Source organism: Neolamprologus multifasciatus, chromosome 7, assembly GCF_963576455.1.
Source record: "Neolamprologus multifasciatus chromosome 7, fNeoMul1.2, whole genome shotgun sequence".
Lineage (NCBI taxonomy): Eukaryota > Metazoa > Chordata > Actinopteri > Cichliformes > Cichlidae > Neolamprologus > Neolamprologus multifasciatus.
The window spans coordinates 62,082,278-62,154,366 of NC_140445.1; the positions used below are offsets into that span (position 1 = coordinate 62,082,278).

A 72,089-nucleotide genomic window follows, 5' to 3' on the forward strand; every position below is an offset into this window, starting at 1 on the left:
ACTTAATCAAATCAATCTAACAAGACAACTCTATGAGCTTAAGAAGTGGTTGTGGGTGCTACATGTGCTACATGCCACAGTCAGCTTGATCTGATGTGTATTAAAACATGTGATGGTAAATATGATTAATTCTAAAGTTTTGTATGTTGTCATTACACCAGGAACAATGACGAAAAGTCACTGGAATCTATGGCGGGCCCATCTAGTAGTTGTTAAGATATTTTGGTGTGAGCTGTGGCGGTGGAGCACCTTCTGACCACTGATGGATGACAAGCCACAGTCGTATCTCAGAAACATCTGCTGTAAATTGTCAACAGGTGATGAAAATGCTATTATAAACAGCTGCTGCCAAAAATGATAATTGGTTCCCCTGATACAGTTTTGCCTCATCCCTGAATGTGGTGCATAACACGCATAACATGCTACTATATGAGCCTCGCCTGTAAAAGCCGAAGGCCACTTTTAACTCAATTCTAGTTTGAAAGCATTCTCTCATTCATTGCTGTCTGTTTCTGTAATTCCTAATAATCCGCTTTAATGTTTCTATGCAGTGAGATGCTAACGTGCTACTAAGGCGCTGTTTTTGTGTAAAATTCACTGAATGTAAGGTATTTGGCTGATAAAGTGTCTAAAAAACCCCTCATTACAGTAAATGTAATAGCTTAGGTAGTGCTGCTTTCACCTTGTGAGTCTGTGTATGTTGTGTGTATGTTTGTGGACAAATTGTGGTTCTAATGACAAAGACCTACTTTTGAGGGTGCTTGTGTGAACCTATTTGTGGACAGCTTTCGTTAGCATTACAAACGTGCACGATGCTGTCATGCATCTTTGTCACATTAGCTATCACATAGCCTGTTTTACCCAAGCAACTGTTTAGGGAACGAGCCGGACCATTCCTCAAGAAGGGTTGAAGTGACTTCAGAAGGAATTGCTAAAACAGTGGATCTCGTTACGTGCAAAACTATTGAATTCAGCTGACAAACTTTTCCATCCATGTCTGGATCTTTAATTTACTGTTTCCTTTTTTCTTTCTCTTGGATATCCAATACCGACGACTTCTCCTGCGACTGCCTGAGAGTCAGAGGGGGAAAGTTTCCATGCTGCCCCAGTGCTCACTCTTGGCAGGACAATGCCACAGTAGACTGAACTGTTTCCGTCTATCCACCTCTGCTATTAGAGCGCTCCCTCCTCCACCCTCGAATTCTCCCAGCTTTTACTGTCCCAAAATATACAATCTCTGCTTTGCTTTTGCTGTCTTTGTTCTGCTCTCTTTCACACAGACACAGTAAAAAGTGATAGTGACGTTAAAAAAAGTATCATTTCAGTTATTGAATGACCATTGCTTTAAGAATGAATTGTAGCTATAGCAGCTACATGCACAACTGAGCATTAGTTACAATTGTTGCAAATACAAATGTGATAGGCTTTGTGTATGAGTGCATGCTTTTGCGTGTGTGGGTGTGTCTACTGTAGCTAAAAATGCAAGACGGACAAGCAGCCAAGCCACCGACCAAATCATGACTTATTTAAAATTGAATGATAAGCATAATCAGCTACATCTATTTTCCCAAAGAGCCAATTTTAAACAGTGATGAGATCAGTTGTGATATCCCAAACTCTGTATTAAAGCATGTCAATCTGTCCACTTAGGAAGCATAACTGATTATGAATCCATTTCAACTGCTCTGGTGCAAATAAAAGCATAGATGCATTGGGGATGCAACAAAGAGACAACAGTCAAAACGGGAGTGGTTTTGCAGTTGGTCATGGTCAAAAGCTACTGCTCTGTCTTTATCTCCCCTGACTGCACAGGCTCAGGAGTGTAAAGAAGATACTAGAAGATGGCCTATAGCAGGAGCTGGACAAAGGTGCGGATGGCTATTAACCCAGGAGCATGACTGATTTCTGCTCTTTTTGGTGAAGACTGGAGCAGCAATGCCAGAATCCTACAAAACTGCCTCCAGGAAGCTACTGTCTCCATGAAGATGGTACGAGAGCTCATTGCCCTTTAGTGGGAACTGTGCTCACGACACAGCACGGTGCAGATCATCTTTCTCCAGAGAACACCAGAACTTGCAGGTCCACCACTGGCACTAGCACTGGCATCTTCAAAGTTGAGAACTAGCACATGACAGAAGTGAAAGAATCTGGAAACACTGCACAATGTTAAGATGCCTGGGACATCATCATTCAGCATGGCCAGTTTGGCAGTGGGTTAGTAGTGGTCTGGGGAGGCATATCTTTGGAGGGTCACACAGACCTCCATGTGCCAGCTAATGGTACCCTTACTGCTATTGGATTCCTGTCAGGAATATTTTTCACAAAGCTAGAACACAGATGCAGGATTGAGCCACAAGACTACTGTGAAATGTTCTCTGCTTTCAGCTACAATGGCAGAAAAATATGCAGGAATCACTGTAAACATATCTGGTATGAAATATCTAACCAGCCATTTTCTTATGCTTATCAAATTCAGGATTGCATGGGGGTCATGTTGCTATGAGGCAACAATGCTTAACGCTGATCCACTGTGTTGACCTGAATTGTTCATTTAATTTAATTGATCTGAATTTTATTAGGAAATCTCAGTGATATTGATGTGAAAAAAGTCAAATGCAGGATATAGATAATGATATTTAATATAAAAAAACCCACAAAATACAAACAAACAAATACCGACTAGTGGCATATCAAATAAATATCATAAGATAAGATAACCGCATCCTTCTCCACATTCGTTACAGTGATTTTAAATTCAACAACAGTTATAAATATGTATACGTTTAGATTTTTCTGCAAAATACCCTTAGTCCAAAGTGTATTAACACTGACGATTAATACAATTATGATATAATTACTGAAAATAGTCATCACATTGCATTAGGAGTCACTGCCCAGGTGATATTTGCATTGTGTTTATAATGCAATGGCTAGCGCCCATTTGGTCATTGGCCCATTTATGTGAATGCTACTTTGAAGGACCAAAAGGATGCGCTGCCAACACCCAGATGCCAAACACCATAGGAGATCCCCAGAGGTCCCGTGACCAGGTACGAGCCTGGCATAAGAAGGATTTTCAGTGATATGGTGTGGCTGTTTGATGAATACTTCCTCCTAGTTAATGTCTGTCATCTTTTTTATTCTTCAGATATCCAAGTGATGCATTGAGATTGAAACAATCTGTTATTTACTTTCAGTAGAAATACTGCTGTGTATAAATAATAAAACAACTACTAAATGAATTTGTAGGTTACTACCTGCACTCTGATAAGCTCTGTGTGAATGTATCAATCTATTATTAGTTGACTCGTGAATTTTAGAGCTTATAGAATTTAACCAATTTTAATGAACAATCCAGTGTCGTTATGCACAATAAGCAGCAACAATTGCATTCTGGCATTCAAGCTTGTGTTTTTAAAGCAACTGTCGCACCTCAGGCTCATCAGCATAATGGCTCCCTGCTACAGCGTCGTATCAGCTGTCAGATGAACCAGTTCCAAAGAAACAAACAAGTAAACAAGCAATGAACTCAGCAGCAGCAATTATTTATATTTCTTACAGAAAAAAAACAAAATGAAACTGGACATCTAGAGGCATTATTGGACACTCTGAAATAGTGCAACAAAATGCCTCATACACTGACGCAACTCTATAATAATAAAAGCCCTCCACACACACACACAGACACACATCCACTCCATGACATCTTAACTGATGGAAACTCCCCCCCCCCCAAGCACAGTGTGGATTGTCAGTGAGGTCCATTTCCTGCCAGGTCTGAACCAGCTGAGCCACAGACTCATGTTCCACTCAGGGGGTCTTCAATCATCTTTACCCTTGGTGCAGGCACATCGTGTTGTAAGAAGAGACAACAAGTGTGGAGTCTGAAGCAAAGATAAGAAGATGCAGAGATGGGAGGAGGTCTCCCTCTGCTGATGCCTAATCATATATGTCCTGAGAATATACTCAAAATCTTCTTCTTCTTCTATCAACTGCTCCCTTTAGGGGTCGCCAGAACAGTCATTTTTGCACATGAACAAATCATTGCAGGCTTTGTCTTTCTTTCCTTTCTGTCCAAACTGCTCAACCCGACTGTTTCTCTGATATACTAATTTCTCAATATGCTCACAACAATGAAAAAATGAAACCAAATGCGTGACAAAGTAATTGAATCTTTTTTTTTTTTTTTTTTAGAAGATTTTGAAAGCTGCATAACAGTCCGATATAACATGGGGATCTTTTAGTTTATAATTCAATAAGCTGAAACAAGGAGCACACATATCATACAGCTCACTAGCACCCTAGCATCACAGGAAGGTAGTATATCCAATGCGCTTGCGCATTGCCAATGTTCCCGGAAGCACATCCCTGCACGTGTAGGATTTGACAACCTTGAAAAACTATAAAGTAACTATCAGCGTATGTCTCTCAGTAAGAATTTCTAGGGATGCCAGTAACACGACTGCTGTGAGTATCAAGTGTTTTGTTTAAATAAGAAGCCTCAGTTTTACTCGTGGATACATTGCTAGTCATCTTTTCTGGCAGTTTAACCTAAGAAAACAAGCTATTGCTAGCATGTCTCCCAGCTCACCTGTATGCACTCTGTCCTGAATGCAGTCGGATTAGTCCACGTTGCTGTCAATAACTGTCAGTGTATTTTAGACTGCAAGTTATGTGCTCACTGTGAATTTCAGATAACTAAGCAACAAGAACTTAGCGGGCGCTAGCCTGCTATGCTAAAAACAAACGGCAGATAGCATGATGTTGGAGTTGTTGTGCAGTCACTTTGCAGGTTGGTGAAATTGCAGCAACTAATCTGCGGCAAGATTAAATCATCGTAGGGGTAATGTGACTGTTTACGAGGTTTAACCCACGCTTATTAATACAGGGTGCTGTTATTAGTGCACCGTAGACATTGCACGGGAAATGTGTAGCTTGTATTGCTGAGCTACGTAACACATTTTTTTTTTTAATATTTGCTCAAGATCCAATAAAATGCTACACTGCTAATATTTGATCATTTAGGTTTGGAGACTTGGATTTGTCTGTTTTTTCAAGTTTCAGGGAGAAGTTATTATAAAGCATGACAGTGCAAAACAATCTCTGTGTGTATGTATTTAATAAAAGATTGTTTCAGTGTCTCGTATTCCTTTGAGTCTCCCCCATTTACCGGCTGCATTTGGTATGTAAAGGAGATAGAAGACAGGTGATGTTGCTAGCCACAAGTTTGTGTCTGGAGGAAGACACATCTTTGACTTCACATCCTAGACCAGGAGTGCTAAACATAAAGCCCCGATCCTGCCTGCTGGATTAACTGTATTTTTATAAGTTACAGCTTTTCCTGCTGATGACAACCTCCCCCATAGCCATTCATACTATACTGGATCAATTTAAGTAATAAAACAGTTAAATGACAGAAAAGCTCCCATTTGGTTTTTTTTTTTACTGTCTACTATAAAAATTTCAGTTAAAACAAGAAAATTTTAAACATCGACAGTACTTTAAGTTTTTTAAATAGGGACAGTTTGGGCAGTGAGCTGCCAGAACCTTTCTGTAATCTTTCACATTTTTCATGTAGAAAAACTGCAATGTGCTGTCGAAAATGCACTTCTTTATTTTATATTAAGATATCTCAGGGATTAAATGTGTAGGGAAATCTATTTACACTGATAAAAAGCGGAGTTTTATTAGGCCAGCTTAAGATCAAAGCGGACCTTATGTGGCCCTCGATGTAAAATATATTTGACATCCCCGGTCAAGACTTCTGTAGTTCAATGCTCTTGATTTCAGACTAAGTTATTCTTGCCCATCCTTATTTCTATTTGTTTTTTCAATTTCTCTTAACCAAGTAAAAGGAAAGATGTGCTACCTGCTTATATGGCAGTGACTAAAATCTCCAAAGAAATTCCGTTCTACGCATTTGTGTGAGCTGAAAGTTTAAGGAACTGTTCCAGATATTTTTAGTAGAAAAGGGAACCCTCTTGGTGCTGGACTGACCTCAGCTGCTTATCTTAAATCAAACAAAGATTAAAGACATAATTTTACTTGTTTATCTAGGTAGCAGTTATTGTGATTTTCTTTTAGACAATATTATAGGATTCATGGGAATTATATCAAGGATAATAAGAGCCAGCCTGTGCATATCTCCTCAGATATCCTCTCTACCAGCTGGGCAATCCCCAGCTGAGGATCTTCAGACCTAGCTGGTTTCTGACCCTGGCGAGGCCGGGAAAAGAGCAGCCTCAAGACACTGTCCAGTTTCGCATCCCAATGGAGTAAGTCTTTGATTATAAACGTTAATATGTATGAGTTCATTACAATACACCTTTAATTATCACACCATTCTCAGGTAAATTGATTTTGCTGCACATAATACTTGGAGAAAGTTTTACTATGCACAGATTAGTGAGTCTGTATTAGTTTAGACATGGTTATTTGTCCATAAAATATAAAAGTGGATGCTAATGGATGCCTATTATTCTTTGAGTAGGAAAACATAAAGGTGATTGCTGGAAAACTAAATTACAGTCTCTCGTGTGTTATATTCTTCTCTATTTTAAATGTGTTTGTGACCCAACATCAGTTCACTGAGACTGAAAATTGTCTTTTAGTTTACATTTAGATATTCTAATGCTACTCTTTTCCCTGATGTAAATAACAAAGACCTCACAATGTCTCAGCTCACACACCCCTTTCCCCCAGCCCTTAAAAAAATCAACAAAACTCAATATTTTATTTGTCATTCACTTAATGTATGCATACTTGATTCATTTCAGCTCCGTGTGAGACTCAGGGAAACACTGCTAATATGATGACTCGATGTGTAAAGCAGTCAGTAAATCCCATGGCTTAACTTCCTGTTAATACTACTTTATTTAAATGCGTAGTTACTTTTTCAAGCAAATTGTCTTTTATAATCACCAGCACCTCTAATCACCTCTTTCTGAACTGTAAATGAAAAGTCTCGAAAAAGTCTTTTGGGAGAGATTTGAGTATTTCCTAACATATGAATAGAATAGAATAATCCTTTAATTGTCCCACAAGGGGAAATTTGGTTGTAACAGCAGCCAAAAAGACAAATACACAAACAAACAGTACACAGGACACGGAACAGAAACATACACAAATTTTCTTACATATTTACATTAAGGACAATGGTTACTATAAACAGAGAGTACTGTACAGTTATTAAATTAAATAAAAAGGCAAACCAGGTTGTAGTGCGAATTGGTTAATTAACTAACTTATTGCAGTTACAGCATTGATGTAAACATCTATGTTTGTTGGGAGCAGTTCAGATTGTACAGTCTGACAGCTGCAGGGAGGAAGGACCTGCAGAAACGCTCCTTCATGCATCTAGGATGCAGCAGTCTGTCACTGAAGGAGCTCTGCAGTTCAGCAACATCTACATGCATGGGGTGGGAGACTCTGTCCATCAGAGATGTTATTTTGGCCAGAGTCCTTCTGTCTCCCACCACCTGCACTGGGTCCAGGGTGCATCCCAGAACAGAGCTGGCCTTCCTGATGAGTTTATCCAACCTCTTCCTCTCCGCTGCCGATAAACTGCTGCTCCAACATACTACACTGTAAAAAAATTTTATAAAATTTTTAATTTAACAGATCTCACGATAGAGCTTGTTGTACATAATTATTATCAGATATAACGCCTCTGATCTAAAATACTTTTACGTCAGTGGAATATTTTATTTATAGTTTTATTGCCACAGTGTTTTTTTTTCCTGTCTTTTTCCACGGTGCCATAAATGACATACTAGTCCATTTGTTTGGTCCTTTCAGGCTGCCATTGCCCATAAATGCAGATGCTTATCGTTTGAAGTCTGCGTATTGTTCCAGTTGTAAATATGTACACACATTAATCAAAAATCACAAATGCTTTACTTGTACATACTGGCCCTTTTATAAGCATTCACTCTATCTCTCTGTTTAAGTACAAGCTGTTCAGCCCTAGAGCAGATTTCCTTGGATTGAGGATCCTTTTTTCTTTTTTTTCTTTCTCCATATGCGATTGATAATGAACACAAAACAAATGAGTAAGAGTGGTCAAGTGAGTAATCCAAGAAGAGAACAAAACAAAACTACACTAAACTTAAAAAAGATATAATGAACATAAAATAAACTTTAAAAAGTCCCAATCATTTTTTGCCCTGTATATGCTGTAAATTTATTTTAGAGTTTAGACTGTAGTAGTTTCAGTCGAACGTATGGTACGATGAAAACATATGTTTTGCATTTACTCTGCAGTAATTTATTTTTACTGCCACAGTAACGGTCTTGCAGGACCAGTAATATGTGCCTGATGTTTGATATCGTGGCCACCAGGTGGTGCGACAGGCTCAAAAACAGAAAACGGAGGCCTCAGTCTTCCACAGCGTAGATAGTGTGTACCACCTCATGATTATCCTCTAATGAGCGTAGTTGCAACAATGACTTGTGACAGGCCGTCATTTCACTCTCACACGGAGAGTGACGCATGAGGCGAGGTCAAAAGTACTTTTATTTGGCTTTGAATCAGTTTGTACACATCGAGTCTTCACCATTAGTCTCTCAGAGAAGCTGCATCAACAGCGAGACAGAAAGGGAAGGCAAAACTAATCTCGTCTGTGTAGATACGATGTTCTTATTTTGTCAAGTTTCTGCTGTATCTATGTCACAAAACGTGACAGGAGGTCCAGTCAGCACTTAATAGTGACAAGCTGATTTTGACTACCGCTACAAGCCAAGGTCACGGAGGTTACCAGCACTCCCGAGGCAATGAGAAGCCCAGAACCCACACTGGGGAGAGAAATTGAAGTTTGAGGCAGATCATCTATGTGTCTCTGGTGGGGTTTAGACCATAATCTGTTCATCCAGGTGCCTGGCCTCCCACTCTGATTCTTGCCTCTTCTCTGCCAAACTCCTAGGGTGCTTATGTAATTGTGTGTCTTTGTGTGTGTGTGTGTTTTTCTGTATATGCTTGTAAGTGTGAGTGAGTCCGTTTGTGCGACTGGTGTGTTTCTTTGTGTATATATGCACAAAACTGGGTAAGTGCAGGGTGCGTGTGTGTTTATAAGGGTGTGTAAGGTGTTCTGTTTTTTTCCTCGCAGTCTTTGATGCTTGCGAGAGGTGCACGGCTGATTGATATGCTGCTGGGGCCTCAGTGTGTGCTTGGAAACACTGTGATTTTTTTTTTCACTTTTCTTACCAACATCGTAGTAAATGGACCCACACAGAGAGACAATGATAAATGTCACTCCCACTCCCAGCTTATTGATAAGTCTGAGTCACTGTGGCAGTGAAAGCTGTTGTAGTTATGATTCTCAAGTGTAGGCGGTGTAAGCGTGGGTAAATTTTAGAGCCGAGCAGCTGTTAATGAGAACGGGTAACTGTTGGCGTTCTCAAGAGAATAACACAAGGTGGCCTTTATCTTGCTGACACCTGGGAGCTCGATATCCATAGTTGTTTGTCTTGCTCTCTTTTGCTTTTCTCTAGTTTTCGTACTTTTTGGCAGTATCGCTCGCTTTCTGGCATGTCTTCCTCCATCCTTTCCCTCTGTCCCACCCTGGGCCTGCTGTTTATTGTGCTTTTCTTAAGCACTTTGCTATGTGTCCAAAATCAATCCTTCTTTGACACTTGTTTTTTGAGACACCTGGGCTGTGTTCTCTGGAAATTCTCTGTCTACCTGCCAGAGGGAGGTATTTGTTGGTCTTTTTGATTGTTCTCAAACCTTTTGTGCTATGTAAGTATTTCCCCTCTGTTCTATAACATCATCAAATTTCTAGGCTCACACCCACGCACACCTTCTTGTACCTCACCTGGCATGGCGAGAGGCCAGTACACTCTCTCTCACACACACACGCACACATGCACACAAAGAAAAGAGCATGTCATTGAACTTTCAGTTGAGTCTGCTACTCAGTCATATTTCATGCTTTGCAGACTAATAACTATGAAACCAGACCATGCTGTGGTTTCTCACTCTAATCAGACTTGAGCAAACTGATCCTGTAGTACTGCACCTCACGATTTCTTTTGTCAATGGTTCAGTTCCTGGACCTAACAGTGTTGGAGTCACCAATATATCCGGTCACCTCTTCAACGTAATAAGCACACGTTTGAAACTGTGCCATTTTTTTTTTCATGCTTGTAAACCCAAGTTAATGTCATATTAAGTCATTTAGCCTGTAGATTTGTGATGTAAGCTCTATTGACCTGTTTCTCGGTAAGAACTTTTGTGACTTTCAATGACCTTTGATCTATTTTTGTTCTATTGTCAGGCTGCAGGGCAAATAAAAAAACTCTAATCCTTCACACGCTGCTTTTATGCTCTCAACTTCTCAACTGTCTCTTTTCTCCTCAAGTCTCGGGTTCCTTGGCAGCTTTCCCTCTAAACAAAGTCGGCTACTATGATCTTGATACTTAGTGTTTAGCACTTTATGTGTGTGTATTGTCTCTGAAGATGGGAGGGTTAAAGTAGAGACTGTACGTATCTCAACCGAAAATTGACAATGGGCAGGTCAACAATGTGGAGCGGCTTTCGTTTGCCTTTCATCTGTGCAGAAGATACTCTCCTGTTTCATTCTCACCGCTAAACCACTTTGACGCAGTGCGCTTTGATGTTCATGTGTGCCTGTATGAGTATGTATGGGTTGTGTAGTGTACCTTCGATGTTTAAACTATTGTGTGTGTATTTAAAGGCCTTATTAATTTAAGCGCTTCTAGTTTAATGTTTCCCTGACATTTACCATAAAAGTGTGCTGTTTGTCTTTATTAAGGCATTTGTCTGCAGTGTATAATCCATGTATTATTTCTTGTAAGACCCCCACCCCCCCCAAAAAAAAAAAAAAAAACCTGTTAGATTCGCAGTTGATGCAAGAGCAATTCAAACAGCAAACAACCAATGCCTGAGATTTCTTTCCCTAGCTCGTCAATAATTCTTTCCATCGGGTTCTGGTGCAGAACCAGTTCTCCTTGACTCTGATTCTCTGGACTGAACGTTTAATAGCTAGGATATTATCAAGTCATGGTGGATGGAGTCTGTGGGCTGCGTCGGCTGGTCATTAGTGACTTTCTTCATGTAACCCCTCCCAGAACCGTTAACGTCAGTGGTTCGAATAATGTCTCTGTGGTAGCTTTGTTTTTACTACCACCAGTCTTTTTTTTTTGTTTGGTTTGTTCTTGTTGAATAAAAATAATGATGAAATACATGAACTGGTTCTACACTGGGTGCCACATCGGGGTCGAGAGGGTTATGTGTGATCATAAAAAGCCTAATGGCTCCTGATGAGATCTTAAAGGAAGGGCAATTTTTAAACTGTCATGTGCGTCTGTTACTTGTAAGCTGTAAACCAAAAAGACTATGAGCAGCCAAATGTTTAATGCAGCTTTTTGTTCGTCAAACAAGGGGCCAATTAAATGTCTTTTAGTAGTTTCTGAACAAAGTAATCTTTCTATGGTTGTGACAGCAAAATCAAGCTTATACAAAGTGATGTTTATCTTTAAAAAAAAAAAAAAAGGAAATAAAGCACTATAATATACTTTCCTACTCTAACCTTTGTAGGCCACAAGCCTAATTCAACCCATCACACAGCGCTTTGCTCCTAGACATTTGGGTTTGGTCTCAATCACAGACCTCCAGACTAGCAGATGACCTACTCTTCCTCTTGAGCCAAGAGCAATGCCATATTCTTACAATGTAATGTTTTTAGAGTGGAATCAAAATCAGTTGGTACATTTTTGTGTTCATAATTCCCAACTACACTTTGTCTTACAGATGACGATCATTTGAGCCACAAATTTTTTTTTATTTTGGATATATCGTTCTGTAAGACTTTCAGGCATTGATTTGTTTTGTTTTTTTTTAAAGATAATTTGGCATGCTTCAGTCTTTTCTACCTGTTTTGATATCCTTTAGAATGGCTTCTTGACAGTCACTCTTCCATTTAGACTATGATGATAACGCATCTATTATTACTTAAATTAACAGGTTGCGGATCAAAGGAAAGGCCAGATGCATCACTCAGGTCCTGTGTCAGGTCTTTGCTGGATGTTTTTCCTATTTGACATGACTTTCAGACACTGTTCATCTGCTGTAGACAGAGTATAAGTTGCTAAGTTTGCTAAGTTGTCTGTGTAGACCAGGGGTCTCAAACTCCAGGCCTCGAGGGCCGGTGTCCTGCAGGTTTTAGATCTCACCCTGGGTCAACACACTTGAATCAAATGATTAGTTCATTACCAGGCCTCTGAAGAACTTCAAGACATGTTGAGGAGGTCATTTAGCCATTTAAATCAGCTGTGTTGGATCGAGGACACATCTAAAACCTGCAAGGACACCGGCCCTCGTGGACTGAGATTGCCCACCCCTGGTGTAGACCCAACACTGGCCCATCCCTGACTAAGGTGCCTCTTTTGCGATTGAGTGATTCATATGTAAGTATTAAGTAGCTTAACAAACAACTAATATTCCTCTGAAAAAAATAAAGTACTGGAGTGAAAAAGCAGCCAATGTCCAGAAAAACACTTTGAAAGACTTCGGGAAAGCCTGGAAAACTATTGCTCAAGACTTTTTTTTAAAAATATAACAAAATATAAAGAAATGGGGCTGGTTTAAGACTTTTGCACGTACTATAGTGGAACTTAATACTTGACATATGAATCACCATGACCCTTCAATATAAAGGCAAATTGAAGGGACTCTTGTTGTGAATTGATGCTATATAAGTAGAATTGAATTGAATTGAATTCAACTAGGGTACCAGGTTGTCAGTTTATTACAGAAAATTGAGATTTTGTTGACACATAACAGTTCTAATGGGAGTTTTTTCAGTATTGTCATACACTGTCAAAGCCACCTCTTGCTCTTGCTCTTTTTCAAAAGTGTCCTTTCACCTACTCCTTTCATGCTTTCAGAGCACAGGTGTAAATTGACTACCTAAAACCAGTGGATGTGATACTGATAATCTTTTTGGCTCCATGCGAGTTAGCCCACATTTCAGAATAGGAACGATCCAGAAGCTTGTAGATTCTTCGCAAGTGAGAGATTACATCTGAAAGCAACTGCAAGTAGGTTAATCTGCAGATTGATGAATCTGCTTTATTGTCGCACATAAACAACCGTGTCACAGCCAGACAGAGCGAAAGCTTCAAAAGCTTTACCTCGTTTATGTCATCCTGCTTCCAGCCCTTCTTTCTTTAACACTGCATGATATTAGATCAAGGTCCCTTGTCTCCCTTTACACTCCCCCTTTAACAATGCAGAACAATATAACTTTTTAAACTGTTTTCTGACAATGAAGCTAGTGTTCCTGAATTAAACCTGCTTGGCAACAACGGACCATAATTGAACCTAATCCATCGTCTGCGTCATCTGATGCCCTTCTAGGTTTTGTGTTTGGAGTTCTTTCATCGTCTTGGCTGAGGAATCTTTGTAGCATGAGTGTTTGCGTATAAATATATACCAGTTGCTGAGGAACGATGCCGTTAGCCTTAGCAGTTGCTGGAGACAGGTTTTCATTCTTCCTGAGAGGCAGAAGTGCGAAAGGTTAGCTTGTGGAGTCAGATGGGTGTTTATACTGGGATGATGATCAGATGCTGCCTGCATCGCTGCTGGAGACGCCACGCCCTTTGTCTAAGTTTAGCCTTGTTTATGTGCACACTTAACTTGACATTTTCTCCTCAGCTTTCAGCCCAAGGCTTTCTTTCAGATTGGGTCCTGGTTTGTAGCTGAGATGGGAGCTATGTATTGACTTAGGTCACAGGAAAAACAGCTATCTCATGCAACCCCTGTCAAGTGTGTGTGTGTGTGTGTGTGAATATAGAGTACTGTAGAAAAATGCAAAGCAGTTAGATATACAACTAATGCCATAAAGTGATTTTATTTATCAATTAACTCCACACAATACACAATGAACAGAAAAAACACAACCTAATCAGTTTTTGTCTGCTTGTGGTTACAAATGAGTGCCAAAAACTTGGATAACAGTTTTTTTTTGTTTGTTTGTTTTGGTACATGAAGTCACTAATGTCAAATAAACGAACTCATGTTGGAGCTAGATATGTCCCATTTCTGCCGATCAGTCCAGATAAACAGGTACCCTCATTACTTCAGTATGGCTGTTTCACAGCGAGCTTCGGTTTCAATTTCGGTTCTGTTCATTTGCTCTTTTCCACAACGGCCAGTTAAAGCCTTTTGGGCTTTAAGAAGCAAACACAGAAAAAAATAATAACAGATAGGCCCAAACACATGGTGGGACAACCATTTGTTTACACTAATCACAGCAATTTGTGTTTTGAATGGTTACAGTTAGCGAAAGGTGATGCAACACACAAAGCAACTGAGGTCAAATAAAAAATGTGATTATTAAAAAAGAAAAGAAATGGTAGTGTATAAAAAGTAAACAGAAAAATATCCACCGTTTCATGATTTTACATGTCTTTGCACTAGTTTTAATGAAATATTTGACTTGAATGATTATCGAGTCATTGCAATTTTTTTTATTTTTAATATTTCCATTTTACATGTATCACAACTTTTTTGCAAAGAGTTTTAGTTCGGAAGACAGTTGTTGTCAAGTACATAACATAATACAAACATGAATCTCGGTTTGTAAATATACACTAGAATCTCTTGTATCCAGCAGCAGAAGCTTTAGCTCTACCCCCCAAAAACAGAAATTTATATAACCTGGTAATCTTTTTTTTTCTATGATGGATGTCATTGCTGTGTTTGTGGTGGCTGGATAATTTGAGTTGTAAAAGCAGTTGGGATTTAGAAATATTCTCCTCATTAATCAGGATCAGTTCACTGTGCTAATGATCCAGAAGAGACCTCAGTGGCCTCTAAGCCACTTTCTTCTCTTCCAGTTCCGCGCAACTGCTTTCTAGGAAAACCCGACTGTGTAATCAGTCTTTCTTCCCTTCCTGATCTGACGTACCCCTGGTCACTTCGCTGTGCTTCACTGCCCTCTGGCACACACACTGTGAGACAGTAGTTATGGTGGAGGGGGGGAGAGCGTAAATGGAGCAGAAGACGGATTTGCATGCCACATCTCTTTCCTCTTGACAGTAGAGACAAATGCATCTAGAAGTGCTCTCAACAAGATCCTTTTTTGTCACAGTAAAGCAGAAGCCTCTTCACACTAATGCCCCTAGTGGACCAGGACCACGATTGAATGTTGAGAGGATGAAACTCGCTGCCAAGTTGGTTCTCACTTTTCATAGCTGGGCAACTTTCTGAAGTTAATGTGTAGTAGAAACCCTGTGATGGTCAAATCACTATATCAAGCCATATATTTTGATTAAATGGTGGATTTAAATGTGGAAATTCTTATTCAAGTATCAGAAAGAGCAAGGCCTCAATGCACAAATCTTAGAGGGTCAAAGAGAAGGTTTTAGTTCTGCACCAATGTCAGGTTTGCCAAACTTTAGTCTATTATAGGGGGAAAAGGCAATTGTTTGTATAGCATGGGAACATATATTACATCACTCTTAAGTACAAAGAGTCTTTGTATTCACAGATGGGGTTTTCTCATGCAAATGTTTGCCTCAGCTAATATTGTTACAACAACTCAAGGTATCGGGCCGTCACCTTGGAAAAACGGTGAATATTACATTATCCTGTTCTATTAAAGAAACGTATGAGGTGATAGAAGATGCCATATCCGAGGCACTCATGTCAGACCACAACGTCGCTATTAAGCACTTTGTCAGACGCATTTGGGAAGTGCTTTCTACCAGGCTAATCCAATTGGCTTGATTGATTAGCAGTTAAAAGCCTTTCTTTCCCTAGTCAGAGGAATCTGCTTCAAATGCTGCCCAGCAGGCTAGCTTTAGCTAGGCTGGCCTGCCGGATCAGTTGGTGCCAGGCCCACTTCCTGTGTAGGGTTTCACAGGACGCGATCAATACTTGCAGACAGCTAATTGGATGAACACTGACACTCACATTTCTCCTCTCCACTTTACGGTCCATAGAATAAAAGCTGAATATGGGTTTGTACGAGAGCGTCCTGTCCGTTACATTTGATAATATAACAACAAAGTTTATGGGAATGCAATGTGGAAATGAGCTGCATCATTTCTATGTAGGTGTCAGTTAAGTGAATGTGGCATTATATGATCAACAGTGATCCAGTATGTAAGCCTGCAAGGGCTGGACTTCAACCTCAAAGGTTTTTTTCTCGGCCTGTTGTGTCTCCAAACACATGTCCAGATTAATCCTTATCATATGCAACGCCTTATTCTTGGAAGCCTCCATAACCTCTGTTCTGTTTTCTGTTTTTCTGGGTTTATCTGGACAGAATGACCAAGTACGATGTAAAGAACTACTTGGAGAAGATCTATAATGTCCCTGTGGGAGTTGTCCGCACCAGGATACAGTTTGGTGAGTCTTCTCATTTCTTTGCACTCAAGCACAGAGGGCCTGTAACTTTTTCAGAATTTGGAGTGATTGTACTGTTTCGCACTGTTTCGCCAAATATCATCATGTTATTGCCAGGGTTGGCCTTATCTCTTTGTTTTTGTTGTTTGGGATGAAAGTGTGTTCGCTCAGCTCTAAATGGGATACAAGCACCATCGTTTTTTTAGCGTTTCTACTCTTTCTTATTTTCATCTTCATTGTAATCTTCTGCTTTTCTTCTGATAAATGCGGCCATGACAGCTGATTAAAATGGAAAAAAGTTTTGATTGGGATGTTCTTTACATTTGGTGTTTGAGCCTCAAGTACTATAATGCTAAAATGGGCTCCTTCTTTATATGTATATGTACTGATTTTTTTATATTCATGTTATATTTATTCACTTTATTTATTAAACCATTTAATTACGCTCATCATTTAATGTAATTATTTACCTTTATGAGCTATTTTCTTCAGTGTTATTGTATTTTTTTATTGAGCTGTTTTTCAAGTGCTTGGTGCTGTAACTCTTTCCCAGTCTTTTTTGGATGAATAAAGTATTTATTTTGAGTTTATAATTGGCTTTCTTTTCCCTCATCACATGATGTTGTACGGGCAACACCAACACAGTTGATGCCAGTGGTGGAAAAACATACAAACATCATGACTTTGCATGGGTCTAAAGACTTAGTCAGTCCAAAACATTGGGAGAGGGTGGTGAAAACACTTGATTCCTGGTATGCAAGACCAAGCCACAAATATTTCATCCAAATTAAAATCTTAAAGTTGTAATGCAGCTGTTCTGAGTCAGTGGGGTAGATGTGCGCGCACACACACACACACACACACACATGTATACGTGGTATAAATATTTTGATTTCAAACCGAATGCATGACTTAAGTACAACATAAAAGATTTGCATATAAGTAATGGACTATGTGCAAACTAAATATGTAACTTTTTTTTTGTGATGTGTAACTCGGTACACAAATCTTGTTACACACTAAACACAGTTCACCATAACAGTGAAGATATACCGAAATGGACTCCTCAAAAAAAATTAAAGTAACCGTTTTTAATCAGAGTATAGCATCAAGTCAGTTAAACGTCTGGGAAATTGATCTGATCAGTTAAGCACCACAAGGAGTTGGTAATCAACCCCCAAAACAAGGAATGGTTTTACAGGTAGAGGTCACTGACATTTTTTTTACTTCTTGGTCTTTTCTGACAGTTGGACATAACCGTAGGTCCTTAACCTGTCAGCAGGACTGGCATTTGGTCCTTTTGTGCAAGGGGGACAGGGTGAGCAGTGTTAAAGCCCTACAAAATGACCTTCAGCAGGCCACTGTTGTGAATCTGTCTGACCAAGCGATCAGACTTCATGAGACTCAGACATCCTCTAGAGCAGCAGTCCCCAACCTTTTTTGCGCCAAGGACCGGTTTATGCCCGACAATATTTTCATGGACCGGCCTTTAAGGTGTCGCGGATAAATACAACAGAATAAAACTAGTACCAGTACCGAAAAAAAGAAAATTTATTCATAACACACATGAAAAGACCCAGGAAAACCGAGTAAACGATAAAAACGATAACAAAATAACGTTGAAAACCGATAAAAACCCTGAAAACCATACATTTCACACTCGAGCCTCAACTCTCGCAGCCCAGTACCAAACGACTCACAGACCGGTAACAGTCCGAGGCCCGGGGGTTGGGGACCGCTGCTCTAGTGTGCCGTGTGCTCGCTGTCCGGCACTGTAGAGCTCGATTGGCGTTGAACATACAATACCAGAACTGATAGGTCTACCACTGGCGGCCTGTTCTTTTCACAGAGCAGATTCACCCTGAGCACATGTGACAGATGTGAAGGGTCTGCAGAAGCTATGGAGAATGCCTGCCACTGATGTTGTTCACCGTGACCGATTTGGTGGTGGAGAGGCATATCCATGGAGGCATGCACAGAACCCTACAGGGTAGCCAACAAGACTGCCAGTAGGTATCAGGATGAAATCCTCGGAACTATTGTCAGACTCTACGCTGGTGCAGTGGATCTTGGGTTCCTCTTGGTGCATGACAATGCCTGGTCCCACATAGGGAAAGTAGACAGGCACTGACGCTACCATGTTGCACTTTAGACTGTGTAACTGCTCAGTGATGCCCTGGGCTAGATCCCAGGACAGCACCCGTCGTCTCTTTAGCAGCATGCTCCGATGTTGTCAGGCATGCATAAAAGCACTTGGGGCCACACGAACTCCTGTGAAGCATTTTGACTTGTTGCACTGAAATTTCGGCAAAATGGAGATGCCCACGGCATTTTATTTATTTTGATTTTTGTGGCGTCTTTGAATTCAACCCTCTCTAGGTTGATGATTTTCATTAAACTGTTCACTTGTCTTTTGTTCCTAACACATTACCCAGTCCATATCAGTGTAGATATCAACATGATTTTTCCCATTGAGTTCTTATGTTTTCAGTGTTGCTTGCAATGTATAAACAAGTCTTGTCTGTAACTAGCAGGATGTTTGATCAAAGCATTGATTGAAACTTGCAAAACTTCTTCTGTGTACTTTCTGCCTGGTGCTATCTATCTGTACGGCCCCATATTTGCTCTTTTGGTGTAGTGCTTAATGTTATGCCAAATTACTGCCATATTAAAAATGTAATGCATTTACTTAATTAAATTATGCAAATGTAATTACATAATTTTTAATTGGGACAAGCATTTCAAAAACATATACTTTGATGTTCACTGGAAGTTATTCTTCAGAAATTACCCCCCACCCAAATTGCTCAAATAACTGAGCATATTCATAGCAGACTTGTGACATGCTGGTACTTGTGACATGACTTTACTAGCTCATTACGTCCTACAGGGTAGGCAAAAAATATTTCTATAAAGTATTTAAACATTTCTACATTTCTTTAAATAATTTATCAAATGTCCATAAATTTAACTTGGCAGTTATTTATTTTTGTTTAATTTATTTTTTTAAATTTAATTCACAATAAAAGACACAAGAGTTTAGAAAACTTTTCAAAGGAGCTAAAAACCGTAATATAAATCTTTTAAAACCGTTTCTGACTTGTGCTGGTTTTACTGGAAATTATTTGTAAACATGAGGTTATATTGTTACTGTTCTTTTCCCCCATGATAATTCTAATTCTCTATTGTGAGAATTGTTTTAATTGTTTTTTATATAGCACTGAGGTTCACAGAAGCAGGGTTTTAGGAAACATAAAGTCTAATTGGTTCATTTTTGGAGACTGTCAGCAGTGGTTAGCGGTGATTAGCAATTTAAGCTTACAATGTAGATGGCCTTCCACTGACATGCAGCAGCGGGAGTGTTTTCCAGCGGCTAGTTGCGGTGGTGGTTAGCGTGCCTGGCTCTCCTTTCTCCTTAACACACACAGCTGCTTATCTGACGATCTGCTGCTGCAGCACTCCAGCTGTCCCAGGACACCCCATGCTCCCTCCACATAAACACATGCTATTCACTTATAAACTTGCTGCTTCGTCCCCTCCTCATCCCAACCCCGAATCCCTGAGTCCTGCGCCCCTGTCAGGGATCATTTCAGAGCCAAAACCAGTTTTATCATTGATTTAGTAATCCTATTGGCTTTTTATGGGTGAGTTAATGGCTTAAGTTTTTAGGGGCTCAGTATAATTCTAGGAATCTGCTAGTTCATGATAGAACAGAGGAAAAGGAGAATTGAATTGCTTGAAGATGGAGAGATGCTAAGACCCTTCTTTGCTAGCTCTGAAGGTCCAAGAGGAGAACACCCCTCCACTTCTGGCAGAGAGAGGTGCCAAGCTTAGCCTAGCCTGCAGTCTGAGGAACCAATTAGAACTCTTTATTAGAGTTGTGTCATTAGAAGCTAAGAGAAAAGCTCCTTGGTAGAGAAGAAGGAAAGACGGGAGATTTTGGGGGATAGAGTCGGTCAGAGAAGGCCCCGGTTATCCTTAGGTACGTCAGAGAAGGTATCCCTGTCTGCGTCAGGGGTTCCACTCCATTTGCAGTGTAAAGACGGGAGCAAGCTGAGGAGAGTAAGGGGCGCAAAACAACCCTTTCTTCCCTCCATATGCGGTAGGGGTATTTTGGAAGGAGTTGCCATGGTTACTCCTCTGGTCTGGGATTTGTAACGTGATAGCTGGCTGCCAAACCGCAATCTCAAAGAGGGAGGAATTGTGCTTGCGTTCGCGAGTGTTGTATGAAAGGTCTGTCTGTGTGTCTGTATACGTTGGGAAAGGAAACCAAGGGAAATATACTTTCTTTTATATCTTTTCGAGGTATTATGCACTTGTTTGTGGGTTTTCAAAGACGTTTCGATGTTTTATGACAGGACTGGTCAGGGTCGTACCTTGCTATTTCAAAGGTTGTAGCATTTCCCTGTGGATTTCCTCAGCAACCTAATGGCAAACATACACACACACACTTTTTTTTTACCTTCATCTCCCACCCACTTAGGGGCCTCCACTTAGCCAGCGTGGTGGAGGTGGTGGTGGGGTGTGTTTTACAACCCTGCTCAGGGAAAGCCCTGAGCAGTGGGCTGCCCGGCTAGTGATTACTAGCTACACGTACCACACACACATAGGCATGGACACACACTCACGAATGACTCACTACAGGGGAATGTTTCCCTTGTTTTTGAATGTCATAAACTGTTCCCATGGAAATGGCAGTTACTCAGAGGGCCTGTTGACTTGACCACTGGGGTCTTATTGAGATTAGAGTTCTATGGGAGAGATGGACCATTTGATGCTCTGGTTAGTATCCATCATCATTGTAGTTTTTGTTGTAATGTAAAGATGTGTATACCTGTATCTAGGGCCTCAAAAAATCCCTTTGATTTATTTGAAGTTAAGTCCCTAGCCTGCCTCCACACACATGTGGTATCCCTACACATGCACGCACTCAGCAGTTCCCCGGTTCCCTGACTTTCAAACCCAGAGAGGTCTGAAAGGAATGAGGATGATGTCATCATCACCTGCAGTTGTGAAAGAGGTTAACCAGCACTACATGGTAAACAAGATTGGTTTGTCCTTTTCCACACATTTTCAATTATAACTTTGGCTTTTAGCCACTATGAAAAGAAGATAACTCTTTGTTTGTTTTTTGCAATAGTTCACTTTCACCTCGTTTTCAAAGTTCAGACCAACCGCTTTAGTTTATCTGAAGCCAAGATTCCAGAAAGGAAACCTTTGGATAGAATCAGAATCAGAATATTTTATTGATCCTTGGGGGAAATTATTTGATTAATTTAATTAATTTAAATAATTAATTATAGCAAAGATCCATCTAGAGAAACTGAAAGAACACATAAAATTCTTTTGTTCTTTCAATGGCTTCTGTGCAGGACTTGAAATTGTGTAATGCTGAAGTTAAGGATCAGCAGTGGTAATGCACTGGAAGTCTGCTGGCAGTCCATGGACAGCTCATCTACCTGTAGAGAGTGTCTGTTGTCGATAGGGACAGCGTACAAAGTATGTGGTAAAACTAGTCTGTGGGAAACTCTTGCTTGTACTGTTGTTGGTCAGTCAGCCAGCTGCTGAAAATATACAAAAAGCTTATTTTTTTTCCCCCCCATCTCCTTTTTGTGGTGAACTTCACTGTCACTGCTTTCCCCGTTCTGGCTCACTTGTCAACCAATTAGCGTTCAGCTGACACATGTTGTCATCCTCGTCCAGCAACATGCAATTGGGATTTTTGAGGACTGCATGGGGAGTACGTTTGCTTTGATTAAAACCCCTCTCCACACCACTCCCTAGGGTAATGCATACGCAAATGGACATATTTGTGGTAGCACAAATTAAGTTCAAGTCCACTGCTTCCTGGGCTTTTGTCACCCTGTGCTCGTCCCTTGTTTGATGTAGCTAGGGCTTCTTGCTTAAAAAAAAAAAACACAAAAAAAGAAAAACACTCAGTAGACTCTCTAGTGTTGTTCAGAAAGGAATGGAGCACACTGTTGTAATTTCTGGGCAGATAATTAGTGCTTTACACGTTTTGTTGACTGACTCGTAGTACAGCTAAAAATGTTGCAACACTGCCCACAGAGAATAATACTGGTACCATACTAGAGACTATAAGTCTGTAACTGATAAGCCATAATGATATTCATTTCTTTTAACATTATACTGTTATTTTTGCTTAGTCATGCTCTCACTATATTCTTAAATATCATCACTTTGTCCCTCTGTTCTCTTTCTAGTTTACCTTCAAAAGTAATACCTGCTGCTCTTTCTCTTTTTCAGGGTCCAACAAGAAAAGAAATCATCTAAACCAGAAGGTTAAGCAACCAGATTATAAAGTAGCCTACGTTCAGCTGGTGAGAAAACATCAACACACACACTTATCCTTCTACTCCCATCTCTTCTGGTTAGTGTGTAGTGTAGATATAGCTCACAGACTCCTACCCAGCACACAGTGCAAGGCAGAGACCTCACCACAATAACGCTCTCTTTTTTTTCTTGCACGGCCAGCTGTGCGTGTGTGTGTGTGTTTCTTACTGTGGGGGCATTTTGGGGGCATTGAACTGTGATCTTTTTTTCTTGTGGGCTTTTTTTTAAGGGAAGAACTGGGATTGGTTGAGATGGGTATGTTGCATTGCCCTGCAGTTGGCTTTGAAGGCTACATCCTTAATTCGCTCTTCCTTATACACATGCTTGAGGAGTACAGTTTCTTCACCTACCTTATCTTTTTCCTGTGCACCTCACCAGGGCTTTGCCATATCATACTGTACATGGTAATCCTGGAATAAATGTTTACATGGTTGAAATAAGTGTAATTTAAATTATAAAGCGACACCATGTATTCACGTGAAGAGCGCGCAAAACAGAGCAAGGCCAGATATGTCTGAGAGCGAGAGCAGCATCATTTTTTTGAAGAAAATTTACTACCTGAAAGGAGAGATACTTCAGGAGTATGGAAGCCATTTGGCCGCAAGAGGTCAAGCCTCTATCAAAGCAAGGGGCTTTGCAAAATACGCAAGAAAACTGTAGAAATAACAAACTTATAATAATTTTTGAGGCAGAAGCACACCATTGAGTAGACGAAGCTATGATGGCATGTGAGGGGGAGATACTAGCAGCTGGTGAAGTAAACAAATGAGTCAACCGAGCATCAGGTGAACACTCGCTGATTGTGCTCCATATGACAGGAAGAGCAGACGGTGGATGAAAATTGCTGATGCAGTTGGTGCATCAGGTGGACAAGGAGGGATTTAAGCAGCTGGGCAAAAAGCTTGACCCAAGTGGCAACATTTTAGTTAGGAAATAATTTTTAATTTCAGTTTTATTATGTGACAATGTTGTGCAGCCTCTTGAAGAGCTACAAGATGAAGTTACTTTAGTTATTGTTAGACTAAAATGTTAAGCCATCATGTTATACGTTTATTTGCAATGTCCAATGAAAAACGATCTATGCTACTTTTGTGCTTTGTCATGTTATCAATGATGGTAGCTCATTCCAAAAGGATGGATTGCAAGCTGTTATCGCAGATTAAATTTACGGTATTATCGCAAACATCCTTGAGCAGCTACATCAGCTACAGCTCCCACCCGTACGGCTCACACGCTCGGGCAGCCTTTTTGAAAAATGGGTTGGGGTAAAAGTTAAGCGCAAGACAGTCTCTTTGGTTTCATATGAGACTTTTTACAACAAATATTGAGATATGGTTGGATGGAGCAGTCATGTTCACTTAGAAAGCTGTTGCCTCCAGACCTTTACGTGAGTATTCTTGATCATTTCACTAAAGCTTAAAGTCTTTTAGTATTTGTACATCCCTCACCCACCACTTGCAAAATAAAACATCACTAAAGTCACCTTATTAATGGCCCTTTGATCTGTATGAAAAGCAAGTTTTGTGCAATGTTTGTTTTGTGACTGCTGTTTTGATCTTGCCCAGGTAAATCAACACTGGGGTAGACACTTGTATATGCTGCACCGCCCACCCGACCGGGTGCCATCTATCTTGAAATGGATGAATAATGAAAACTGTCTAAACATGACAAAAGAGGATGAAAAAGAGGATACATAATTGAAGCAGCCATGAATCTTTTAAAGGGGAGACTTCCTGTTGTCTAACACTAAGGCAGTGGCTTGTGATTTTGTGTGTGGCAGGAATTCCCAGCACAGTTAGTAGTGACGCTTCTGTCTCACCAGACATGCACCCCCATTGTAGGTAGGAGGATGCAGAACACTGCGCACACTTGGGTACACACACCTGTGACATGTGCATCATTCATGCATAATGAGCCCTAGAGGATAGATGTTTTTCTTTGAGTGTCATTTGCTCCCTAGTCACATTCATGTTGCAGGTTTGTCAAGTCGTGCACACTTAACTGCATGCAGAAATGAAGATTTGCTGTCTCTTTGCTGCTAAATGGCTAGATATAAAAACCAAAACCCTGTCTAATTTCTCTGGCTGATTTTTGTGAAAAACATTGTCTCTCCTCACCCTTTCCTATAGTACTTAACTTTCTTAAGTACACGCGTACGCACACGCTCACACACTCTCAAACACAAAAGCCCAGAAAACTCTTGTTTCTTTTGCAGCAGTTGGTAGAAAACAAGATTGTGCTTAATTGACTCCACATGTGGAAGAGTTTTCTGTGGGTAGATGCTCACACTGTGGTACCCCCGTTCTACTACCCTCATCCTTGGCTCCCCCCTCCTCCCCCTGCACCCTCCATCAGCTAATATTGCAGCAGTAATACGTTTGCCCCCTCTCTCATTCCTTACTCTAGGTTTGTGGTTGAGGGGAGGCCTCCCGTTTTGCAGGGTTCCGTGACGGCCATTTTCCTTAGGCTTAGGGGGCACCCCAGTACTGGGGGGGGGGGGGGGGGGGGGCTGTGTCTGCATGTGTGAAATGTGCATTGTGTGTGGGAAAGTGTGTACAAGTGTGAGGGGCTTTAAGGGTGAGCTAGGAAGGTGACCAAGGCCATGATGGAGCCGTGCCAGAGCAGGGAGGTCCAGAGACGGGGCAGAGCAATCAGGGGGAGGGGAAAGAGGCTGTATGTGTGTGAAACTGGGTGGTGGGTGCTGGTGGTGAGGTGACAAAAACAGCGGTACAAATCTTCAGTAAATCAGATTGCTTTTAAGCCTGAGTGGCTTTCAGTGGGACTAATGTGTTTAAAATCAGACTGCTTTTATGCACCACTTGGCCCAGTTGAAGGCTAACTCAAGCCGATGTGCTCAGGGTAGGGCTGGGCGATATGGCCTAAAATCCATATCACGGTATAATTTGGAGCATGTGCGGTAACGATATATATCGCGATATATTCTTTTCTTCTGTATACCGTATTTTACACACTATAAGGCACACTTAAAATTTTTTAATTTTCTCAAAAATCGACAGTGTGCCTTATGTATGAATTCTGGTTGTGCTTACTGACCTCGAACCGATTTTATGTCGTACACGGCGTGCAGAAATCTGTCATAAAATGTTTTAGTACGACTTTGGTAAGCTATGAAAGCACACCGCTTGATGGATTGCCGGAGCATTACGGCTGCCGCAGTCAGGAGCCTCGCGGAGTAAACTGGGTCCAAAACTCCGTCTACTTCAGGTCCCAAAGTCAAACAAAGACTGCGGCATCACTGAGAGTTAAAAACTGTCTAAATTCTTTCATCTTTAATAAAACGATAAGTGTTGCTGCTTTACCAGGTGTAACAATTAAGTTTAACATCCAGGCATCCATGAAAACAGAATTTATTAAATTCAACGGAGTTAGAAGTTAGCAGGAAGTTAGCTCGCTAGTTTTCACCTAAACATGATATAGCATGTTCTGATTGAGAGATTTCTGAAAAAAATGAAAAGGTACAGCTCTGCTGTCACTTCCAACATAAATGAAGACAGAAAAACTAAACAGCAGTGACGTTTGCAGGGTTACTGAAGTTGGACTTGCTCGTATATAATGATGTCCTACGTGATTGCTAGCAAAACAGCTATGTTAGCATAACATTAGCGCAGTGAAGTTGAAGGATGAACGCTAACTTTTTTCCACTCGATAAAAGTTAACGTGAGGTTTCTGGTGGTTAGGGACAAATGCAATTGCATGGCGTTAACATGAAACTTGTTCTTTTAAATTTTGTGTTTCACTTGTCTATTTAGAAAATTCACTGTAACCGTTTTAACAGTTCATCTGTGCTGTTATTTTCCAGCCTAGATTGTATTCTGTAAAATGTTTCTTAGAGATTTATTTAGACATTTAGTTTCGGGGTGTTTAGTGATTTAGTGATGAATGCTGTCATTTTTTTTGATTTGCATTTGCCTTCCTAACTCCTATTCATTTTTCCACTGGATTGTAAATCACTTTGTGAAGTTTCTTAAAATAAGTCATCTGTAGCTAAAGCACTGGTCATGATTTGGATATTACAGTGATAGTTTACAGGTACCTGTTAAGAATTACTGGTACAGATGCTATAAATGATGTGTTAACAGTTGTCTGTAATAGTGTCAATGTCAATTTATGGATAATTATGGGGGTGGAAATGAAAACATGCAGATTGATTGAGATTTATAAAAAAAAACAGATGTAGATTTTATTGAGTGTTTTCAATAACAACACCGTATTTCAAACATATTTTTTGTCTCTGAGTCAGATTACAATCCTCAAAGTTGGTGTTTAGTTAACATTATAGTGACATTTATACTGTTTTGGTGAATAACTCTTTAAGTCACTTACTTGTCATACAAGATGCATCTTGCCAGCTTTTTAGGAAATGTTATTCTCTCTTCAGTTTGTACTGAGTGGTTGTAAATTTAGTTGTTTTCACACATAATCTTCAGATGGTTTCGGGGAAATAACACTTGACCTTTCTTACAAGTGATATACAGCAGGAAGTACTCTGCTATGTGGCTGCACAGTAGAGCCTGGAAAAAAATGCAACTGAGGCTAAATGTTGAAATTGCTGTTGAAATTCTTGAGAGAACTGTTTCAGTTCTTTAGCTTTTCTCTGCATTGCTTCACTCTTCCTGGATGCCAAAGGCAGAGGTTAACAAGAAATGAAAGTACAAATTATTATATTTCACTTAAATGAGTCGTGTCTGCTGTGCATGCATGCCCAATAACTTGTCCTCTTGTCTTAATTAAGGGAAAAAGATGCTTGTCCCTGACAGGCAGAGTAGTCTGAAAGTGAAACCCTGATCTTCAGCCAAATGTTTATGATAAGGTACTTCTACCTGGCGTGTAAAAAGAAAAAAAAAGTTTTTGTGGAGCAGGACTTACTATATTTTTTTTAGAATGATGTTACTTTTCTGACTGGTGCCAGCTGTAGCAGTTTAGTGGGCTAATTCTCAGAGTGGATGGTTAAAGCTCAATGAGGTAAAGCTGGGAATATAAGAATGGGATTGCTGACCAGTCTCAACATTTCAGTTTAGTAACTTATTGTGTAGTAAATGTCAAAAAGTACAATTTTCCAATCAGCAGTTCAAAATGTTCCAGTGACAGTGTGTTGTATTTATAATGCTTACAGAGATTTGGGCAAAACAAAAAAAAATTATTAATTTTTATGTTCATAGTTGTTTGATTGCATCTCTTATACAGGAGAGGAAATAATTCTTTGATCCCATGCTGAATTTTGAAGTTTGCTCACTTACAAAGAAGTCTTGAATTTCTTTTTAATTGAGATTTTAAAAAAATAAATAAAAAATAAATAAATATATATATATATATATATATATATATATATATATATTAGGGGTGCAACGATACTCGTATCGATATCGAACCGTTCGATACAGTGCTTTCGGTTCGGTACGCATATGTATCGAACGATACAACATTTTTAATTTATTTTATCAACTTTCCTTCTGACATGCTGTCTGTGTTGAGCGCTCAGTGGATCTGCGCTCGACAGTGCAGCCTAGGCGGAGTAGTCGAACACAGATTCACTGAGCGCAGGGCAAGCTAGCGAGACAGAAGCTAGGCTAGTTGCAACATGGCAAATTGAACCTCCCCCACCCTCATTCAGATCTGGCGTTTGGAACTATTTTGGTTTTCATGTGATGTATGACCCTGAAGGTAAGCGTGTCATGGACTAAAGTAAAACAGTATGTTGGATGTGCCAGCAATGCTCAATTGGTGGGAACTAGTGTGTTAGCGCAGTTAGCTCGTTAATGTGTTGACGTCTTCCAGCCCCACTCATGAGGTGATCCGCGGTAGCTCGTTAACGGAGATTTGCCGTGTTGTGACGTTAATGTCATTTCAGATTAACGCTGACAGCACTAGTGGGAACACAACCAATATGACTGCACATTTACTCGGACATCATCCTAGTGCAAAGACAAGTGGAAGCAGACAAAAACAAGCAGGCATGCTACAAACTTTACCCGAGTCATTTAGACAGCCGTTAGCACATGATTCTCCTTATGGGGACCTGATATGTTTAATATGCTGCTGAGAATATAGCCCAGAAGAAGCGTATAGTATAGCTTTTATTTTGGAAAGAGACATTTCTCCATAATAAACTCTCTTTTCCAAAGATGAGTGATTCCTCAATCAGATACAGGGCTCGCAAAATCGCTAGCCCGACGTCCTGGGGCTTTTTTCCAGTCGGGCTACCAAAATCTATCTCTGCCCTGCCCGTCGGCCTATCGTAGGAAGGAAAAATATATGTCAATGCTTTTGCATTCTTTCGGAAATGTATCTGGGTAATTATGTCATTGGCATCGGCCACTGTCAATATGTGACATACTGAAATCGCGTTTGAATTTGCGCTTGTTTTTTGCTTTCACTTTGCAATCGCGTGAACTGTGTATAGAGAGCGACAGTACTGATTGGTGAGTGATGATAATTTGCGCACCAATTCCTCTGACATCGTCTTATCAATCGTTAGCTTACTATGCAAACATGACAAGTGAAATCTCCGCAGCTTAAACATGTGAGAGGTTGATCGCGCAGAGAATCGCTGAGCGTTATGTTAGTGCGTGTGTAAAAGCAGCAGGATATATATTTTAGTTCTGCTGAGCCAAATAAGACAGGTCAGGGTGAAGAAGTGACAGCCAAAGAAAAGCTTACCACAAAACGGAAAAGTTATGACAAATCAGACTATAAGGCAAAAAGAAAGTGCAGCTTTATGGTTTCATGGACAAAAGAATTTCTGTGGCTGCAATATGACGAGCTAAATAACCAGGGCTGCACATAAGTGGTCCGCAGGTGCGCATTCGCTGTCAAAATAAAAACCCGCACAAGATAAGAAGTTGCAACGCGTGTTTGCGTACATAAGATTTTCAGGAGGAGGACAGACATTTGTTTAGAACTCTTAAAGATGTCGAAGAAGCTCCTTTAAGCAATTACTGTGATGTTCCTCCACCTCCAAAGAAATGTCAGAAGGAGTCCGAACCACAAAAGAAGCGCGTATTCTCGGAAAAGTGGTTGCAGGAGGTGAGCTGGCTTCAAACAAATGATGAACGCACAGAGATGTGGTGCAGAATGTGCCGTGAAAATTTAATAAATGACAAATTAATAAAAAGGCATGAACATTTTTTTTGTATCGAAAAAATATCGAACCGTGACACCAAAGTATCGAACCGAACCGAACCGTGAATTTTGTGTATCGTTGCACCCCTAATATATATATATATATATATATATATATATATATATATATATATATATATATTAGGGGTGCAACGATACACAAAATTCACGGTTCGGTTCGATACTTTGGTGTCACGGTTCGATATTTTTTCGATACAAAAAAATGTTCATGCTTTTTTAATTTGTCATTTATTAAAATTATAAATATATATTTTAACTCAAAAGTACAGTTTTTAAATTTAATGTTGCTGAAACAACAAAGTAATAAAAAAAATTTAATCTATCTGATTGAGAAATCACTCATCTTTGGAAAAGAGAGTTTATTACAGAGAAATGGCTCTTTCCAAAATAAAAGCTATACTATACGCTTCTTCTGGGCTATATTCTCAGCAGCATATTAAACATATCAGGTCCCCATAAGGAGAATCATGTGCTAACGGCTGTCTAAATGACTCGGGTAAAGTTTGTAGCATGTGTGCTTGTTGTTTTTGCCTGCTTCCACTTGTCTTTGCACTAGGATGATGTAGGTGTAAATGTGCAGTCATATTCGTTGTGTTCCCACTAGTGCTGTCAGCGTTAATCTCGTTGAAATGACGTTAACGCCACAACATGGCAAATCTCCGTTAACGAGCTACCGCGGATCGCCCCGTGCATGGGGCTGGACGGCCAACACGTTAACGAGCTAACTGCGCTAACCACTAGTTCCCACCAATGTAATTGAGCATTGTGTGGCACATCCAACATACTGTTTTACTTTTGTCCATGACGAGCTTACCTTCAGGGTCATATGTCACATGAAAACCAAAATAGTTCCAAACACCACATCTGAATTAGGGTGGGGGAGGTTCAATTTGCCATGTTGCAACAAGAGCTTAACTTCTGTCTCGCTAGCTTGCCCTGCGCTCAGTGAATCTGCATTCGACTACTCCACCTAGGCTGCACTGTCGAGCGCAGATCCACTGAGCGCTCAGCACAGACAGCATCGTCAGAAGGAAAGTTGATAAAATAAATTAAAAATTTTGTATTGTTCGATACATATGCGTACCGAACCAAAAGCACTGTATCGAACGGCTCAATATCGATACCAGTATCGTTGCATATATATCTATATCGCTCTATCTATCTATCGATCTATATATAGATCTATATCGATCGATATCTATAGATCTATATAGATCGATATCTGTAGATCTATATAGATAGATATTCTAGATGCACCTCTGGCTACAAGATCAACAGCAAGAGGCTTTGTGAGAATGACCATTAATCGCGCTTGATCATGCCTGGTGGGGTGAGAATGATTACAGGAAGGTAGCGGATCAGCTGAACACTGCACAGAAGGAATTATTAAATGAGCTGAAGGCAGTTGGGACCACAGTCTCTAAGAACACCATTTCTTAGCACGCTATGTCATAATGGTTTGAAGAATTGCATCACCCACAGTGTCCTCCTGCTCAAGAAGGCACATGTACAGGCCCATCTAAATTATTTACAGAAGGCTTAGGGGAAAGTAATGTGGTCAGACGTAACCAAAATCAAGCTCTCTGGCATCAACTTGACCTGCTGTGTTTGGAGAAAGAGAAATGCTGAGTATGACGCAAAGAAGACCATCCCTACAATCAAGCACGGACATGGAAACATTATGCTTTGGGTTGTTTTCCTGTTAAGTGTACACTGCACTGAGGGCTCAATGGAAGCCCTCAGTGCAGTGAAGGTACATTTTATGGAATGTACCATAAAATCGTGGATGAGTACTTCCTCTCAGCCAGAACACGGATGTGAGATTGCGGACGGGTCTTCCAGCATGACAATGACCCAAAGCGATATTGCTAAGAGAACAAAGGAGCGGCTAAAGAAAATGCACATTAAGGTCATGGAGTGGTCTAGCCAGTCTCTGCTGTTTGCCAGTCATTGTAACCTGATAGAATCAAAGATGGCATATCCATGTGCATTAACAGTCATCCAGACTCACTGGCAGGATCTAAGCGTTGATGTAAGTTCATGTTTTTGTTGGGTATGATTGTGCAAATCCCACTCAAGCTCCGAGTTTTATCTGTAGACAAAAGCTCACTTCATACAGTCAGAGATGGTCTGCATAAGGCTGAGAGTAGTGAAAGTAGGTGATGAGCAAAAACTTTGCAGCAGAAGGGAGAGCAGGAACACAGATGGTACAAGGTATTCTCACGATGCCGGCCTTTAGTCGTCATGAAATGAGCAGCTTGTTTTGTTTACACATAAGCCAGTGATTTCACTGTTAGCATAGTAGTGTCAGTGTAATTTTCCATCTGAAAGATTCACTTACACATATGCACATTTTTGTACAAGTTAAAGGCAGATATCTTTAACCCATACAGTCATCTCATTTAACAGGTGAAAGGTCTCTACTATTGTTTATGTGGCTGCTGGCCAAGATCTCTTTAAAGTAGTAAATAAGCCGTCAAAGTTTCTCTCCTCGGCCCCAGTCGCTGACAGCATCGGAGCAAACCAAATGCCCCAGTCACATTCACTCTGTCCCCCAAAACACTGTCCTGACCCGACGACCACAGAACAAAACAAGATACGGGGTTGGACCAGCACTTGTAGAGTAAGTGGTAGCTTCCTTGAAATTGAAATTGCTCATTTCCCATGTTTCTTTCAGACGCTTTCTCCACCCCCGCTCAATCCACATGGAAGGCATCTCTCAAAGTGAAAAGGCGCAGGGAGAGTCACAAACAAACTGAGTTAGACTGAGTAGCAACTATGGAGGAGTTGTGACACAGCTGGAAAAAAAGGAACAAGAAGAGAAGAGGAAAAACAGCTGTATTCAGAGCGATTATGTGAAGGAAGCTATGGCCAAGTATGGCTCTCTTCTCTGTTTGACTGACACTAGATGGCAACGTTTTGCTGTATAGCTTCTCTTACTAGTCTCCCTTTTTTCTTGTGTCTGTTATTGACTCCTTGTTGCTTAATAATAGACACAGTATGGTTGTGCATATATGTGCAACTGTGTGTATCTGGCTAGGATAAAGGGTGGTGATGGAGGGGGGGGGGTACAGGATGGGTTGCTGCAAACCCCTCTGACCCCCAGCCCCTCCCCTCCTGTTCTCCACTCTGAGTGAAGCCCTGTTCTATGGGACTGGAGGTGCTGAATCAGGCAGTGAAGCTGAGGGAAATCTTGCTTATCTGTGTGGAATTTTATTATTTTCAACTATTTGGATCATGATAGCTCCCATTCACCTTCCCTCCCTCTTCCTCCTTTTCACCTTGTCACGCAAACACAGGCTTTCCTCACACAGCCTTGCCCGTCTGCCGCTTTGCTTCCTTCCCTTCTCTGTACGGCCTCACCCTTGCTTATCACGCCAATTAACATTTTTAACTTCTGCACTTTTCCCTCCCGAGGCGGTCTCATCTTCCCGTTTGGGTGGGATGATTTATCGAAAATGCAATTTCAATTCAGTTTGTACCTCTAGTAATTCTTGTGAGAATTTTCTCCTATATGATAGGCCATGGAGCACAGAAGTTAACTTTAAATGCATACCGAGGCCGTAGGTGCTATACTGAATCATGGTTTCTTACCAAATATTCAATTTAAAGAATTGTATTTTATTAATTTTTTTAATGGGCTATTCATTTTTTCACCTTTCTGAGGAGAGTTGACCATTAATTCTCCGATTGACAACTGAAATAAGAAACCCAATTTGTCCACATTTATTTAGAATGGCATTGAGGGTTTAAATTAAAAGTGAGTCATATACAGTGCCACTATGACTTTTGTCATATTCCTACATATGAAGCACAGATCTGCGCAATTATTCAAAACATAAAGGAATCGACCGCCTGAAAGATTGAATCGAGAATTTCAGATATATCTAATATTTTTAGCGTATCACAAGACTGCACTGAGCTATAACACACAGTTGAAGTAACAAAGGCTTTTTTAAAGTCTTTATAATAATTAAAAACAAACGCGATAAATTAATTTTCAATTTATCTACAGTCTTGCATCCTTGCGTGTGCATAACTGTATCTGTCAGCATTGCAGGCACATAAATCATCTAAAGGAAGGCATAAGCTTATCCACTAATTAGTGTGTTTACATATATATGTGTGCACAGACATGTGTGTATGCTGGTGGTGAGCATTATGAAAGCAGAAGCTTTTCTTGGCAATCAGGCTTCTCTTTAAGGCCCCCCCCATCTCCCTGTATGTCTTGATTTGGAAAATTCTACCCCTAAGCAAAATCTTGAGCGAGAGTGTGTGGCTGTGTGTGTGTGTGTGTGTGTGTGTGTGTGCGTGCAGGTTTCATAAGAGCTCAGTAGAGAGAGAACATGAATTATAGAGAGCAGAGCAGGGTCTAGGAATCTCACACGCAAACCTCTTCTTTTTTACTTTTTTTATTTTAATGACCGTAGTGGAGGCTCTTAGTTGTGTTTCACTCTTATGTCCAATTCATTTTAGATGCTTTAAGCGTTAATGCAGTGACTGTGCTGTAGATGGATTTGCATAGGGCAGGTTTAATTATTATCACGAAAAACACAATGGAAACTCTCAGAAGCACAGTGCTATAGTAATTTGGTGTGACAAACAAATCTCACAACAAATCAACGGCTCACTTGAGCTATATGAATAGTCTTCAGGGCTCTTACAGCCTCTCTGTCTCCTGTCTTTTCTTTTGTTGTTTTCTATTTACTTTTGCTTTATCTCTCTCTGCAGCATCTTCTCTCCTCACCCTCACTTCCTTCCACATTCTCTCCAGTTTCCCCTTATTTAGATAGCCACGGCAACACAGACATGCACACGCGCGCATGCTCGTAACCTTTTCTTGATCACCCCTGACCTCTAGACCCGTAATGACACAGCTGCCACTTTGATCAGCCAATCAGCACGCGGCGCCACCCGTGTTCTCAGCGGCACTGCCACCGGCTTGATAACATGTTCTGATAGGCCTGTGCTGATGTATTTCCTGTTTTGGTATGCTTCTTCATTTTTTTTTTTTTTATTTATTTATTTTTTTTTTATTTTCTCCACCAGCTGGTCCCCACATTCCTCAGAGTGAGGGAGGGGGGCAGGGGCAACGCCGGGATGTTTATGTTCATGTGCATGTAGGGGTGAGTGTGTTGGTTTTTGTGCAAGGGTCTAGCTGTGTTTGTGTTTGGTAGCCTAGATAGTTTGGTCTGGGGCTGGGAGGGTGTGGGGTAGGTGGAAGGGATGCTTGAGAAGGGGTGTGTGTGTGTGGTTGTTTACAAGTATTGGCAATCGAAATGGGGTACATTGTTGGGGTGACTGACATACATGCAGGGGATAATGATGGTGAATAGCTGTTTATGTATATGCTTCTGCGTGTCTGTAATGGGGAACAGTAGAGATAGGCAAGGTTTAGGCGTAATATGGCTTTAAGGTATGATGGAGGATGGTGGAGAAACTGAAGAAATCGAACTCAGTTGTTGGTCATAATTGTTAATATGGGCAGATGTGTGTGTGTGTGTGTGTGTGTGTGTGTGAGTGCACGGTTGTTGCTGCTACTTCTGCTGTTATCATCTGAGTGTCCAGTTTGAGATCAGATTGATGTGATGTCTTTGTGGGTGGCTGGATGTGTATTTAGGTAGTGATGATATTTTCCTGAGAGCTCTGTTACCAGGCTCCAATGTCTCCAGTAGCAGGCTGGGAGCAGACATGCCCAGGCATGAAACCTATCATGCATGCGCACGTGCACACATGCACTTTCTCACTCACGCCCTCCATTTGTCTCTGGGCAGAAGTATGTGCTTATGTATTACTGGATGTCCTACACTAGTATGTCAGAGGGTTTCAGCGATAAATCTTAAAGTATTTTCAGTTGGACACTAGAGGCGATGTTCACCAACGTTCTTTACTCCTGGTCCACAAAGTCAAGTATACACAAGGGTTTTTAGATCTCTTCTTATCCAACAAATGGATTTGACATTTTCTGTATGGTTGAATTAACAGTAGAGGTAGGACATAATATTAGTAGGAGTGACAGTGAGGCACGCAAGGACATATACTACTGCTTGCCAAAGTTGACCAAGTTATTTGGCCATTACAGGGCTGTGGAGGAGATGTTATTGTAATTGGAGGGAGGCTGAGGGTCATAACCCTAAATTAAGCCATAGAAAAGTACTCTTGGTTTCTAAACTTCATCTGTTTTTCATTGAAAGTGATTATTTGTTTTAGACTTTTAACTGACTAAAGTAATATATTAATTTTGTTTGTATGTTTTCACACAAAATCATTTTAATTTCGCTGTCTTTCCTGGGTGCTATTTAATTTGTCTTTTAATACCTAGTTCTTTTACATCCCCACTCTCCTTACTTAATATTACTGTTCCTGGAACTGTTTATTGCCAAGACATTTGGACAGAAGAGTGTGTGTGTGTGTGTGTGTGTGTCTGTCTGTCTGTCTGTGTATGTGTCTGTCTCTGTGTGTGTGTGTGTGTGTCAATGAGATAAAGTGAGAGTGAATGTGTGGCACACCCAGGAGCCAGGCAGCAGGAGCCATTTACAATCATCTGGCTACATCTCTTCTCCTGCCCTGTTCCATTGCCTTTCCTGCCTCGCCTAGTTTGCTTTGACCATTTAGTCTCTGTAATTGCAGATGAAAATGCACTGTTCATCTTGTGTTTTATACACGAACTGTGGAATTATGTCCGAAATGTTTGAAGTTGCCATTTCTTACATGTAGAAGAAATATACCAGTAGAACTGTGATATTCTTGATACCCAAATTGATACCATGATGGGGGCAGACTGTTTATTTGGCATGATAACATTATATTTTCACAAGTTCAAGACACAGAAAATGTTAGGGTCGTTGCAGAATATCTCATTAACATTACCACAACGTCTAAAGTATCTATTTTTACATTAGCTGTTGCAAACATTTTATCTCTTAGAGCATAGCTGATTTCACAATGACTGTGCCAATTGTCTAAAAAAAAAGTCATGTCACCATAACCCAAGATATGCCTTTATTGCACTAGTCGTATTTACCATGTGTAGTTTTTCACCTGTGGTATTAAAGAAAACAAGAACAAGAGAGAAACAACATTTTTTGGCGATTTTGGTATTGAAAGGTATTGTAACTAGTACTAGGGCTGCTCGATTATGGCAAAAATGATAATCACGATTATTTTCACTGAAATTGAGATCTCGATTATTTGACGATATTTATTTAACAATAACAATGTATTGAATAATGGCTTTAAAGATTGTCAAAAAATACTATAAAATAGTGTGCAAATACTGATAACAGTGCAAATGTTTGCAATATAAAAAATAAATAAAAAATGTAAACATCTATGTTTAGTGAACTTTACAGTGTTGCTCTGTAGTGCAGCTACGACACTGTAGCAAAGATTACACACTATGTCTACTTGATCCACGTCTGACTCCGCAAACCCATAATGTTTCCACACCACTGAAGTTTTTTTTTTACCTCTCTTTTCAACCAATGGCAGTCACTCTCCTCTCCAAATAACTTCTGCTTAGCTTTCCGAGCTTCCCTCTGTTAGCTCCTCTTAATTGTTGTGACACGTGTTCGAAACGCAGAGAGGTGCGCTCGATTTGCCACACGGAGCAGCGCGAGAGTAAAGCACGAGGGAGGTGCTAATAATCAGCTCAGTCCTTTTTAATGATCGTTGAAAGCCCAGATCGTAATTTAGATTAAAATTCGATTAATTGAGCAGCCCTAACTAGTACTTCAGGTGATTTCCCCTGTTCATCTCAGTAGAAATGCTTTTTATGCTAATGACGCTACCTTGGACGTTGCACTAAAACACTAACAGTTGAACCATTTAAACCATACTGTGCACGTGGGAAAACATCCTTAGATAACACACTGACCTACTATAGACCGACCTACTGTATTTAGGCACAGCGAAACACAAAGAAAATATTTGCAACACTATAGATGTCTTGAAGGCTTTCCAAGTTGGTGTCATTACTGTTGGTCTATTACAAATGAGTTTCATTTTAAGTGTGTGGGTTTTTTTTTTGTTTGTTTGTTTGTTTTTTACAACCTGACAGTGTTGTTCTTTTATATAAAACAATAGGAAAAGTATGAAGCGTTATTTCACATAAAAATAGATCAAAGGGTCTATTATTATGTCAAATCATATCATCTGCGATCATCCATCCATCGTCTTCCGCTTATCAAATTCAGGGTCGCAGGGCAGCTAGAACCTATACCAGCTACCACAGGGCGAAGGACAGGTCGCCAGTCTTTCGCAGAGCTAATGCATAGACAGACACAGGCAATCTAGAATCTCCAATTAACCTAAGCTGAGAGTTTGTGATGTGCGATACCACTGATTTCCTTTCCGATCCGATACCAAGTAATATTCAGGGTGGTATCGACGATACTGATCCGATACCGATACTTTGTACAAAAACGTATTTTATTTATTGTATCTCAAATTACAGTGTCATAATGATTACAGGACATCAAATTACTTGTTCTTATCACTTAATAATGCAGAGTTCATCATATAGAAATAAAAAAACTGAAGTTGTGCGCTATTTGAACACCTTGCCGGCCTAAAGGACTCCGTGAGAGACGTCTGTCTCGCCCTAGCAGCACCAGCCCCTCTCCTCCTCTTCAGTTCACCTCAACATACGCTCCTCATATTCTGTGATATGATTTACTCTGAGGTGTTTGACAAGGTTAGTAATGTTGCCACAACCATACATGCCAACCCTCCCGATTTTTCCGGGAGAATCCCAAATTTCAGTGCCCCTCCCGAAAATCTCCCGCAGCCACCATTCTCTTGAATTTCTCCCGATTTTCCACCCGGACAACAAAATTGAAAAACCATATCGCAGAATTCATAGCGCGGCCCAGCCAATTCCAGTCTCCAACAATGGCGGCAGCTACTTAGTTTTAATATTACTCTTATTTCTCTTTCTGGGTCGCAAAAAAACTTTTTTCAGGTGAGAATGTAGCTGTGTAAACTTCAAATATCTGAGCCAACCGACACATCGCGGTCTTTCACTAGTCGGGTTAAACATGATATACAAGTCACTTTGATAACTTAAAAATGTTATTGTTTGGCTTTTTCAGTGTTTTATTTGTTCGTGAGTAAATCGGTTTGGCTGAGATTAAAGTTATTAGATTAGATTAAATTAAATTTAACTTTATTAATCCCTCGGGAGGGTTCCTCCGGGGTTTTCACACAGCTAAATAAACGTCAAACAGAAAACTAATTAAACAAAGTGTGAGACGGTCGAGAGTTTACGTCAGTGCCCGGTTATATTTTAGATAGCAAGGAGCAGACGGCAGAGTTTCACTCCACGGAGGGAGCTTGTGACGTACTACCCGGCTTTCTTTAGACCGCGAAGGCCAGGTCCTCAGGTGGAAGCAGCCTCTGAATTTGGACACCCCCGCTGTATTTTATCTGATAAATCAACACTGTAAAATGTATTTATCACCCCCACCCAACAGCCCTTTTGAATGTCTTCCTAATTCTGAGGTCTCAAGGTTGGCAAGTATGGTCACAACACCTCGCTTTTTTGCCACATGTATTGGAAACCACGTCTCAGCTGTTTGTGGAGGTAATATACATCCGCACAATCACGCTCAGCCATTGTTGTGAGTGCGCACGCCAAGGGGCTGCGAGACATTTATACAGCCGTATTTCGCACATGACTATGAAAGGCGGAAGAGGAAGTAGTTCCTTTGAATGTAGACAATCCGAATGTTATAGTTTCTTTCCACTGTGTTCCTGTTAATGATAAACTACAAATTTACCCTAAATTACTAAAATATCGATATTTTAATGTGAGAATCGATTCTAGAACATAAATGATTGGTATCAAAGGAATCTATATTTCAGGATCAATCCGCACATCACTACTGAGAGTACCTGGAAAGAACCCATACATGCATGGGGAGGGCCCGGACACATAGTGGATTCAAACCCTGGACCTTCTTAATGTGAGGCAACAGTGATAACCACCATGCTGCCATATCTATGATAGCACAGAATGTAAATTCCAGGTATTTACATTCCCAAGGAGACATGTCCAAGCATGTCTAAAAGCAAGAGCCATGTGATGGCCTCAAATGACCATTTGGCAAAAATGGACCTATTTCAACTCCCTCTAACAAAGCAGAGTGCTTTTCAAAAAGCTGGAAACAACAAAGCACTTGAGGTAAAAAAAATAAAAACCCCACCAATGACTACAACCAGGCTTCAAAGGAGGAGATTCTAACAGCTGGTGATCTGCAACCCAGATGTAAACAGATGACTCCACCGAGCATTGCTAGCTGCACTCCATATGACAGGAAGAGCAAATGGTGCATGTTATTCATTACTGATGCAATGACTTCAAGCAGCTGGTTGAAAAGTCTTACCGAAGATACAACTTCACAAGTAGAAAATATTTTTTGATGATATCAAGAAATCATTAAACAGCAGTCATGGTATACCTTTACTTTTAGGTGGTTAACACTGTGGCAGTGGATATGTCACTAATACTGCAATATAATGCTTCTGCTGGTACCTCATTTCAGTAGTGACAGTATTGTTTGTTTGTTTTTTCCATAGTCAGAAGTTAAACTATAATTATTATCAATTATAAGTAAATTTTCCTCATTGTGATATGATTTTTACTTAGTCTAAATTTTGTTTAAAAGCCCCTTTTCACTTGTATTTATGAAGTGGGAATTATATGGGCTGTATTTAAGAAGAAAGAAAACAGGCTCACAACTCTTGAATTCCACCTTAAAAATCACTGTCAGCCTGTTTGGATAGTGTCTCTTAAACACCTTCTGCGCACATGTACACACACAACTATTCAAGATGTGTCTGTCCTTTGCTACAGTTTACCTCATCATGGTATGTGGTTTACCTCACATCACCACATTGTTTTCGAGCCACATAAGCCACTGCCTCTCACCGTGATGTCAGCACCTCTCCAGATTTCTCTCTCTCTTTATTAGCATCTGTCTACATGTGTTTGATTTTTGATTAGCTCAATATCAACAAGCTGCGACATTAAATTGCATCTGTGGTACATGGCAACATAAAAGCGACATGCCCTGGTCTAGGGTATATTCAGCATTGTAATTAGATGATCCGTGTTATTCTTTTCACTTGTAAGTGATTTTGTAGCTTATCGGTTTATCTTTGTGTCCCCTATCAAATGAGGGGATTGTTTTTCTGGCAGTGTATAAGAGCTGGCGTTAATGGCTCAGTTTCGATTTTCAGACCATTTAAAGCCCTCTGAGGCTGTATAACCACCTGAAGAACTCCTTTTTCTTTAACTCGGTCAAGTGTGGTCATCCAAGAAGTTGGTGTACTTGACCCCCACCTCGCAGTCACAACTTATTTAGCTCCATAATAACTCTTGGTGCTTGATGTTTTGAGAGAGCACAAAAGAAATGCTGATCTCAGGCTGTAAAAGAGTGGTTAGAAGGTCTTTTCACATGGATTTTATTGAGATTATCTGAATGGAAGTCCTTATTTGACCTGGAGAGTAGTTTTACAGCTGTTAAACAGTCTTTAAAGTAATAAAATGTTGCTCCATGCTTCTTTCATTTCAGAGGACATAAAATGTGATATGAAAAAGGCTATTTTGTGGATTTATGATACTGGAAATGAAATCAAACTTACCTCAATGGAGTTTAGTAATCAAACCTCTTTTATTATTATTATTATTATTATTATTATTATTATTATTATTATTATTAGTCGTGGCATAGCTCTTATTCTATCCTTAGCAGTCAGCGGGATCTAGATCTTAATATATAATCTTTCCCATCATGAAGTCTGGTCACAGCCCAGAGAAGCAGGTTGAATTAGCCTTCGCTGCCTTCAGTGTGCGACTGTGCCATAATGTTCTATTCAGCTCCAGGCTGGTAAAGTGTCACTTTACTGACCCGGCACTTTCCTGTTTTCATCACACACTTGAACTTATCCACCCAGAGCAACTGTGACTTTCATATTTTATAGTTAAATATAACAGCCATCGTTTTTTCTTGAATTAATTTTAGTTTTTTTCTCCCCCTCTTCTTAACCCTTTAAGACCTACCATAGAACCAAGTCCACCAGAGCTTATATTATATTTTTACATGCTGTGGAGCCATTTTTGGGAGCATTTCAAGTTGCTATACATCAATACAACCATTATAGCCCAGATTTTAATAATATGTATGCATTAAGTGCATAGTAATTACATACATTGCAAAAAAGTGCAATAAACTACAAAAAAATTGAAAATCGTTTTTGCTTTTTTAACATATATTTCTAGTTAGAGAAATTTAAGAGGCTTATCCCTCAAAACTGTAAATACAAAAAAGTTGCACAAAATAGTTTCCCACCACAGGAAATTTATTTTGAGTGTCTTCATAGTTTTATTTTTGAAATACACCAATTTTTATATACTGCAGGAAAAACGAAAATAAATATTATTGTACAAATTTGCCAAAAAGAAGCATCTGCATCAAAATAAACTATTTCCAGCAGTGCAATATGAGTCCTAAGCATCCCAGAAACCACACAGAAAGTCATAAAGTCAAAGATAACTTTTAAAAACACCAGTATAGGCTCATGAGGCCCCGATGGTAAAAAAAAACAAAACCCTACATTTCCGCGAAAATGACGTCACTTCCGGTTTCGGGCAGGTAATGGCGGACATGCAAAAGTTCGCGCTGACGTCTATTCCAACGTAGGAAGTGTTATGAACAGCTGATCGGATCGGCAAAGCCTGTTTCTGGAATATTATGTTTTTGTTGCTGCAAGTGCTTTTTATGCAGTTTTTTGCAAAGCTTTATGTGGAAGGAAACCGTGACCGAGGACAAGCTGATGGCATAAGATGTAAGTACAACTCCTCTGGTTTCATATGCAAAAAAAATTATTGCGCTAGGTTACGTGGTTGCAGAGCTACCAGGATTTAAAAATAGTTACGCAAAACAGAGCATTCCTGCTCCGACCAGCTTTAAAGGGTTAAAGGACACTTACTCCAACTGTTTAAATAATGCACCCATAAGGAGTCAATTTTAAAAACAAAAAAAAATTCTTAGAGCTGTGTTTAAGCTATGACTGCATGCTCAGTTTGTCACAGATCAGCGGGAAAGGTCGATCGAACTGAATAATTATATATATATTATAAGTTTCTTTTTATCTCTCGCCTAGTCTTCTGTTTTCCCATCTCTGGGGTCAGCAAAGAGGGTTACTTAGGTCGTGTGCATGACTTTGTGTATGTACGAGCACACATATGGATTCAACAAACTCCGGTTTCAGATGGGGTCATTTCACTCAAGTACAGTGTTGCCTGGGAGGTTTACACGAACTACATGCAAGCAGTTCAGTTCCTCCTCAATGTAGCGGTTAAGAAAACATGTTCACACCAGTTGTTTTTCCTAATTTGACAGCTGCCCCCACCAACTGGTTAAATCTCTGACAGTGGTCCCGAAATGTGACACTGGCCAGACTGACAGTCTAAATGCACAGTTCCTGTGGCAAAACAAGGCACTGAATTAGAGCTTAATAAAGAAGTATACATGTGCCTACAGATGGGAAAAGTGAAACGGCGTGGTAATGAGTTAATGACAACATTTACCCCCCCACCACCCATTTCTTTCTTTTCCCCATTGAGAGGAAAACTGTGTTGTAATGGATTGTTCATGTGCGTAAGAGGAGTATGTTTACATTGCATGGCAGTACGGGATTGCTTCCCAATATTCCTGGATGGCAGCTTGAGTGGGAGCACGTTGAAGATGGCAAAGATGTTGGAGAGGGAAAATACGCCTCCTTCAGTTTGTCATCTAGGAACTAAACGAGTACCAGAAATAAAACCCTTAGAGGAACAAATGTGGAAGAGAAATACACATAATAACATTGCCTCTTTCTCCACTTTTGTCTTTTTTGGCCAGGACTGGGTCATCACCATAAATCACTCAATATGCAGTCATACACACACTCCCTCTCTCACTCGGATACACAGCAAGTCAGACAGACACACAGGAAAGATCGTTTTAGCTCAGCGCCAGGAGATGGATGAGACTGGGGTTTGCCTCTGCTGCGGTGCGATGTATACATTTCAAACAAAAGTATGTATCCTCTCTGCCAACACTTTCTCTCGCTGCGAAAATGTGTCCAGCAGACGGTTGACATACATGCACGCACACACACAGGGCGCGGCCCGCTGCCAACAATAAGACTTGTTTAACGAGTCTCAGCTCTTTGTTGATTTCAGTCTTGCTGCTTTGTTGTTTTTGTGAATCGCGCTCTCCGAGGCTGGTATTAATCTTCACTGTCTGTATACATAAGGTGCTCAGAACTGCTCTGTATAACTGGGAATTGTCATGCGACAATGTTTGGTTCAGGTCGGGTGAAGTCTTGTTTCATTCACTGCTTCATTGTTCATGTTGTTGTGAGCTCTTGTGTTTATAGGACTGGGGTAGACCCCTTCCTTCGTCACCTCCTACTTTCATCTTTTTCCTGTCACGTTTACTTCCTCGCATACTCTAGCCCCATTTTTCTCCCTTTGACCTCCTTCTTCTTTCTCCTTCTTTTACTCCTGCAAGAAAACTTCCTTTGGCCTCATCCAGTGTTTGCGTTCTGGATTCTGGATTCCTCGATGGCAGTGTGCGAGAGTGCAGGGAGACACTGAAGACCTTGGCGTTTTCCAGGTGTTTCTCTGGTGTTTGGCAGTTCTCTGCCTGTGCCTGACTTATTTTGCACAGTCATCTCTTACAGTTATACTGCACTCACTAGAAAACCTCCTGTAGTTTGAAATGCAATTGTTGCCGCAAGATTGAAACAGAAGAACAGGGTAGCTTTTGACTGAAGGTTGTGCATGTTTTTCTCCAGGCACTCCTCAAATCTGGTATCAGAATTCAGACCCAAATGGCCACATGTTGAGAGTAACATGAATTCAGGCCCATGTGAAGTATCCTACCAAAATAGCAGTTTCCATAATGGGTTTTGGATAGTTGGATGGAGTTACTCAGGCTTTTCCAAATACCATTTTCTGGGGTTTGGTGCTTGAGTGCTAATCAAAAACAGGGCAAGACATGCCAGAATTTAATCTTGTGACACTGACAAAATTACCATATATGCAAAGAAAGACCACAGCTGTGCTTTTGCTGTTTCAGCTGTAACTCTACGCATAACACGATCACTGCAAACTCAAGATGCAGGAATTTGAACAAATTTGGTCATTTTTAATGTCCAGTGTTCGGCAGTTGAAATCGTTTTTGATTTACTAGTCTTGACTCATTAAAACAATTCACTTAATACAGAATTGTTGGTACCGCTTTACTTTTTGTTGCGTTAAGCATCATAAGTTTGTATCTATTATTGTATGATGTACTGTACAATATAAAGCACCTTGAGGCGACTGTTATTGTGATTTGGCGCTAAATAAATAAAATTGAATTGAATTAAGCAGTGTAAGCAGTTGTACACGGACACTTGGAAATCCAGGGTTTTGTCAGGTAATGCCACGGAGAACTCCAGAGATTCCCAAAGTGTGGGGCCCGCCCCCTAGGCGGCGCGTATGAAGAAAAAAAAAAGAATGCTTGGACACTGCTAGCATAATTGACAGGTTTTTGGCGGGGTTCCCACACAAACGCAAAGCAGGAGATGAAGCATCGCCAAATATGTTTCCAAACCAACTTCCTTCCAAGTCAAAGACTAGAAAATATGGTGAAGCAAATCTTCCCTTTGCCTTCACCTGCACAAGTGCTGAGGTAGGTCTCTGCGACAGAATTACTTTCCCCCGCGTCGGGAGCACGTGCTGGGCTGTCCAAATCACGGACAAACAGGATCCCACATTCTTGATTTTTAGTTCACAAACACTTCTTGTAATGACTCACTACTCCTGACATTTTGGAGATGTTAGCTCTTTATACAGTAAAGTGTCTGTGAAGGTTCTCAGTCATCCAGGTCATCGTAGTCAAAGGAGCTTGCAAAGAAAAGCGTCTGGACTTCTTTAAGTTGCTTGAAGACGTTTCACCTCTCATCCAAGAAGCTTCTTCAGTTCTAAGGTCAAATGGTGGAGAGTCCCAAATTTAAACCTAGTGGGAGTATCCCCCCCACAGAGGGACAAAAGGACCCCCTGATGATCCTCTAATCGCCTGAGCCAAGGTGTGAAACTGGATGTGGGTCCCAATCAGCCAGAGTTTCGGGTGAGCTCATTGTGAAACCTGGCCCCACCTTATCATGCGAATTCCTGAGGTCAGATGGCCCAGGATGTGAGTGGGCGTTAAGGCGTCTGGGGAGGGAACTCAAAACTGGATTATAGATTGCTTTATACAGTAAAGTTACAGCGGGATACAGTGGCAGGCTGATCCTGCCATGATTTTTCCCCCCCTGTCCAAACCAGGGACTAAGGCTACGTTCACACTGCAGGTCTTAATGCTCAATTCCTATTTTTTGATCGAATCCGATATTTTTTTGTCTGCTTGTTCACACTACAACTAAAATGCGACAGCAAACGCGCTCCAGTGTGAACGCTCAAAGCGGCCCGCATGCGCAAAAGAAGACGTCACACACAACGCGCTCTGTTTAGACCCAGAGCAAACAATATTGTTTGACTGATGGCCGTTAATATAAAGACTTCGGACTTTACGTTTCCCAATTTTTGCTTTAAGTTATTTTGTTATTTACATAATAATGTAAATAACCTAATAATGATCCTTATTGCTGTTTTAGAGGAGCGGTGCTCCAAAGGATAGTTTCAGATTTCTGTCAGAATCAGCAGATTATACAGTACAAATAAAATGTTCACGTTTCTCCAACGTTGTCTTCCCAACAGTTTCACTGGATGGCCAGGAAGCGTTCGCGATGTCTTCTCCGGCGCTGATAATTATCGTCTGTCTTGTGTCAGTGACGTAAAAGATGGATTTAATGCGACCTGACCGTTCAAACAGCAGTCGCTTTCTAAAACATCGGATATGTATCGGATTCAGTACCACATACGAAAGTGACCCAGATCGGATTTGAAAATATCAGATTTGTGCCGTTCACACTGTCACACCATGATCGGATATGGGTCGCATAGGGTCAAAAAAAATTGGATTTGATGCGCTTTCGCCTGCAGTGTGAACGTAGCCTAACAGTATCCCACAGTTTATGTTTTTGCACAGAGAGGCATTTTTTGAAAAATGTATTGATAGTAATGTTGAATATGATAAACACAGGAAAAAAACAACTACACGTAAAATAATCACACCGTGACGCCTCTGCCTTTGTAAATGGAGGGACAGTAACTGCGTGTGTATGTAAGCGTGTAAAACCTGCAGATAGAGACAAAATACTGTTAATCTATCTGCCATTGTAGAAATTCATCTCATGTAAACAATAACGTGGCGCACAGCGTGACGTGAAAAAAGGCACATACCTTTGACGTTGCGTGACGAACTGCATTCCTCGTCCACACGTAAACGCAAATATGGAATTTTCGGTGATTCGAAACGCCGTTTACGTGTGGACGAAAGGCATAGAAACAGCTGCGTTTTCAAAAATACCCGCGTAGGTGTGGACGTAGCGTAAAAGAGTTAGTAGTTTATTTCATTGCTACCTGTAATTTATTGCAGTTTACTTTTATTCATGTAGTTGTCTACTAAATGTTTGAGGTGTGAAATAAACCACAATGGAGTTTGAAAACAAAATATGGGTGTGTGTGGTTGGAGGATGTGTTTGGGTGGGGGGGGATTAGGTGTTTGGGGGGGGGGGGGGGGGCGCGAAGATTTTTCTTGTAAAACAGAGGGGGGCCTAACGAAAAAAGTTTGGGAGCCACTGATATAGTCAAAGTCGAGTGCTGCAGAACAAAGACCATTGTGGAGGGTCTATTCTCATGTCCAACAGTATTATGAACTAATAAGCTTACTGGAGCTTGTACTTGGTAAGCTTGTTGTTTGTTGCTAGTTTTTCACACCACTGTGCAGACTCTGAGATCTATCAGCACTTACCAGTTGCTGGACTATGTCAAATTTTAGCATATTGCCCAAAATGCTATAGGCTGTCCTTATTCGCACCTATTTTTACAGTAGACACAGTCGGATTCATTCTGCATCTTTAGCTTCATGTTGCCTCTCCCTCTGGGAATTAAACTATGCTTTGCAGCAATTATATGCATGTTTCTCTTGGTATTTTGGGGGTTGGAGACAGACAAAGTAACATTCACATCAGAGCCAGACCATTCCTTAACGCCTACACACTGACCCCATACAGAATGTTTCACATATTTAGTTGATTGACAATTGTGTTCATTGAAACAATTTATTTTTTATCGTAGCAGGCCTCTACACATAATAATCAATCAATCTGAGTCATTTAAGTGGATTTTATTATGAAGTGGAAGCTGATAGTGTAAACTACAGTTTTAATGATCCTTATTTTCATTTTTTTTTTTGGAAACGCCAAACAGCACATCATAAAGATACATGAGACTTACAGAATAATCTATTAGTATAAATATTTACAAGTGTGCATAAACTCTGCCTGGGTTTGGTGTGCATGCTCTGTGGTCATCTAGAAATAAGCACTTGTTATCTGTATAATTACATGATGTTCGTCATAATTTCATGGTGTTAAAAGAGCAAATATGGAAGAATAATATACATCGGGTGGGGAAAAAAGGTAGACTGTAAGTGGTAATGTAGATTTCTGCAAAAAATTTTAAACTGGATCCAATTAAACTGTTTGTTTTACTGTTTTACTTTCTCCCTTGCTCAGCTTTTATGTGCAAGTAGATTTTGTTAATTTGATGACAACAACAGCTGCAGTCACAGTAGCAATAGTGATGGATAGTACCAGTAATTAAAGTAGCAAACACAGTAATAGCAGTGGTGGCAGCAGTAGTAGATTCTTGTACGGCTGAGATGTTTCTCCTGCTTTGGCACTAATCCTCTCACACCTCCGCCACTCCTAGAATGTCAGTTGCAGGGTCATCAGCTGGAGGCAGGAGGACATATAGGTGATGTTTCCTTGCCATCCCCTATAGCTGCCTTTTGGTTTTTACCCAAACTGCGATCCTTCCTCTGGAGCCACTACCAAAAACTTGATTTCTCAGCCGCCTCCTAGCTCCCTCAAAGCTATCCACAGGTTTGGGCTTCCACAGAGTAGTTGGATAACAAATTACCTTTTATAGCAAAATACTTTATCAAGACACCACATATTTTCAAAAGCGGAGACGTCTGTTACCCACTAGCTCGATAGCTAGCCGGGGGCAAGCCTCGCTAACCCGTGAGAACACCGGACTCCCGGCAAATTGTTTTCAAACCCACCTCCGTCTTTCACTACTCAGGTTAAACATCAAAATAATCGTTTGTGGCAGCCCTATTCGTGGGCCATTGTGGTCCCTAATCCCCGCGAATTCCGGGGTCGACTGTAGAGGTGTGGCCTTAGCTCGAGGTGTCTGGGTTCAACTGAGAAGAGTTAAGAATGAGTTTCAGATGTAACTAAACACAGATGTACAACTCTTGTGGGTGAAGGTTATTTCCTCTGTGATTCACTGTAATTTGATTCTATGAGAGAATTGATCGTGTAGGTTCTTTTAGTGTTTTAGATGTATTGACAAATATATTGAGGATTGGGTTTTTATATTTCCTCTGGTAGATGTTCTACTGTTGTTGGGGAAACTACTAAGTTATAGCACTTTGCTTAACATGTAAATGCCCTGTGATAAAAATGACATGTTCTTGCATTTTCCCCTCATTTGATCCTTTGACTCTATTGTTATCAGTCTCAACTGAATTCTTGTTGCCAGGTGTCCACGAGGGACGCTCAGAGAGACAGGCTGTAGATATGTTTGCATGTCTGCATGCATGACCTGTCTCTGTGTGTGACCGCACTTGTGTGCAAGTGAGTGTGCATGCATGCATATGTGTGCTGTCTGTACTGTACTCTATGTCAACATGACACAGGCTACATTTTGCCAGAGATGCATTAGTTATGGCTAGAAATGGGTTAGTATGGAATAAATAATGGATACCATCTTTTCCCTCTGAATAAATCAAGACCAGAGAAATGGACAGGAGAGGAGAGCTAAAATGTGGTAGAAAGTTGGAGAAACTAAAGACAAGAGAGTGAGTGAGCATCTGTGTCATATGAAGAGTAACAGAGCGAGAATGGTGACACACTCTCCTTCATCTTTGCAAAGAACTGTGATTTATTTTAGGAAGGTGCAGTTTGACATATTTGTTACACAGAAAGTGATTTACAAGATCGATGGTTTTTGAGTCTTAACAAACAACCGATTTATCTGATTAAGTAAGAACACAGTGTTTTTTAAGCTAATTTTTTTTCTCTGTGCTTTCTGTCTTTGCCTCCTCATCAGGCGCTGGGCCAGACATTTACTTTTCCCGACATCTTCCCAGAAAAAGAGCGGGCACCGGCTGAGGGCTCGATGGAGGAGATGCAGGAGAAGTTCATGGAGGACGAAAAGCAGAGGCAGAAACTCGACCCCAGGAGAGGAGGGGTCACCGAGTGGTTTGGACTCTGAGACAGACTTTGCGTGTATGTGTGCGTTTCATAGGGATCAACATGCAGTGACTTACAATATTTTGATGACACTTCTGTTTCTATAAGAAACACAAGTGTGCATGAAAGAAGAACGAGCATGTGCGTGGGAGACTGCAGCCATGTGTTTCGTGTGTGTGTGTTTGTGTTTGCGAGGCGTCAGCTGAGTAACCCGAGCCAGAACAGAATCCAAGGAGGAGGAGAGTGGCCAAGCTCCATCTTTGATGAACCCAACTCACCAAATTTCTATCGCCTCAGATGACCTCTTCTCTTCCTCCTCACACTCTACTTTCCCCACCTCTTCTCCTTTTTCCCACCATCTCTTTAGCAACAGTATAATTGCACCTCCTCGCTTTGTTTCTCTCTCTTTTTTCTCCCTGCGCCCCTACTGTGTTTTTCCTATTATGCTCATCCCTCCACTATGATCTTCTTCTTTCCCACCAATGACTGTGATGTCCCTAGTAGCCATTATTCTTAGGCTAGTTGGATCCGACTATCTGGGCAGCCCACAGCCTTCTCTCTTTTATGAGTTTGCCTCGGATTAATTGACCACTTAAGGTAAACAACAATTAAAATGTTTGAGCAAAGCGAGCACATGGAAATTACAGGAGGGTTATATTGCAGCATTTTGTGGTAGCCCATCTTGCCGTAACTCTGGAAAAAGATTGTACTCTGTGTGTGTATCGTTGCCTACCGTGCAAGACTTACCAGCGAATCTGTCCTATTGTACATGCTGTTGGAATAAGACCTAATAAACAGTCACTTGCTCTGCTTTGTCTTGTGTTGTCCTTTCTTCATCTCCCACGACTGCTGCGTTGAAAAACAGCCACCTTGAGATTCTGTTTGCTGCACAAGTTTGCCTGCGCAAGTGCCAATGTGGTCTGGTAGCTGTTTTGACAAAGTAATGATCTGTGTTTGAATCGGGCCAGTGGAGGATGGAGCTCTGTTACGGTAATAAAGCCCATAAAAGGGAGGGACTTCTCCTGGGCACCCTCAGACCCTCCATTATACTGAAAGGCCAAGGTTACTGTAAGTGTCCCCCAGCCGTGACCACTAATGCTCGCTGGCTAATACAAAGGTCCAGTCCCTGACCTCACCCAGCCAACTCATCTATCACTAAGGAGAATGTCAATATTGATCCTGTTGGCCCTTTGTCTGCTGCCTGGAACCACTCACCCCCTGTGTTACTATAAAGCAATCTGATTTGGAATGAAACAAGACTCCAGTTACACAGCCCCTCCGTTTCTCACTCTTTCCCTTGTTCTCACTTTTTCACTTTTTTTTATTTTCTTCTTTCTTTGCTCTGCTCTCTCGTTGCCCAACCTGAACTTCCAGAGAAACAGCTGCTTAACCAACTGAGAGAGAGTCCAAATTCCTTTTCTTGCTCTCCCCATGGCCTGAACGGACCCCACATGAAAGTTGGGAAATCAAGTTGTGGTGATTATCCAAGTAATTATCTGTTCCTGTTGTCCTCTTGTTCTTTGTCACGGGGGACGCCCTGTTTGTTCTAAAGTCACATACATGCATTGGTACATTAACAGCAACTGTCAACAATAATCTGACAGTGAGCCGCTAACATTAAATCTCTGTTTAAGGCCTGCTGACAGTGGTGGTTATGTAGTGTTGTGGATACATTTTTATTTTTTTAAACTGCAGAGACATTGCACTTTGAGACACACTCGGTTAATGAGCTCATCTCTTGCTCACACACTTAAATGTCTCTGAGTCATTTCAGCTCTTTAAAAAAGACAAGTAAACAGGAACAACTCATTAACTGATAAACAGAAAAAGACAAAGTCATATGCTAGAAGGAGTGAGTTATTGATGTAACGTCCTCTGAACAGTTCCACCACGACTTACATTTTTAGGGCCAGATTTCCTGAGGGCAAAACCCTCAGGAAATCTGGCCCTAAAAATGTAAGTACAGACCTATTTCTTAAAGAGGTCTGTCAATTTTGTAACTGAAAACACTGACGGTTGTTTTTTTTAATACTGGGCTTATTGCATATGTGGGCCTGTTTGTAGTTTACGTTTCAGAGTGCACACATTTTTCTGCAGGCAGTTTTTTTTAGTCCTTTATTTATCCAGGTAAAAAAACCTCATTGAGATTAAAACTCATTTCCAAGAGAGACCTGGCATCATGGCAACAAAAGTCACATACCACATAGGTATATAACATTTAAAACAAATACAATATCCCATACCAACATGTGTATTTGCCTACTGGTGGTGGTCAGAGGGCCCGGTGGCGCCTGTGTCCGGCAGCCTCGCCTCTGTCAGTGTGCCCCAGGGCAGCTGTGGCTACAATGTAGCTGCCATCGCCAGTGTGTGAATGACTGAATGTAGTGTAAAGCGCTTTGGGGTCCTTAAGGACTAGAAAAGCGCTATACAAATGCAGGCTATTTACCATTTACCATGTAAAATATACAATAACAGATCAAATTAAGAGTACATTAAAAACAATCACACTGAGTAAAAGAGCTGTTCTCTCGTTCCTTTAAGACAGACTTAAACTCTCCCAAGGTAACCAATTCTGATCATTTCAGTTCCTTCTGCAGATTATTCCAGGAAGCAGGGGCAGCGTGTTTAAAAGCCTTTTTCCCCAATTCTGTTCTGATTTTTGGGACAATCAATTGTATGATTTTGTGCGAACGAAGGTTGTATTGGTTGTGGTTTTTACACAAATAAACACATAAATAAGATGGAACCAGCCCAAGGAGAGATTTATAGATAAAGATCAACCAATGGGAGAGTCTGCGAATATGCAAAGATGGACATTTAGCAGCAGCATACAAAGAACAATGATGTACACGATTTCCATAGCCAGTAATAAAACGCAAAGCACAATGGTACACAGTATCGAACCTCTTTAGGTAGTGGGCAGGTGCATTCATAAAAAGCAGGTCACCATAATCCAATAAAGGTAAAAAGGTTGCACGAATCAAATGTTTTCTCACTTGGAGGGAGAAACAGGATTGGTTTCTAAAAAAGTAACCTAGTTTTAGTTTTAACTTCGACACAAGCCTTTGAATGTGAGTCTTAAATGATAAATTCTGATCTATAATGATCCCTAGATACTTGTAAGATGTGACCATTTCAATTTCAGTTCCTTGAATTTTAATGCAAAATTCCACTTTAATTAACACTGAAAGAAGCACGCTTCAATTTGTGATTCTGTGACACCAAGAGTGTTCCTTTATTTGAAACAAATGCATAATTAGTGTGCATGGATCGCTCAAAGGTGTAAGCATAGCACCAAACCTGTAGCCCACTCCTGTGGCTCGTCACCTCACACCGTACATTTAGATCCGAGCTCCACATATTTCTACTTCTCAATAATGCTTTGATGAAAGAGAGCAGACCTGAACTGATATCCAGGTGGCGCATCAGAGACAGATATACATATAAGGATGCCTCTTTTATTGGGTATCACAATTTAATTTTAGAAGTGAGCAAAATGTTTATAGTGGTGCACAATATAAAGAGTGGTTCAAACTGAAATGGGATTTAGTAAATAAAATATTTGAGTGCCTTTACGTGCATGGCACAGTGACAGCAAGTCCACTCGCGCACGGTCGGATCAGGATCTGATGGTAAATGCACGATCTGATATCGTCGTGTTGGTGTTGTTCCCAGATCATCATACTAAAGGTTGTTCCAGGATCAACATTGCAAGTGACCAATCAGAATGTTGTGATGTCATACTTTTGCGACTTCGGGAAAAACCGGCGTAAAACAAAAAACTGTACTTAAGCTGCGAGAAACCGCCTTTGTCCGCCGATCAACGGACCCTAACCCTGACCCTGACCCTTTAATAAACGCTAAGCAGAATTGATATTGTCCTTGCAACATTGGAATTTCATAAATGCACGAATGGGTTGGTGCGCAAAAGAATAACGTCACAACATTCTGATTGGTCACTTGCAATGTTGAACCTGGAACAACATTTTCATGATGATCTGGGAACAACACCAACACGACGATATCAGATCATCCGATGGGTAAATGATGATTTTTGTTCTTCCGCACGTCCTGCAGGTCAGCTGTTGGACAGATTTCAGGTTCTACGGTTGAATAGTTTGATATGAAGCAGGTCTCTTCTGCATGGATCCCCTGAGCTGACAGACACGTTTGGGGATTGCAAACATTTGTCCACGTGGTTGCCGGCAATTTCTAACTAGCATTTAAGAGTTTTCCTTTACATCAAAGCGGAGAGACAGAAACACATGCATAAAACCTTTGCTCACCATGTCTCATGTGCACATTTTGTGCAGTTGCAGCTTCACTATTGCTGCTGAGTAAATATGTACCCTAGGTTGGTAATGATAATGTATTTAGCACTACAATTGGAAATGAATACCTGTATGGCACCCACACTGCTGCATTACAGACACCACAGAGTCTCTATAAAAAAAAAAAATCATAGCTACATTTGGTGCCTGAGACACAGTGTGTATATAACCCTACCACCACCACCTCCCTCCTTTCACCCTTCTACTTCACATGCAATAAAAACCTACATGCATTCCCCCATCTGGTTGTGTCTATGCTATCCCTTGTTTGTTTGTTTGTTTGGTGTTCTCGTTGTGTGTCAGCTTCCGCAAGGTAAGGAAAGGGGAATATGGAAGTGTGCAGGCGAGCTAGCTCTGCACTTGGGTGCAGCTGAACTTGGGATGACTATAAGCAGCTCCAGATTTATAAGGATCTCGGTGTGCTTAAACATGATGCTTTATGTATTGTAATGCACCTCACGTTGTGTAATTGCGGCGGAAGGGAAGATGAACATGTGTGCGCAAGACACGGAAAGTTCAGTAAGGGTGGAGGGAGAGAGCAGATGGAGGTGAAGGAGAAAGCAAAGTGAGAGTGAAAAAGAGATGACATCATCAAGAAAATGCTGAGCTGGATTTAAAGGCTACTGGATAAAAGAGGTCTGATCCCACATTGCACCATCTCTCTTCCTTCTTTTCCCCCTCTCTCTTCCACTCTCTCTCTCTCTCTCTCTCTCTCTCTCTCTCTCTCTCTCTCTCTCTCTCTCGAGATGTACAGTGCAGGTCGTGTTGCCATCCCTACACGGTTAGTTAATGGAAGGAGGATTGAATATTTTAAGCAGCACATCACTCTCTTCCTTTCCCTCCTTACCCCTCTCTCCTTTTTTTCTTGTGTGGTTGTGCATTAGTCAAGTGCACACATGACCCTGTTTCTTCTACTGCAGTCCACAATTGGAATCTGCATGACATCATGCTGTATTTTTGGCATGAGTGGTGGTATAGTGTGTGTCCTCTCTGACTCTGTAGCCTCTCTAGGGACCTAGATCTCCTTCTTGCTGGTTGTAGTAACTGCCCATTTGCAAGTGAAATCTTTGCCTGCAGATGCTTCGCTGCATCCTGTAACTGCTAAGGAATTTAGATGAAGCATCCCACAATAACACTGCAGATAACTTTATCTCATCAGCGTGTTGTCACTGGGGTTGTCTTGTGAGGAGAGCCTGACTGCGTGCGCTGATTGACACTGAGAACTTCTCATATACTGTAATGTGACAAAAACAATACAAACTTTGAGCTGAAAGTGTTTCCCCATACATGTGTAAAGGCAATCCATTGCAAACTGTCTGTAAAATTATACATACTCATATAGTTCTACAGTTACTACACCTACCACCTTCTTGTGCAGATGCACAGACTTTCACACACTCACACTTGTGTTCGCTAAGACAACCGGGGTTGCCTGCTGAGGATTCTGACGGCCTCTCTTGGACCAGCGCCATGCACATTCCTCCTTCCCCAGGTTGCCATTGGTTCATCTGAGCTCAGCCAGTGCACTCTGTCACCCCATAAGTGTGGGCTTATGTGTGTGTGTGCGTCTGTTTCAGTGCGAGTCCATGAACCATAAGACGCTTACATAAAAAAAAAAAAAATCTTCCGTTTGAATGTAGGACACACACAGCCACACACGTACCCTGATATGGCCCCTCGCTGTATATATACAGTCATACTGTAGTCACATTGATACACGCGCTGGCTTAGCGCCACGAGTAACAATTTAAGGAATACACTGGAGAAAGAACAGGCTCTTCGTTGTTGTTTAGATTGCTTTTAGTAAGTATAAAACATTAAACGCATATATTCTAATAACATTTTCTAATATCAGGAGGTTTTGGATGATGGGCTTGTTTAGGAAACCCTAAATGAAAAGTCTCAATTTTTTTTTTACCAAGTTAAAAATTGAAAATAGCACATTGTCAAAATATTGGTTATACTAAAAATAGTGATTTGTAGTGTTTTTCCCATCATTTGTCTTATAATTCCTTTGAACTCACAATCTAAATTTGCCATGAGATGATAAATGAGATGACGGTGAGTACTGTTTCTACCCATATGTAAATGTCACTAGATAATTAATATAGACATGGTTAAAATGAAGATAAAGTAATTTTTATTACTTTTTCAAGCATCTTTTGCAGGTGATGGTTACTTGAAATCTGGGCATCACTAAAGCCATAAAGCTGGGTCTTTACTGTAGATGTCTTTAGTTGTTTGTGGGTCTCTCTACCTCCCATTAGTTTGAGCTGAAATACAGCTTGGTGGGGTGATAGTCATATGACTCACTGACTCTCCACTTCTTTACCTTCAAAAACTTCTGGGTCGCTTTCACATCGCTACCGTGAGGTGCTGGCCAGTCAACTGAACGAATCTGAGCAGAAAATATAACTTCATCAGGCTAGTTCTGTCTTCTGTCAAATCACCAGTAAACGAGTGATCCATTACCAGTGGAAATCATGAGTGCCTATGCATCACACTGCCTCCACTGTGTTTTACAAGTGATGTGGTACGCTCCACAGTCGTTACAAGGCTTCTCCATACATCTTTTCCTCCCACTTTGATAAGTCATATAAAGTTACAAGGCAAGATGAGGTAGTGGCTGTTCTTTCTGTCGAAATGCAGTTTAACAGCAGGGTTTTAATAGTTTTGCAATTTTCATTAGTTTTTATTTTTATTTAGTTTTGACTTCAGATTTTCAATTTTATATCAGTTTTAATTAGTCTTTACCATTTGTTTGCTAGTTTATTTTTATTTTGAAAATCCTTAGTTTCAGTTTAGTTTTGATTAGTTTCAGTTATAGTTTTACTTGTGTTTGCAATAATTATGTGTAACAAAAGACCCTTGGGTATGTTGCTATTCCAGCTACCATACCCTGCACCCTGGACAGGTCGCCAGTCTGTTGCAGGGCTAACACGCAGAGACAGACAACTCACATTCCCACCTATGGGGAACCTATGAAACCTATCAACCACCGATACCAGGTACCTATAAAAGATAAATCTTGGCTCCAATGAGACTATTAACTCTTGCAGCACCGGGTGTTTGTAATTTTAGTTCAAGTGAATTGCTAAACTTTTTAAGGCAATTGACTCACATGGTTGTGTAGATATCCCAGTCTCAATAAACATATTCGCCAACGCTTCCTTTCGCTTGTGATGTTCCTGTGAATTGACAAACCAGTAGCCATCAGGTCGCTGTTGGAAGCACTGCATTAATGTTTTGTCTTGGGATGCATCACGCTGCCTTGCCTGGGGTTAGCTTCTGTTTTCTGGGGATGAGGGTTGGGCGTCCTCCCTTACCTTCTCAAGGTAAGCTAGGTTAGCCTTCTTGTGTGAGCTTTTCAAGTGCACTTTAAGGTTTGTGGGATTTTTTTCCCTTTGGAAATGTCCCGCATAATTTGTCTCTTTCCATTACAAGACACTTGCTTTATCTAAAACACAATCATATTCAAAGTAATCCGAAATTGGACCCTGGTGATTTCTCCCGACTTTTGCTGACATGACACAGATGACTCGACTATTGAGACACAGCAAGAAAATAATCTGGAAACGAAACTTCACTTTCACCCCAGACTGTTGTATGACACACACACATCAATGAAAACTAAACACATTTTTGCTATAAATTCAGTTAATTTTAGTTAGTTTTGTGAACACTCATTACAGTTTTAGTTAGTTTTCCTGTTTTTGCAAAGTTTTTATTTTTATTTCCGTTAACGAAAATGTTTTTTCACTTCTAGTTTTCGTTATTTCGTTAACGATAATAACCTTGTTTAACAGTAATTTGATTTATTTATTCACTGGATATTGTTAGCTTAGCAGCATGTCTGCTAGGCTTATGCATATTTATATTATGCATATTCATATTTATTTATATCTGCTTAATTTTTTGTTGTTTGTTACCATACTTTTAGGTAGTTTAGACTTGCGGTTTGTTAAAAGTACACGAAAATTGTTGTTTATTTACAATTATATTTGATTATGATTTAAGATTTCTGTATGTATACATCCTTTTCTGGATTTTTTTTATTTTATATTTTGATTATATACAGTATTGACTTATATAGTAAAGATAGTAGGACTGGATGGCCCATGCTCCGCTGTTCAACACATTTATTTAGATTTTACACTTTGCAAAAATAGCGATGCCTAAATATGAGGGTTGCGTGTGTTTCAAAAATCATAACAATGAGAAAAAGAAGGGTTCAAATAGGTTCAGTTCAACAGAAATCAACTGGGGTCTGGCCACCCATCTGGAGTACAGAGCACTGAGCTCTGGTTTGCACACATACCCACATGTGCACTGGTCAGTGAACCCCTAGCTGGTGGAATCATATTGGCTGGAGGCTTTGCCAAGTCAATAACACAGCCTGATCCCTGATGCTGAACTTCCTGGAAGTCCCGACTCGTCTCAGCACTTCATGTACCTGCTCACCGCTCCAGCTGCTGCTTGGCCGCGCAGTGGGCTGAATGGAGATCAGGGAGTCTATCGCTCCTTTGCGCCTGCCTGCAGGTCATTCTGAAACACCAGTTTAGAGGAGAGGACAAACCATAGGAACATTGAGCCATGGAGATTAGATTGATTTGTTTAGATAAGATCCTATGCATATTAACAGGGGTTTCTTCCCATGATGCACAATTAGACTGCGGTCAAAAAACTCCTTGCAGCACCCATGTATATGTCTGAGAATGATCAGAAACTATTGTAGAAGAGAGACATGAGAGGAGGGTGAAACGCGTGGTTACAACGAGCGGTTGGGAAAATATTTGTGAAGGTGAACTGTCGAGAGACAGATGGACAAGAAGAAAAACAGAGTGAGGTTTAGGTTTGGGGGATTAGAAGGGATGCATGGCGTAAGAGAATTTGTGTCAGACATCTCTGGTCTAAATGGCTGTTGGCTACTTGCTCTTATTTACAACATCTTCACTTTCTTACACTACTGTTTCACTTCCAGCTGCGTCGGTCTTACGTCAGAAAATGCCACTGTTAGCCATTACGTTAGCCAACATAATGACAGAACTGCTCCCGCAGCCAAAGACGGCTCAGCGACCTCTGGCTTGATTTCAGCCAGCATCGCTTGCACTTTCGTGGCCTAGATTCATACAGCAGGGTACGACTTACCAGGTTTGACCACCAGGAGCCGATTACGTTTGCTTGGGCTCGGCAGACAATGAGTTTGATGACCTCGCTGGCACTGTTTCAACAAGGGGTACTCAACTATTGCGACCTGAATTTGACTGTCTGGCTGCCACTGATGTGGCCTGGGTTCAGTAGACAGAGCTTGACTTGCATGGCCTGAGTTCATCAGATGGAGTCCAACTTTTCTGGCCTGAGCTTGTCAGACAGGGCTCAACTGGTGTGGCCTTGGCGGATACAGAGCCTTCGCGGTGATTGAGGATGTGTTTGTTTCCCAGGCAGCGAGCAGGCAAGGTGGCGGCATTGCTTCTGCACAGCTGAGAACTTGGTGTGGGGGAGAGGGAGCCAAAACAAACTACTGTGATTGCCTCCCATATGCCCTCCTGACCTCAGTGTTTCAATTGCCAGGCAAAGAAGAGGAACAGGGTGAAGGGAAAGGAAAGAGGTGGTTTTTGAGAGGTTGTTATTGAGGTTAGAGCTGAGGTGGCTCTTGGTAGTGGGAGAGGTCACTTGAGTATTCAGCAGAATTCTGATTTAGGACCCTTAATTTAGATCTATAAACGATATTATTTTGTGTATGTGCATAAAGTAGGCATCCATCCATCTATCTATCTATCTATCTATCTATCTATCTATCTATCTATCTATCTATCTATCTATCTATCTATCTATCTATCTATCTATCTATCTATCTATCTATCTATCTATCTATCTATCTATCTATCTATCGACCAAATGATGATTTTACAGTTAATAGTCCACAGAGAGAAGTGATGAAGAACAACAAAAGTTAAAGGAAGGAATAAAGGGGGAAATGGACAGGGAGTGAGAGAAAGGGAGACTTGTCGTCTGAGAGGCTGTGTGGTTCGGGTTAGGTTGTGGTTTAAGCCTTGAGAGAGCGGGAGGGGAGAGAGTGGGAGGCGCAGGGGGCGAGCAAGGCAGCACATACCCGCAGCATTCAAATGGAGCTCCCATTGGGAGGTTTTACGCTTCAAAATGGTTTCCTGTGACGTGGATTGTGTGTTTGATTTGAGCTTTGAGGGGTTTGTGTTATTCTCGGGAGGGGAGAATCTAGCACGCTCTCATTTCCGCACTACCAACAGCCAGCAGAAAGTTGGCAAGCCGAAACAGGGGGATTGTAAAGACAGATTTTTCTTTCCCTCTTCGTACGAACCACATTTTTTCTGCTTTTACTTTTTTTCGCCATGTTTTTTTGCTGAGCCTGCTGCAGGACTTAGCCTGCATATTGATGGATTGTTCTTAATAATTGGACCTGCTCGGACCTGTGTCTTTCCCTGGTTTTCCCAGGCTGCCTGATTTTCTGCTGATCTTAACATTTGTGAACAAAAAAAAAAAGCGTATTATTTAGATGTGTGGACACATTTGCTCCCTGATACACAAATGCATGCCTGCAAAAATGTACAAGCCAGTTTGCACGTAAACTGCGCAAGCTGTCAAACACATGCTTTGGAACTAATTGCAAACAATGGATGCCAGCTGGGCAGTAGGTGCAAGCAGTACAAATGGGTCCAGGTTTATTCTTTTTAAACTAGCTTTGAGGAGAAAGAACGAGGAAAAAATACAGTCAAATGGGGCAAAAAAACCTCCCAGAAGATAAAGTTTGTAGATAGAATAGAGGCAAGGGTCACCAAAAAGAGAGGGAAGGGGCTTACACCATGGCAGCAGGAAGCCACCTCTAAGACCATAAGGAGTCATACAAACCATCAGAGAGCTTACTGTTCTGCCAACTACTGTACTTCACAGAGCCAAGAAAATGCCAGAAATCAACACTGAATGTGTTTGTGTTGGGGGAATATCCGTAGAACCCCACTCTCTTTCCTGATCAGCAGTTTTCTTTCTCTCGTCTCTCTCTTCCACGTTCCCTCTCTCTACCTTTTTCCTCTCTCCTGCCCGCCATCCCACCAGTCTTTATTTTCTTTCTGTAAATACCGTACCGTATATGCACTCCGCTTTTGTAAGAGGACAATTACTGTAACAGAGTTTCTACTGTGTGGTGTGCATGGAAAACTTCTAGAGGCCAATTTTCTCCACGAAGTTATGAAAATAGTTTTGATAGAATGACTGGGCTTTCCCCAGTATGTGGTGGCCGAGTAGCTCTGGGGTTCCACTGCCATCCCGGTCCCCACCCTCTGCTTCAGTATCCCAGTTGTATTCTTCCAGTTATCTAAGCATTATCCATTCATGAAATACCAGCCTGCAGTACGCAGCCAACAAATACATGTGTCAAGGACCGGTAAGTGTCTTCAAGAGCCTCTTGATATCTGTGTTTCCTTTACAGCACTGGAAATTTTATACAGCTTTTGAAGGTCTCCAAATTGCTTTGATCCTAAAGTGCAAAATACATATAGCATTGCGCCATTTAATATGTGTCACTTTATGGTGATAGCTAGCAGCCACGTTATAGTTTGGATATCCAGATGCAGGTTAAAAATGTGGAAAATCGTTCTGTTATTACCTGGGTATTCCACTGGTGTTGCTGTTATCTTATAAAAAACAGAAAAATGGTTGAACTCATATGTTCTTCCATATGAACGTACTTTAAGTTGTATACGTATAAAGTGGGGCGATCAAAAGAGTTAGGTGTTCGTCTTGTAATCGGAAGGTTGCCGGTTCGAGCCCCGGCTTGGACAGTCTCGGTCGTGGTGTCCTTGGGCAAGACACTTCACCTACCGCCTACTGGTGTTGGCCAGAGGGGCCGATGGCGCAATATGGCAGCCTCGCTTCTGTCAGTCTGCCCCGGGGCAGCTGTGGCTACAACTGTAGCTTGCCTTCACCAGTGTATGAATGTGAGAGTGACTGAATAGTGGTATTGTAAAGCGCTTTGAGGGGTCCCGAAAGGCGCTATATAAAATGCAATCCATTATTATTATTATTATTATTTATTAACCCTAAGAAAGCTACCTTCAACTGCTCCCTTATTCACCACTGCTGGTAACTCCACATGTCTGATTTGACGTTGGATTCAGATTACGATAGATTTTTGCATTTGATTCCCTTTCTGATGCGGTTCCAGAAGGGCTTTGAGTCTTCTCCTGGGATTGAACCAGAGAGCTTTTTAGGCAAATGAACACCGCACCATTGATAACCATTTATAAGGAAAAGTGAGTTTGCATGTTCTCCTCATACCTGCACGAGGTTGTCTCTGCCATTGTAAATCATGCAAGGTTAATGCTGCCTATGTAGCCGGAGATGGTAAAGCCTAAAGAAAATGAGCTCTCCACAGTCTGCAAAATACACGGGCACTTTTAGTATGCACATATGGTGTTTGTGTGTCCGTCTCATCTGTTTAGTCTGCTCATTGTGTTTTGCCCCTTGCACATTTTCATTTTTGGATCTGAGGTGCTCCACAGTGTTCTTGTGTTCATGTTAGACAATCTAAAACATCTTCAAATGACCTTTTGTGGTTCTAGGTGACACGCAAAAGGAAGTGAACAAAAGCTGGCTGTCAGCGACAGAAATTCACCATTTGAGGAGAGACAAAGAAAAGGAACACTCTCTGGCTGATCTCTCATCCCACCCACAGCAAAGTGGTTGTTGATTGTGTACAGACATTGTTGATGGTGCTCTCCTGTACCAATAAAGCCTAGTGTAGAGCAGAGCAGGGGCCCTCTAGGTCTTTTTATTGTAACGTGAGTACATTTTGGCCAGGGCTCCAATTCTCAGCACGAAAAACAATAATAACAACATCAGCACACAACCCCGAGATCTGGACCTCAGGCAGAGGCAGGCTCAGGGAGAACTGATATGCTGCTAATGTTGCGGGCCGCTGGTACCGTCCAACACACGATGCACTTCTGAAGTGACTGGAACTGCTGTTGGCAGCTCAAATGTACAGTTAGTGAAACAGTTTTAGGACTCAAACGTGCAGCAGTTTAGAATACATGTGAGCCCAGGCCTTAGTGCTAGCCCACCCCCTTCCCTCTTTCCTGTACACACATTGGTATAGAGAGAGATTCCTAGGTCTCCTGAAGACAAACAGAAGAGAAGGAATCCATGTCCAAATAGTAGGGAGTTTACACAGAGACCACACAACAGCATCACAGCGGTCTAATCTATTTGTAATTAAAAAGTTCGCTCTGCGATGTCCTCACCCAGACAACAACATATCCATCTTGCCTTGGCCTTGTTATGATCATGGCCATTTTTTTTTCTTGTTCTCCCTTCCCCTTCTGTTCTCAGTTGTTGTTCCTGTAACATAATATTTGTTTATGCTTGTGTGTATCTGTGAAAGATCTCTCTGTTGTGTTGGTGACATCTTGAGAAGGCAACCCATGACCCACTAAATGACTCACAAAAGAGGGACTTTATTATGTTTATTTTTTAACCCACTCTCCGCCAGTCTCCAAACCTTTAAAACATCTACCATATACCACCTAAACAGGCAAAATCACATTAGGAGCTGGACTGTATTTCAATAAATATATATCTACTACACACATCCCATCCCCACTTAATGCAGTGCAGTGCGTGAAATCAGATTCTTGCAGTTAGTACATTTGGAGTAAAATGTTCTCATTCCTTCTTGGACGACTTTCTTCTACTTTATGGTAAGTCCAACGGCAAAAAGAAGAGATGGGGAGAACGGAGGAAAAAGGAAAGAAAGATGAAAGGATATATTGAGAGATTTAAAGGGCAGAGGAGGGCTCAGGTGACTCAGCTTTCCCCCTGGAAGCAGAATGAGGGGAGCTGTGGGTTTGAACCCCCCAAAGTTTTACTAGAACACAGACTTTTTAACAGGAGGGAAAAACAATGTTATAGCTGCTTCCTGCACCACTGAGTGTTCCCCACCAGTAAACATAACAGGGATTGGGTCATAATGTTATGGTCTGGCATCAGGTGAATACAACGTTTTTTTGTTGTTTTTTTTTCTTCTCCCTTTCTAGCTAGCCAGACACCACCCCTCTTGTTCTTCTGCTCTTTTCCATGTGGAGGAATAGGCTCCAGTGTTAAAGAAATATCAGTCATCCGCCTTGTTATTGCGCACTCACTTGCTCCATCTGCAATGCTGGCACTCAAACACACTCTTTGTGTGAGTGGACACGGTGGCTGCTCTCCCTCTCTCCTTCTCCCTTTTCACTCTCTGTTTCTCTTTTACTGTTAAATGCTACTTATTATTTCCCAACAAGGCAGGCTGGGGGAAACTCTGATGTAAAGGAACGTACTTACCTACTTACTGTCAGCAGCGTGTGCTCTTTAATTGTGTGTGTGTGTGTTTGCGTGCGCACGTGTCTGTGAATAGATGTGTTTGCTATCTGTAATTAGTGCATGGCAATATACATTATCATAACTGGCAGGTGAAGGTATGTGCGTGTGTGTGTGCGCGCGCACGACGCGTGTGCGATGTAAAGTGTGTGTGCCAATTTTATGATACAAAGAGCTCTGTCAGGTTCAGCACTATGAATCAGGTTGCAGGGCAGCTGTGTGTGTGACAGTAGCAGTAAAAACAAACAGAAGTTCTCCACTCTGGAAAAATGTAATGCTATGAAAATGGCAACTATGGCAATGATGGGAAACGATCCATGTTGAGTTTCCAAACTGTGTTGCATTTGGAAAGAAGCACGGGAGTAAAATAACATGAATACACTATATCGGTTATGGGATACTTATAGGTGGGATTTATACAGTAAGTGCGTGATTGTTGGAAAACGTGAGCCTTACATCATATCTTGGGTCGTGCAATTAATCTTCCCAAGGGGGCACATGAAGAAACTGGGACTATTGTGCAGGGCTGCACCAATAAGCTGAACTCAATCAGTTTTAATTTTATCTCTTCTGTTGTTAAGAGAAGATGATATAATTATCCAAGCATGCAGTTACCTGAACAAATCATTCACAGTCCCTTTCATTCAGCGCATTACTGCCAGCATCTCTGTGATCTCAAGCACTTTTTGTATCCCACATACAAAGATGAGCAACCGGGCTGTGTCACAGACATCACAGGTCTCTTCCAAGCCAAAGGAGGAAAGTCAAAATTGGCTGCTGTGTTCCAGATTTTCTTCAATGTCGTCAATCTGTTTTATTTATTTTTTTCTTCATATTTTTATTGAGAGACAAGTGTACATTAGTTTACAATGACAATACAATCTGTTCCCCTCACATATTTTTTAGTTTTTCTTACATGAACAGATACGATAATACACACACACACACAGGCACACCCACACTTAAATAAAATTGAAAAAACAAACAAACAAACAAAACAAAACCTAAGAAGAAACCCAAAACAAACACAAACAACAAACCCCAAAAAACACACACACAAAAAAAAAAAAAAGGGGAGGGGGGGGGGATATTAATCAGCTGGTAGAGCGTTTAATGACTTGCAATAGTTTATGAAGGGGCCCCAGATACGATAAAATTCTCTGCATTTGCCCTTTGCCACAAGGCCTATCTTTTGCAATTCAAGAAATGACATCACATCTCTAAACCAAAAAGAAACTGAAGGTGGCTTTGAAGATTTCCAAAGGAGTAAGATGCAACGTCTAGCCAAAAGTGATGTAAAAGTGTGTAGGGTCGGTTAGACCAGTGTTGACTGGAAGCCCAAAAAACAGCTAGAAAAGGGTCCATGCAGATTTGGGTCCCAAGACCCTTGGAAAGAATAACTGAATACTGACTCCAGAAGCCATGGAGTCTTGGGCACAGAAAGAACATATGGCCTAGGTCACATGGGGTGGCATGACATCTCTCACACTGATCCATTACGTCAATCTGTTTTATTACGGTTCACTCGGCGCATTCTCAAATGTTTCTTTATCTCAAGGCATATTAGTGCAGGAGACTCCACCAAACACTCTCCATCAGAGAATGGCTTGACTGCTCTGTCACTGGACGTGTAAAGCTTGGTCAAATGTCCCCTTATTGCTTTTACAGCTTTTCTAGCAAAGTTCCAGGTATTTTCCTACTCTGCGCGAACAAATTTGCAAACAACAAAATTGTATTGTGGTTTCCTGCAAAACGGAAAAAAACTGTAAGAACGTATTTGATGGGGAGGTTATCAGAGTAGCTGAAATGGGATAAATTGCATGATGTATACTTATTTACATTTGAATCCTAATTTACCATTGATCTCATGCAGGCAGTTAATGGAAAATCAACCAGAAAGAAAGATTATTAAGTGACTTTAAACATAACATAGTTTGCTGATTTTCTCACTAAACCATTTCTGGGGTTTACAGACAATGGAATGAAAAGAAGAAACATGTCTGTGAAGGTTCTCAGTCATCCAGGTCATCGTAGTCAAAGGAGCTTGCAAAGAAAAGCGTCTGGACTTCTTTAAGTTACTTGAAGACGTTTCACCTCTCATCCGAGAAGCTTCTTCAGTTCTAAAGTCAAATGGTGGAGAGTCCCAGATATAAACCTAGTGGGAGTTTCCCCCCACAGAGGGACAAAAGGACCCCCTGATGATCCTCTAATCGCCTGAGCCAAGGTGTGAAACTGGGTGTGGGTCCCAATCAGCCAGAGTTTCGGGTGAGTTCATTGTGAAACCTGGCCCCACCTTATCATGCGAATTCCTGAGGTCAGATGGCCCAGGATGTGAGTGGGCGTTAAGGCCCACTCACAGAAAAGAAGAAACCAAACAAAAAAAGCAAAACAAAGCAAAAATCCAGTAAGCGGTAGTTCTCTGGGCAAAAATGTTCAGTTGACAGGATAGCAACATTTCAATGAAGCTATGCAGAAGAGCATCTCTATCAAACCTTAAAGCAGATGGGTTACAGCAGCAGATGACCACACATGGTGGAACTCCTGTCAGCTAAGAACAGGAAACTGAGGCTGTAATTTGCACAGGCCCACCAGAATTGGACAGCAAAAGATTATAAAAATGCTTTGAAGATGGCAGCATCAGAATTTGGTATAAATGACATGAAAGCAAGTATCCAGCCTAACTCGTATCAGTACTGTTGGATATCCATCTTCCTATGGATAACGTACCATGCCACAAAGCTCAAATCCTCTCAAACTGGTTTGTGGATGACACATTTTGCATCATTGATTCAATTCAATTCAATTCAATTTTATTTATATAGCGCCAAATCACAACAAATGTCGCCTCAAGGCGCTTCATAGATACAGAGAAAAGCCCAACAATCATATGACCCCCTATGAGCAAGCACTTTGGCGACAGTGGGAAGGAAAAACTCCCTTTTAACAGGAAGAAACCTCCGGCAGAACCAGGCTCAGGGAGGGGCGGCCATCTGCTGCGACCGGTTGGGGTGATTGATGCGCAGCTGACAAATCTTCAACAACTGTGTGATGTTGTCATGTCAACAAGCACCAAAGTCTTTGAGGAATTTTTGCATGCTGTTAAAGCTACGCCATGGAGAATTAAGGCAGTTCTATCTGGATACCTACATGCTTTTTCTCTTGTGCATTGATTAAAAATAGCTTTTTATTAAGTGCTGTACAGTGAAAGGCTTTTATTCCTGCACTCATAGCCTAAGGTTCCTGTGTGCTTCTTATGCCTTTCAGTTTTAAAACCTTTATCTATGCATCTGTTGGAGCAGACATTAAACATTGCACAACACAGGGCTACCCATTAGCCTGCAGATGTATGACTTGTTTTGCAGTTGGGTGACAGGATGTAGTATCCTGATTAATCATTGATAAACAGCTAAGTAAATGAATGGATAGAGTGTGTAAATTTCCTGTCTACCATATGCAACAGATCACCCGCACACCACCTGATGTAATTGTTGGGGATTAGGGATTGGACAATGCCATGGATCTGGCTGGGGGTTGTTTGTATGCATCTGTTTTTGTGTCAGTTGCATGTGCGCACATGTGTGTGCACTGTGAAGTAGGAAAGAGGATTCAGCCCAGGGGGTCATTTTCCTTTGGTCAGACAGACAGTCAGCATAGGATCCCCGTTATCTCATGTCTGGAGTTTCCAGATGAGAGCTGAGAAGGCACCAAACACATTTGGCTGGCCTTAGTCATACTGTGTGTGCGCTGTGTATTTCTATCTTTGTGAGATCCAGTGTGAGTTTTAGGTGTGTGTGGATAAAGAGGACAGTTTAAGGGTAAACACTTCATTTTAGGTTTGAGGTTAGAGGGTCAGATGAATACCTCGGATTAATGAGACTCTATCAAAGACCGAAATGTCAGTGTAAGAGTGTGTGTGCTTGCATGTGTGTGTGTGTGTGTGTTTATTTCAGTTTGTAAAATACCCAGCATATCCCTTGCCTTAAACACACTGACCTCATCCATGGAGGAGTCTAATAAATTCACTGCAGGTGACGAGTGCAGAACTGGCTTTAAAACAGCAACACTTGAAAACAACTTTGCCATTTGGTTTCATTGCATAGGTATGCTGTTAAGACTGGTGGATTAACTGGTAGATCTTCTATATCAAGGATAATCGCCCTCTCAGGGACCTTGTATAGTTCAAGTCTTAATAATACTTTAAACCAAAACAGCCTCTGAAGTTTAGCAAATGCTATCTGGTTTGAGTTACATCAGCAAAAAAACCTCTGAAGTTGACAAAAGCTCTGGGGCAGAGGTGTGAAGATTGAGGAGTTTTCGTAACAGCAGTCTCCTCTCTCAACAGAGCAGTACAATCTTCCCACAGCCTCCCATAAATTTTTTCAAACTCTTAATCGTGGTCTAAGTCTGCACTTTGGTTGTTGTAATTGCAAAACATGACAGAACGATCTGGCCAGCTACTAGACCCAACAGACTTCGCTGCATTAGAGGAGTAGCCGTATCTCACTAGGGGGCAGTTCAGTCTATCCACTCCAGGCTTTCTTCACCTCCAGTTTCTCAAGCTCCAGCTCAGGCTAGCACTGTGGCTCTGTTTTGCAACCCACCGGCTGTGATCCGGCTTCCACCTCGGCCGGTCATTTCGGGGTCGAGCTAGGTCGCTGCGGGGAGTTCCTTCTCTGGTGCACTTAGGCATTTTCTGATGATTACACTGAAATATCACATCTCACTGGGTTGTTTGATGGATCGAGGCCTACCTACTCACTCATCCTACTAAATTGGTTACCTATGCCCCAATTCATTGCTGACTTTAAGGCAGTTTTTGACTATCCTTTGTGCAAAACAGAGGCAGAATTTTCAATCTCTATCAAGGCAACAGGTCAGCTGTAGAATTTTCTATAGAATTTTCTGTGTTAGCAGCAGAGACTGGTTTTAAGGAAAGAGCTCTAGGAGGGGCATTTTATAACTCTTTAAATGAACAAATGAAAGATGAGCTGCCAACCTGCGATGAACCCGAATCCTTAGATGAACCGATGAACATAGCCATTATAACTGGGTTATTACTAGGATATTACTTTGGTAATTAAATAGTAATAATCTGCTCTTTTTTGTGTGTGTGTGTGTCCCATTTGGATCTTTAGCCATCAGAATTGTTGTCTTAAGGCCAAGAAAGATGCCAAGCGGATTTATTTTACCAAGTGGATCATCATGGCCTTGCCATATTGGTCCATTTGATTGACCTTTATTATAATTATGAATTTATTTTATTTTCGGTTGCTACAAACGGGACAGACATGACTGGGGGATAGGACAGGGAGAAAGAATGAAAGAAAGAGAGGGAGAGAAAGAAAACCAGAGGGGAGAAGAGACGGTGAGAAAGGGGGGAAGAAAGAAAGAAAAACAAACAAAACACCTGGATCACCTGTATGGAGAAAAAAAACAGAAGAGAAAGCAAACAAAAAAAAGAGCAACATAATAAAAACAGCGCCATCACAATAAACTAGCTAGCAGTAGATAACAGTAGATACTAAATATTAAACGATATTGTGCAGCACGCGAGATAGACAGCGCACAATGTGCTTTGAGGCAGCAGCCAAGAAAGGTGTAGTCCGCGTCTGTGTACACCTGTGTGTACACCTGTGTGGATCAGCATGCTTGTATTCCAAAGGTTTCTCCATGTAACGATCTGCTAGGGAGTGTGGGGAGCCATAGCCCCGTCCCCCAGGGTATGAAGCAGGTATGGAGGAGATCCAGGCCCCAGATATCCAGAGGCCCCAGTGTACAAGGACCCGAGGAGGACCACCAAAAGGGGGGGGGGGACCGTGCCACCCTCCTGGGAAGAGCTGAGTAGAGCCCCAAACGAGAGGTCACCCAGCAGCTACGGAACAGAGGCCAGAGGGGGTTGCAGTGGCGTGCCCGCGGGCTCCGCCGGCAGCCAGCTGTGCCAGAGAGGACCGAGCTTCAGGCCCAGAGGCCAGAGGCCTGAGGGCCTCCCACCCGCTGGAAGGGGCCCAGCCGGGCCACAGGCGCCAGGCCCCGCCAATTGGCCACCAGGAGTGAGCCGGTACATACATGAGCGCCCAGCCCCAGTCGACAAGGACCACCATAATCTGCTCTTTCTGCATTTTACTTGTTTCCACTTATTACCAATCTATAATAGAAAGTGCTACCAATATCAAGTTAGTTACTTCTCTCATCTATTATATCAGGATATTCACACTGAACTAAACTCACCCGCCGTGAGTCCTGAGTTGACTGATACACAATGAGGATGTTAACAACAGATTCACAATTTGAAAGATTTTCAGAAAACACATGCTCATCTGAATGAATAGCTACAAATGGAATACTGAACCAAAATAGTGATGATGAAACACTGACTCCAGAAACAAATTACAGTCCGCTCCTCCAGCTCTTACACCATGGCACCAGGTTGTATTCTGTTTGAACTTGAACGTGTGGTTTTTACTGATGTTAGCTGTTACCTAAAACTGTTTACACGGTCATATAATAGGAGCTTGTCATCATTATGTGGGATAAATACCTATATTGTAAACTATTACATTTTTAGGTTAAGGTGTTGAAAAGTTAGGGTTTACGCTAAGATTTGGGCAACTGGTAGTTATGGTTAGCGGTAGTAATGTGCTCTGAAGCTGTTGAAACATAAATGTGTGTGCGTGTTTGTGTTTACATGAGATGGAGTATGTTTGTGCTTGTTGCGGGAAGCCCTGACAGAGAAGAGTTGAATATTTAGGAAGTTGCCATGAAGACACAAAGCAGAGACATGCAAAGTGGGCTGCTAACCTTACATGGCAGATTTTTTCCAAAATGTGTGTACACACAAACATCAGATCTCTGACAGGTTTTAAAGTGGAGTTGGGAGACTCGCTGGAGTTTTAGTCTTTGATGTTAGACCTTGGTCACTCTCTTTCCTCATCTTCGCTTGATTTTGCTGTGAGCTACCACTGTGTGGCTTCCATTTATCAAGTTGAATACTAACAAAATGTACAGAGAGCATTTTTAATCTA

General features: G+C 41.1%; 1 protein-coding gene and 1 long non-coding RNA gene across 2 annotated transcripts; both read left to right on the plus strand.

The window, feature by feature from the left end:
* Positions 1 to 4,318: 4,318 nt before the first annotated feature.
* Positions 4,319 to 51,160, plus strand: mrpl23 (mitochondrial ribosomal protein L23). The gene is made up of 5 exons (XM_085166776.1): positions 4,319 to 4,467; positions 6,153 to 6,275; positions 16,293 to 16,375; positions 22,640 to 22,713; positions 50,208 to 51,160. Exons 1-5 carry the CDS (start codon positions 4,448 to 4,450, stop codon positions 50,370 to 50,372), a joined length of 465 nt encoding a protein of 154 aa, XP_085022902.1. The 5' UTR covers positions 4,319 to 4,447; the 3' UTR covers positions 50,373 to 51,160.
* LOC146515804 (uncharacterized) lies at positions 32,613 to 40,086 on the plus strand. Its single transcript, XR_014875134.1, has 2 exons — positions 32,613 to 36,994; positions 37,604 to 40,086. It is a non-coding gene; the product is annotated as an uncharacterized LOC146515804 (long non-coding RNA).
* Positions 51,161 to 72,089: the final 20,929 nt, after the last annotated feature.

Coding starts and splice junctions, on each gene's coding strand:
- mrpl23 (XM_085166776.1), top strand. CDS start 4,448: ATGCCAGTAACACGACTGCT. Junction 16,376..22,639: donor CCGCACCAGGATACAGTTTG/GTGAGTCTTCTC, acceptor TCTCTTTTTCAG/GGTCCAACAAGAAAAGAAAT. Junction 22,714..50,207: donor AAGTAGCCTACGTTCAGCTG/GTGAGAAAACAT, acceptor CCTCCTCATCAG/GCGCTGGGCCAGACATTTAC.